The sequence below is a fragment of the Ranitomeya variabilis genome, chromosome 3, assembly GCF_051348905.1.
Source record: "Ranitomeya variabilis isolate aRanVar5 chromosome 3, aRanVar5.hap1, whole genome shotgun sequence".
Taxonomy (NCBI): domain Eukaryota; kingdom Metazoa; phylum Chordata; class Amphibia; order Anura; family Dendrobatidae; genus Ranitomeya; species Ranitomeya variabilis.
Window position 1 is genome coordinate 352,599,093 of NC_135234.1, and position 71,903 is coordinate 352,670,995.

The 71,903-nt window shown below is 44.5% G+C and overlaps 2 protein-coding genes across 2 annotated transcripts; one reads left to right on the plus strand and one right to left on the minus strand.

The window, feature by feature from the left end:
- Window positions 1-1,080: 1,080 nt before the first annotated feature.
- On the minus strand, window positions 1,081-13,827 carry SNIP1 (Smad nuclear interacting protein 1). The gene is made up of 4 exons (XM_077295888.1): window positions 13,557-13,827; window positions 11,144-11,249; window positions 7,152-7,666; window positions 1,081-1,668 (listed from the first exon to the last, which is right to left on the minus strand). Exons 1-4 carry the CDS (start codon window positions 13,697-13,699, stop codon window positions 1,392-1,394), a joined length of 1,041 nt encoding a protein of 346 aa, XP_077152003.1. The 5' UTR covers window positions 13,700-13,827; the 3' UTR covers window positions 1,081-1,391.
- Window positions 13,828-13,855: 28 nt separating this feature from the next.
- Window positions 13,856-29,483, plus strand: AIRIM (AFG2 interacting ribosome maturation factor). The gene is made up of 5 exons (XM_077295889.1): window positions 13,856-14,010; window positions 17,468-17,740; window positions 19,183-19,362; window positions 22,403-22,524; window positions 28,933-29,483. The coding sequence occupies exons 2-5, from the start codon at window positions 17,469-17,471 to the stop codon at window positions 28,983-28,985; spliced, it is 627 nt and encodes a 208-aa protein (XP_077152004.1). The 5' UTR covers window positions 13,856-14,010; window position 17,468; the 3' UTR covers window positions 28,986-29,483.
- Window positions 29,484-71,903: the final 42,420 nt, after the last annotated feature.

Genomic DNA, 71,903 nt, shown 5'->3' on the forward strand with positions numbered 1-71,903 from the left:
TTCCCACTGTGAAGCATGGAGGTGTGATGGTGCTTTGCTGGTGACACTGTTGGGGATTTATTCAAAATTAAAGGCATACTGAACCAGCATGGCTACCACAGCATCTTGCAGTGGCATGCTATTCCATCCGGTTTGCGTTTAGTTGGACCATCATTTAATTTTCAACAGGACAATGACCCAAACACACCTCCAGGCTGTGTAAGGGCTATTTGACCAAGGAGAGTGATGGAGTGCTACGCCAGATGACCTGGCCTCCACAGTCACCAGACCTGAAACCAATCGAGATGGTTTGGGGTGAGCTGGACCGCAGAGTGAAGGCAAAAGGGCCAACAAGTGCTAAGCATCTCTGGGAACTTCTTCAAGATTGGTGGAAGACCATTCCCGGTGACTACCTCTTGAACCTCATCAAGAGAATGCTAAGAGTGTGTAAAGTAGTCATCAAAGCAAAATGTGGCTACTTTGAAGAACCTAGAATATAAGACATAACAAAAAAGTGTGAAACTGAAATTAAGTATATAATTCCACATGTGTCAATTCATAGTTTTGATGCCTTCAATGTGAATGTACAATTTTCATAATCATGAAAATACAGAAAAATCTTTAAATGAGGTGTGTCCAAACTTTTGGTCTGTACGTACGTGCATGCGTGCGTGGGGGTTGTGTGTGTGTGTGTGGGTGTGTGTGTGTGGGTGTGTGTGTGTGGGTGTGTGTGTGTGGGTGTGTGTGGGTGTGTGTGGGTGGGTGTGTGTGGGTGTGGTCCCCAAATGTGGAAATCCCCTTTCAATGTGACTTTGATTCATTTCTTTTTTGTAGATAAATGAATAAGAGTAGAATTCAGAATAAACTCTGGAGATTTGTCACAATTTTATAGGATGTAAGTCCGCCTATCAAGCCTGTTGGTTTATACACTTATCCCTAAATATTAACCTACTGCAGACTGTAAGGTGCAATAGGCATACAGAATGGAGTAACCCCATAGAAAATTAATGTCTTACAAAAATATTACTTCAGTGCAGCATCATTGTTTGTGCCTTTATAAATGGAGCCTTGTTAGCTCCAACTCATTGAATAAACTCTCCGTAGGCAGAATGGTACCTTTAATTCCAGTATGTGATGCCTTCCATGTGAAGGTATTAGTCCATGGAGAAATATAGTGAAACATATACAGAGTTACAAATTTACAGAATATAAACAGCAGTATTACAAAGACAATGTCTCAGAGGTCGCAGTTCACAGGAACGCTGTTTAATTACACCTGAGGATTGGAAACAATGCACACCGATGCCACTAGTCCCGGATGATCTTACTGACATAATGAGGCAGGGATTTACAGATGCTCCCCAGAAAAACAGATTTCACATCAGATATGACTGGTCCATTGGGCATGCTTGTTATCCTTCTGTCTCCTCATCGACCTCATCATCCACCTCGTCGTCATCATCATCCTGCTTCTTGTCCACTTCTGAAGTATCTGACGATTCGTGCAAAACTACGTATTCCCTGCTGCTGAAGCCAAATTTCAGTACATCTTTTTCTTTTAGTTCATAGTACCGCTGTGGCTCAATTCTTTGGTTGTTCAGGTATGTGCCATTTCCAGACCCCAGATCAATAATGTATGGTCTGACCCGTCGACCTGTTGTTCCATCTGCCCGGGTAAACGCCACCATTCTAGAAGAAAAAAAAAAAGACAAAATGCTGTAAAATTTACACACATCAGTCAAGCCCCTATCCATTCAGGCCATGGGACATTATTTAAAAAAAATCTAATTTGAGTGTTTAGGACACTGCATTTGGAGCCTGAACTTTTATTTTTCCACATATGTAGCTTGTATGGAGGCTGCTTATGTGCAGGAGCAGTTAAAGGGGTTTTGTCCAAAACAAAGTGAATTTTAAAGTTGATTTTAACAAGTTGTAATAATAATAATTTCCATAATTAGACATGTTTAAGAAAAAAATGTTCCTGTCCTGAGATAATCTTATAAATGTGCCCCTGCCGTGTACTGTGTAATGGCTGTGTCTGACCGTACAGGAACATGGTCTAATCATACTACAGCTCCTGGGCAGGGGAGGAAGCAAAAGAATATACAGACATTGTAGTACAGGATCACAGCTGATTCTTTCTGTGAGGTAAAACATTTCCCTGCCTGTTTTTAAAAAATGTTTTTATCTCAAAGAAAGAATCAGCTGTGATTCCCTGCTGTCCTGCCTGTATACTCTTTAGCTTCCGCCCCTCTGTTCAGATGATCAGACCATGTTCCTACATGGTCAGACACCGCCATTACAGCCCTAAGACGGGGTTGGTGAATGTGGTGCTCCGATTCTATATTCATAATGCAGACTGCTGACAGGTCACTGATTCGTCACTGACCTGCCCTCTAGTTTGCATAATGAATGCCATCACATACTGAATGATTAAAAAACAAAAAAACGCTTCTACAGGCTACAGCATAATCGCATGCGAACCTTGCACTTCATCCTTTTTTCAGATTTACTTGAGCGAGGGAAAAAAAAAGTCATTTTGAAAATGGCACCCAGGGCTGCTGTTACGCCACCATGTTGCTGAAGAAGAAAAAATAAATAAATTAAAACAAAAAAAAAAAATATTGCCCTCCACAAAGATGGCGCCACCCACACAATAGCAGCTCTGAGATCGCCAACAGCTGCTATTGCGCATGCGCGGATGGCGCCATCAAGGTGAAGGGTCATTTTTTTTTTTTCCTTCTTCAGCGAGATGGCGCCGTGAGCGCCTACGCAACAGCAGCTATCGGATCTCTACAAACCGATAGCTGCTATTGCGCAGGCACCCCGGGCGCCATTTTCAAAATTATTTTACCCCCCCTCGCTCAAGTAGGTCTGCAAAACGGATTATGAAGTGCACAGTAACCATGCAATTATGCTGCAGCGCAGGTGTCACGTCCAGCACCTGCCTGCAGAATCTTTTTCAGTATGTTACATATTCATTATGCAAACTAGAGGGCGGTTGGGCATTCCTCATTCTGACTTCTCTAACTGTAAAGAACCCTTTCCTATTTAGCTGCCGGAATCTCCTTTCTTCCACCTACAATGAGTGCCCCCTGGTTCTTAGTATGGTCTATGGAAGGCATAAGTCATGCTCCAGTCCTTTGTACTGGCCACACATTTATACATATAAATGAGATCCCCTCTGAGGCGTCTTTTTTTCTAAACTAAAAGCACCAACTTTTCCAACCTCTCCTCATATGAGAGGCCTTCCATCCCTTGTAATAACCCAATTACCTGCCTTTGGACTAACTCTAATTTCAGAATATCATTTTTTAAATGCGGAGCCCAAATCTCGATCCCGTATTCTAGATGTGGCCTCACCAGTGATTTATAAAGGGATAAAAAAATATGTTGGGATCACAGGATTTTATCTCTCTTTTTGTACACCCTAACATTTTGTTTGCTTTTGCGGCTGCTGCTTGACATTGAGTACTGCTGCTCAGCTTACTTGTAACGAGAATACCCATGTCGTTCTCCTGTTCTGTATGACTGGGTGCTCCCATTTACTGTATATACAGCAATAGGATTACTCCATCCCAGGTGAATTACTCTACATTAAACCTGATTTGCCAAGTTTTTGCCCATTCAGACATCTTATCCAGATCGTTTTGCAATATTGTAATGTCAAGGTCAGATTTTAATATTCTAAATAGTTTGGTGTCTTCAGCAAAGACTGACCCTTTACTCAATCCCAGCAACAAGGTCATTAACAAAAAGGTTCAAAAGAATCGGCCCTTGCACAGATCCCTGGGGTCCCCACTGCTGATTATATCCCATTTACAGAACGTACCATTTAGGACAACTGTTTCTTGTCATTTAGCCAATTCCTTACCCATCTGCATATAGTTTCCCCCATCCAGACTGTGCCTGGAGGATGGCGGTTATATATTACATCTGTCTTCTGCTGCCTGCCATCCACTGGACTTAGAGGTGCAGACATTAATGGCATAATCTACAGCATAATTGTATGATAGATGCTGGTCATCTCTCCATTCATGGTGGCATGAGATGTTCACTTCTAGGACCCATCTAGTACTGCCATGAAAGGAGAGGACACCGATCAATTATGGCGTACTGTTTTAGAGGTGGGAATAGCCCTTCACCCCTTAAAGGAAACATTTCAGATCCTCTTTGTTTTTCTGTTGAGGTAGCTGTATAATAATTGTTTGCATGAAGAAATGAAGTTTACCCAGGATATATGCTGGGAAATGGTGAAAAAAAAAATCCGAGTGCACTGAAACTGGAAGAAAAATAAACATGGAATCAGAGTTGGAAGGACCTCCTGGGTCACCTGGTCCAACCCCCTGCTCAAAGCAGGATTCACTAAATCATCCCAGACAGATGTCTGTCCAGCCTCTGTTTGAAGACTTCCACTGAAGGAGAACTCACCACCTCTCGTGGCAGCCTCTTCCACTCATTGATCACCCTAACTGTCAAAAAGTTTTTTCTAATATCTAATCTGTGTCTCGTCCCATTCAGTTTCATCCCATATCTTCTAGTCTTTCCTTGTGCAAATGAGAATAAAGATGATCCTTCTACAATGTGACAGCCCTTGAGATATTTGTAGACAGCTATTATGTCTCCTCTCAGTCTTCTTTTTTGAAAGCTAAACATTCCCAAATCCTGTAAACGTTCCTCATAGGACATGATTTGCAGACCGGTCACCATTCTGGTCGCTCTTCTCTGATCTTGCTCCAGTTTGTTGATGTATTTTTTAAAATGTGGTGCCCAAAACTGGACACAGTATTCCAGATGAAGTCTGCCCAAACATATTTGAGTAAAAGTAACTTCTACACAGCACCTCGCTGCATACAGAAGAACCAGGACTAGTTCGGAAAGGCATTTACTCGCTGATACTAATCCAGGTTCAGCAGCTGCAGTCACGATCCCTAGAAGTGATTAACAGTCCCTGTGGAGCTTGAGTCTTCCCCAGTTTGCGCTCCTCCTGGCACTTCTGTTCCCCTGTCATAGCTCTGAGTGGGCCATTAGCAAAGCTATGACAGCAGAAGAGAGATGAAGGGAGGTGTTCAAACTTTGAAGACCTAAACAATGCAGGGACCGTCAATCACGTCCAGGGGGAATTACTGCAGCTGTTGAGCAATGCCTCATCAGACTAGTCTTGGTTCACTAGCATAGGAAGAGGTGCTATAAATACTCAAATATATGTACCGTATTTTCCAGCGCATAACACAACCAACTTTTCCATTTAAAACATAGAGTTTGGGATATGCTGGCCATATAAATCTTAAATGGCATGTGCTGAGCTCTGCGGTAGCCACATATGGTGCGGGGAGCGGTCCCAATGACGAGGTGCCTCACCGGGAAGGTGTAAGTGACTCAAGCCCGCCCTTGTATTCTATTACCTCCTTCTCTTTCACCCATCTGGCCGACCCTTCTCTGCCTCTCAAGTCTCGCGGGGATGGAAGTAAAGTGGCTCCTTATCTTTCACTCATCTGGCCCCCCACCCAGCATATAAGACAACCATCGACTTTTGAGAAGATTTTCAGGGGATAAAAAGTCATCTTATACGCCGGAAAATACGGTAGTTATGCAAGACAGTAAAAGCACTCCTGGAATACATAAATAAGGGACTATCTGGTGATGGGCAGAGTAAAATCATAGGTGTACCTGATGGTTTCCCTTTCAGTGTAGGTGTAGATGCAGCAATACAATGGCAAAGTGGAAATACATCTACGACCATTTGTGGACAAGGGTAGAGTCACCTGAATTTGGAGGGAACAATTTTCAGCCATAGAGGCGGGGTTTTCGGCTGTTTGATTCACCCTTTCCTTACCCGCTGGCTGCAGTATTGGATTGAAGTTCATTCTCTGTCCTCCGTAGTACATGCCTGCACAAGGCAATCTTGCCTTACGCAGGCGTGTACTATGGAGGACAGAGAATGAACTTCAATCCAATATTGCAGCCAGCGGGTAAGGAAACGGTTAATCAAACAGCCGAAAACCCCGCCTCTATGGCTGAAAATTGTTCCCTCCAAATTCAGGTGACAGAGTCCCTTTAATAATGCCAAAATATAATTGCATGCAATTTACTACTATGCAGTGTATCGGAACATACACAGCCGGTGCTGATTAAATCCTGAAGTCTTACAAGCAGCTGTAAACGTTAGTGACATGGTGTCCTACTGATGTCACATCTATTGCTTAATCACAAAGCTACTAACCCTATAACTCAACCAAGAACAATGAACAATGAGGCTATGTGCATATGTCCGGAATTGCCACAGAAATTTCTGCGGCAATTAAGGAACACCCTGCAGCGGGAAAAACGCATGCGGAATTGGCATGCATTGTCTTGATAAACACTAGCGTTTACAAGCATTTTTAGCTTGCAGAATGCTAGCGTTTTCCAAGCGATCTGTAGCATCGCTTGGATAACTGATTGACAGGTTGGTCACACTTGTCATAGTGTTTGACAAGTGTGACCAACTTTTTACTATTGATGCTGCCTATGCAGCATCAATAGTAAAAAGATCTAATGTTAAAAGTAATTTAAAAAAATTGTGATATTCTCACCTTCCGGCGTCCCCCGCAGTCTTTCCGCTCCTCGCAAAGCTCGCGTTCCCAATAATGCCTAGCGGCAATGACCCCAGATGACATAGCGGTCTCGCGAGATTGCTACGTCATCACAGGTGATCGCCACAAAGCATCCCTGGGAACGGGAGCATCGCGAGGAGCGGGAAGGCTGCCGGAAGGTGAGAATCTCACGATTTATTAATTATTTTAATTCTTTTTTTTTTTTTTTAACAATTATATGGTTCCCAGGGCCTGGAGGAGAGTCTCCTCTCCTCCACCCTGGGTACCAACCGCACATGATCCGCTTACTTCCCACATGGTGGGCGTAGCCACATGCGGAAAGTAAGCGGATCAATGCATTCCTATGTGTGCGGAATCCGCGCGATTCCACACAAAGAATGAACACGCTGCGTTTCTTTCCGGAATGCGATTCTGCCGCAGAAAAAAACGCAACATGTGCACAAAAAACGCGGAATGCATTCTAATAGGATGCTTAATGTATGCGGTTTTTTTCGCAGTTTTATCGAGTTTTTATAGCGAAATAAAAAAAAAGTGAAAATTCCTGAAACTCAATGAAAAGGTAGCAATTATTATTACCTGTACTGCAAGACTGCATGTTGTTTGGAGCAGGAAGGATGATCTATAGGAATATCAGCAATCCGCCTTTGCCTGCCCAGCAGGTATGCGCTCTGTCTGTGGATGTACATGACTGGGAGAGACTCATCATTCTTGAAAGGATATAATCGCCAACGCTTCTTCGGTACGCGAGCTTCAGGCGGCTCACTGTACTTTATTACCACACCTCGGAAGGTATTTGTGTCTTCAAGTAATGCTCCAGAAAGTTCAAAGTTTGGTGCTTCTTTCTTAGTAGTAGTACTGTCAGACTCAATCCCTTGCTCTCCTCCTTCTTGCTCTTCTCTTTGTCTTCTTTCTCTCCTCCTGTCATTATGGAATTCTCTTTCTGCTCTTTGCTCCCGGAAATGGTTTTCCTCCCGCTCCCTTTCTCGGTGTCTGGACATGTTGTTCCGGCTTCTATCAGTTTGGTCTCTATGTCGGTTCCTATGTGTGGGCTGCCGGTCATCATGAATTCTGTGCGGGTTCTCGTCCCTTTCCTTTTGAAACATTCATACATATAAGGAACATGATCTGAAATATTTTACAATAAAAGTCTATACTTAAAGGAGCACTTCTTCCATCAAAATGTTTATCCACTTAATATATTGCAGCCAACATGTCATATAACACTGTGTACTTACAATTGCTCATTTTGCCTTTCTACAGTCAATTGGTCTCTTTTCCGTAAGAGTTATGATATCACGCAATTGAAAACTGACTAGCTGATTCCTTCTAAGCTCTACATAGAAATAGGAAGTCTCTCTTCCCTGCATGAGTCATCACTGCAAATCCCTGGTGGGCGGGAGGGGGGTGAGGGTGTTAGGAGCTGGGCTAGAGGGTTGGTAGTTGAAGAAAGGGATGATTTTTGCAGGGACAAGATACTTCCTGTTTCTACATAGAGCAGAGAAAAGATGCAAATTTACTGTGTAGAAGGGTAAAATGAGCAATTGTAAGTACACAGTGTTATATAATAGGATGACAGCAATATATTAAGAGGATACAAACTTTGATGGAGCAATTTCTTTTTAATAATTGTCAAGTAACTTTTTTTTCATAAACTGTAAACGAAAATGAAAGCAAGCATCTGAAACAAAGGGGTTCTCTCACCTAGTCATTTCTGCAGCAATGTAATCTTAATATTACCAGGTACTGAATAGCTGAACATGTACCGTATTTTTCGGACTATAAAGCGCACCCAGGTTTTAGAGGTGAAAAATAGGGAAAAAAAAATATTTGAAGCAAAAAAATGTGGTAAAATATTTAATAACATACTATTATATGTGGTGTTATTATATATAATAGTATGTTATTATGTTGGAAGCTGCGGGACCAGTGTGGTGTCTGTAAAGTACTATAAGAAGACACTGGAGGGTGAGTATAAGAATGGGGGCACAGGGCTTATATTGAAAGCACCACTCCAGCACTGCAAAATAACACTGGAGTGCTGCTTTAAAATCCCATGGGAGAACTATAACTCCCAGCATGTCCTGCAGATCCTATGACATGCTGGGAGTTATAGTTCACTAAAGGAATGGCAGAGTGCTTTATTGTGTTTTGGAAAGACTAACCCTCTTAATCAGAGGTGTCAAACTGCATTCCTCGAGGGCCGCAAACAGGTCATGTTTTCCGGATTTCCTTGTATTGCACAGGTGATAATTTAATCACCTGCACAGAATGATTCCAGCACCTTGTGGAATGCTAAGGAAATCCTGAAAACATGACCTGTTTGCGGCCCTCGAGGAATGCAGTTTGACACCTCTGCTCTTAATTGTGGCAGCCAGCCAGCCACTGTGGTGAGGTAATAGCATCCCATGACTGCACACAGAGCTCTCCCTCTTGTTGCCTTTCCACAGCACAGGTAATGGAAGCCAGCAGATTCTAGTGGGGAGTCTGAAGGACCTGTGATGATGTCAAGAAGAGGAAGGGCTCTGTGCTGCCATGTGATGCTCCAGCCTGCCCACTTCTGACATCATCACAGGTCCTCCTTGTGCACACTGCACAGCACACTGCACAGCACTCAGATCAGCACTCAGATCCAGCCCAGGAAGGTACGCAGCGATCTCCTCTCCCCCGGACCCTGCTGCTTCTGCCTCCTCCTCCCCCAGACACACAGATCTCCCCAGCTGCTGCAGGAATCAGCGCTGGGGAAGCCATGTGTGTTGCTGCTTAAGTGCAGTATTCATTTGCTGCTCCTGGCTCACTGCTCAGCTGATAGGTGGGCGGGGAGTAGCTAATGAATATTCACTGCACTTAATCATCGGGACCACATGGTTTCCACAGCGCTGATTCCCGGCAGTGGGGACATTTTTCTGCCTCCTGAAGTGGGATAACAGTGCGATCCCACTCGCTGCTGCCCCCCTCCCCACATGCTACATCCCTACCATAAGACGCACCCACACTTTCCTCCCAAATTTGGAGGAAAAAAGTGCGTCTTATGGTCAGAAAAATACGGTATATTGTCTCAATGAGGCTGCCAGACAATGAGCAACCTCTGCAGCTCACAACCCTGAACAGAGAGATTCTGAGTGGCAACCTAGTAAGGTATATGGACAACCCCTTTAATTCACTGGTTACACAGGAAACATAAGTGACTTCACTATTTCTTAGCACAATAGTGGTCTGTTCCACAGCGATGAAAGCAGTGTGGAGGAAAAAGTACAATCATTGAATTGATATTATTATTAATCAACTAATTGCTTTCTTCAGAGGGATTCTAACTAATGGTATAACTTTAAGCCTTAAGTATGTACAGTGCTGGCCAAAAGTGTGGACAAATCGGTTCATGCAATAGTTTTTCTTGTTCTTATTGGTATGTGCACAGATGGAAGGAAACATCACAAAAAGAGTATATATGGAAACAAGGAGTTAACAAATCACATGGAAAACAAACCAAAGTATGAGATAAACCTTTGATTCCTCAAAGTACCCCCCCCCCCTTTTATTGTGATCACATTACACACCCTCAGCATTCTCTCAAGCAGTTTCACCAGATAACCACCTGGAATGAGTTTTCAGCAGTCTTAAAGGAGTTCCCAGAGGTGCTGAGCTCTTGTTGCCTGCTTTGCCTTCACTCTGCAGTCCAATTCATCCTAATCCAGTACAACTGGGTCAAGGTTGGGCGATTGTTGAGGACATGTCATCTGATGCAGCAAATGTTGTAAAACAAATCATGGTCTCACTAAGTGAAAATCAGATGGGATGACGATGTTGCAGAATGCTGTTGTAGCCATGCTGGATAAGTGTGCCTTGAAGGTGGATATCAGTTTAAAATATACACAGACATGAAGTAGTTGACACGTCGCCAACATCAACTGTCCAAAGGAGACTGCGAGAAGCAAGTTTTTAGGGTCGAAAAGCTGCAAAAAAAGTCACTACTGAGGACTGCAAAGAAGAGACTTGTTTGGGCCAAGGAACATTATAGAAGCACCTAAGAATAACTTATGGTTCTAGAAATGTTCTGGACAGCCGGACTATCGTGTCTTAAAGTAATAATATACTGTCATTTCTGATTATTTAGTTGAGTGGTTCTTGCCATATTCTGGTTTAGAACAATTGTGGAATCGCATTCAGCACTGTATGGAACAATGTGTACCAACACTTCCTCGGCAGAACATACATGATGGTCACAAATGCTTTCGGAAAGGCCGATGATTCACAAAACCTCTTGACATGACATGTCTGTTCATTGGAAGTCATTTTAGGTGACAAACTGGTGAAGCTGCTTGAGAAAATACCAAATGATTGTAAAGAAGTCAGAGTACAAGGGGAGTAAACTGAGGAATCTAAGATTTATTTCACATTTCCTTTTGACCAGGTGTGTTGTGTTTGATGCCTTCAGTTAGAATCTACAATGTGCACATTCTAGTAAGACAAAGGACGACCACTGTATAAATGGGTATGTCCAAACTATTAACTGGTACCATAACTCAGATCTTGGTTTGATTTTGCCCCGAAAATGGAAACCCTATATGTACCTGTTTTATTTTCACAGGAAAATGTGGAGGACTTTCACTTCTTTGCCTCCTACTCCTTGGAGATCTGCTTCGTTTGATATGTGACCTTTTCCGTTTCCCTGGAGACCTATAGAATAAACAACGAATGTTAAGCATCTAAAAGTAAATCATATTAGTGAAATTTAAAGGAAATGTTAGTAAGATCAACCCCTCAAACAGCATATATTGACATGTAGATCTTTGTTATAAATTGACGGCCTGAAATCGTCACCTGCTGCATATGCCAGTGAAGCACTAAGTGATCTGGAAGTGACAGAGCACGTCACCAGCCTCTGCCTCCTCAGGTTGTTACCTGCCCAGCAGGCAGATTGATCGACAGGTCACCGTCTGTGTGACACCAAACAAGGAGGGTCAGACAGTAAGCCATCAAGCTAAAGATGCAGATGATATCATCTCTCCTTGCAATGAGACCACATGATAGCAGTGTGGGGATGAACATGCATTCTTTTCTTGCTTTAACTCCTTGGCTGTCCACTGCCAAGTTTACCTTTTGACCAGAGAACCGCTTTAAATTGTACCTACAATGTTATGCTCACAACTGATCCTCAAATCAGGTGCAACAGTGCACTGGCCAATTGGATCACAAAGGAAATGATCATGATCCCGACGAGTATCATGCTTAGATCCTACTAATTCAAATAAAGGCCATTTTACTGATCATGGTCCAGATGATCCTTCATTCCCAACTATTGACAGTGTAAATGTACCCACCAATCAAATACTCATTGCTTGCCTGACTGCGTATTTTATGTGGAGTTTAAAAGACTGCCACCAGCTTGTTGCTACCCCATCCGAGAGTAGCATAATGTAGGGGTGGAGACCCTGATGCAGAGATATGTCACCTTCTTTACTCGGTGCTGCAGTTTTGATAACAAATTAAGCAGTTGTCAGTATTATGAGCTCTGTATAACCCCATCCACGCCACTGATTGGCTGATTTCAGCCCATGTACAGTGCACACAGAAAACTGTCAGTCATTGTTGGAGCGGGGTAATACAGAGCTTATGAATATGGAGGGCTACAAGGCAGTAAGTTAGTGAATTCTCAAAAGCTCCTGATGAAAAGGGGATATGGTTCCAAACAAGCATTTGTACGAACAATCACTCCATTACAGCAACTGCAATTGCTCCATGTTAAATAGTACTAAATATGTGGTGAGCACCTTGCAATATCGCTGATCAGAACTCATTCTGAGCCTATGTCTGGGGTTGTAAAAGCACTAATTGTATAATTGCCGTGTGTCATATGGTTGCCTTGCCAGGCATGCAGCTGGGTCTAACCATGCCATCAGTGTTTATTACTACCAGACAAACATTTAACACTTGAGGGACACCTACAGATGGCTCTATAATAGAGAAGCCGTCAATCGATTCATACTGTCTGCACCGTGGGCAGCAAGAATCAGTCACTGGCTGCCTTACTGCAGCCATATATGTTTTACTCTGAAAAGCACTGGCATTCAGAAAACTCAAAAGGCCTTCATTCAGAGAGACATTAGGCCAGAAATTTGGAGGGAAACACCTTAATAAGTCACAACATTTTTGCGCAACTGTGAATGTGTGCAAAAATATTATGACATTTGGTATTTACACGCCAACCTATGCCATTATGGGTCCCCTCCCATACAATTCATGAAAAGTTACAGCAAATGTACCTCAATCACTGACTAGATTACATTTTTGAAGGCACTGCACGCTAACTAGCAGATACACAAAATTCATCAAAGGGGGTTTCCTACAAAGTACACTTCCATCAATAGATTTTGGAATAAGAATAAGTTCCACAATTGGATGTGTTTATATAAATTGTCCCTGTGCTGAGATACTCCTATAAATGGGCCCCTGCCGTGTACTGTGTAATGGTGTGTCTGACCGTGCAGGAACATGGTCTGATCATACCACAGCTCCTGGACAGAGGGGGAAACCAAAAGAGAATATACAGACATTACAGCACAGGATCACGGCTTATTCTTTATGTGATAGACAAAAAGTTTTTAAACAGTCAGCTGTGATCCCCTGCTGTAATGACTGTATACTCTTTTCTTTTCCGTCCTTCCCTCTCCAGGAGTCGTTACACAGTACACAGCAGGGGCACATTTATAAGATTCTCTCAGCACAGGAACATTTTATATAAACACATCCAATTGTGGAGCACCTGATTAATTAAAATGCACTTCGGGCCTGCTGCACTTCGGGCCTGCTAATGAGTGAGGCCGCTGGACGCCAGCTAACCTTCATTGGTGTAGTGGCCAGGTGTTCGCGCCAAGATCCCCGCTGCACACAGCTCTCCCCCGGGCGCGCACAGAGCGGCCTCACCACAGGCTGCAGCCCCCGCCGCACTCCCACAGCCGGTGTGTGGCCCGCAGTGTAACGCACCTGCTCCTTCTCCCGGCCGCCGGGGAGTCCCCACCGCTGCCGTCGGAGCTCGGACTTCGCCGTTTGCGGTGCCGCCTGTTCGGACTCCTTCTCTCCTCCGGGCTGTGCGGCCGCCTCTTCTTATGCTTCCCCGCTTCCTTCATCGTCCTGGTATCCACTGAACTTCCCAGAACAGGTGACAGTAGTTTCGGCTACAACGCCGGAAACACCAGTGGTTGCTGGGAGTCGAGACTTCCTGTGCACACGCGTCACTTCCGGTTGGTTGTAAGCATGCGCAGAACACTTGGTGCGCCGCTGTAATAGATGCCATAAACCAGTGACGTACCGGGACGTCACAAGCCGCACCATGCATAGCTGGCCGCAGTGTTCACATGTGCTCTTGCGTTTCATTAAAGCTTGATGACAGAGCAGAGTGATGACGTAGAGGGCCGTGCTCTCTCCCACCATTTCTCAGGTACAGCTCCTCGGCTCGGGGCAGTTAGTGACTGTGTGCTGGATCACTGGGGGGCAGCCAGTCATGGTGGTCCCTCACCGAGTACGGGGCATACACCCCTATACACAGCCCCTATACACAGCTGATAACACAATAATCGATTGCATATCTGACCCTGCTCCCTTCACAATGACTTGTGCACAGACTGGTTACACTTTTCAGTACAAGAGCTAGGGAATCTGTCCGTTGTGGCTATATACATGTATTGTTTCCTGAAACAACAGGAAGTAGGACTCTAAAATGGCTCCATTGGCCAATGTGAAAATAGCTAAATTTCTATTTATTTTTACTTTTAATACAGAATATGATATGTAAAAGAAAAACATTGCCAAAAATATGTGAAAAAATACATTGATATTCCATTATTTTCTGGCTGCTGCATTGTAACACAAATAAAGTGATTTGAAGACAGGGCACTCAGCTTATTATAATTGCCTGTAGGAAGTCGTGGGGAGCAGCTTTTCTTCTGAAGAATTATGCTAGCTGCTCCTTTCTCTGCTTGACTGATGTCCCACAGACCAAAATACCTCATCATAAGCCGCCTCCAATGACATCAGCCAGAAAATGGAAGGACATCATTGTCACCCTGTTACCATCCTGGTAGTCATCCTGTTGCCATCCTGGTAGTCATCCTGTTGCCATCCTAGTGGTCATCCTCTTGCCATCCTGGTAGTCATCCTCTTGCCATCCTAGTGGTCATCCTGTTGCCATCCTGGTGGTCATCCTGTTGCCATCCTGGTGGTAATCCTGTTGCCATCCTAGTGGTCATCCTGTTGCCATCCTGGTAGTCATCCTGTTGCCATCCTAGTGGTCATCCTGTTGCCATCCTGGTGGTCATCCTGTTGCCATCCTGGTGGTCATCCTGTTGCCATCCTGGTTGTCATCCTGTTGCCATCCTAGTGGTCATCCTGTTGCCATCCTGGTGGTCATCCTGTTGCCATCCTGGTGGTCATCCTGTTGCCATCCTGGTGGTCATCCTGTTGCCATCCTGGTTGTCATTCTGTTTCCATCCTAGTGGTCATCCTGTTGCCATCCTGAGGGTCATCCTGTTACCATCCTGGGGGTCATCCTGTTACCATCCTGGTGGTCATCGTGTTGCCATCCTGGTGGTCATCCTGTTGCCATCCTGGTGGTCATCGTGTTGCCATCCTGGTGGTCATCCTGTTGCCATCCTAGTGGTCATCCTGTTGCCATCCTGGTGGTCATCCTGTTGCCATCCTAGTGGTCATCGTGTTGCCATCCTGGTGGTCATCCTGTTGCCATCCTAGTGGTCATCCTGGTGGTCATCCTGTTGCCATCCTGGTGGTCATCGTGTTGCCATCCTGGTGGTCATCCTGTTGCCATCCTAGTGGTCATCCTGTTGCCATCCTGGTGGTCATCCTGTTGCCATCCTAGTGGTCATCCTGTTGACATCCTAGTGGTCATCCTGTTGCCATCCTGAGGGTCATCCTGTTACCTTCCTGGGGGTCATCCTGTTACCATCCTGGTGGTCATCCTGTTGACATCCTAGTGGTCATCCTGTTGCCATCCTAGTGGTCATCCTGTTGCCATCCTGGTGGTCATCCTGTTGCCATCCTGAGGGTCATCCTGTTGACATCCTAGTGGTCATCCTGTTGCCATTCTGAGGGTCATCCTGTTACCATCCTGGGGGTCATCCTGTTACCATCCTGGTGGTCATCCTGTTGCCATCCTGGTGGTCATCCTGTTGCCATCCTGGTGGTCATCCTGTTGCCATCCTGGGGGTCATCCTGTTGCCATCCTAGTGGTCATCCTGTTGCCATCCTGGTGGTCATCCTGTTGCCATCCTAGTGGTCATCCTGTTGCCATCCTGAGGGTCATCCTGTTACCATCCTGGGGGTCATCCTGTTACCATCCTGGTGGTCATCGTGTTGCCATCCTGGTGGTCATCCTGTTGCCATCCTGGTGGTCATCCTGTTGCCATCCTGGTGGTCATCCTGTTGCCATCCTAGTGGTCATCCTGTTGCCATCCTGGTGGTCATCCTGTTGCCATCCTAGTGGTCATCCTGTTGCCATCCTGAGGGTCATCCTGTTACCATCCTGGGGGTCATCCTGTTACCATCCTGGTGGTCATCCTGTTGCCATCCTGGTGGTCATCCTGTTGACATCCTAGTGGTCATCCTGTTGACATCCTAGTGGTCATCCTGTTGCCATCCTGAGGGTCATCCTGTTACCATCCTGGGGGTCATCCTGGTGGTCATCCTGTTGCCATCCTGGTGGTCATCCTGTTGCCATCCTGGGGGTCATCCTGTTGCCATCCTGGTGGTCATCGTGTTGCCATCCTGGTGGTCATCCTGTTGCCATCCTAGTGGTCATCCTGTTGCCATCCTGGTGGTCATCCTGTTGCCATCCTAGTGGTCATCCTGATGCCATCCTGAGGGTCATCCTGTTACCATCCTGGGGGTCATCCTGTTACCATCCTGGTGGTCATCGTGTTGCCATCCTGGTGGTCATCGTGTTGCCATCCTGGTGGTCATCCTGTTGCCATCCTGGTGGTCATCCTGTTGCCATCCTAGTGGTCATCCTGTTGCCATCATGGTGGTCATCCTGTTGCCATCCTGGTGGTCATCCTGTTGCCATCCTAGTGGTCAACCTGTTGCCATCCTGAGGGTCATTCTGTTACCATCCTGGTGGTCATCCTGTTGCCATCCTGGTGGTCATCCTGTTGCCATCCTAGTGGTCAACCTGTTGCCATCCTGGTGGTCATCCTGTTACCATCCTGGTGGTCATCCTGTTGCAATCCCGGTGGCTTACAGGGTTAAAACCGTTAGGGAGGTTCCAGAATTCTATGTTGCTATGATCTATTGCGGCAGCATTGAACACATCATGTACCAAGGGTAATTGTGGGTGACATGTCATATATACAAAGTCAGGTTCTCTAGAGCTGTTGCTTTTAGTGGGGAAGCCGTCCTCACATGTCGTCATATGTGCTAGCCCTGTGCAATAGTCTGACAGCTTCTGTCCGGCAGATCCGCACACACATACCGGTTTTATTACATAAGAAAGAGCAGTAGGCTGCACCATACTATACAGATTACCATTGCAAAGAAACATGTACCACATGGTTTTCTTTTTTTTTTTTTGCAATGGGTCCATATGGCGGACAGATGCCTTGGCATTCTTCCTGACTGTGCACACTGTTTGTAGCATACCTCCTGAGTATACAGTGTGTACCTAGCCTTCATCCCTTAATAAGTATGACACATGGCATGGGACATTATCATTAGTAAATGTTATTGGCTCAATACAACTGTTTGTACGTTATTCGTTGAGTTAGATTGTGTTTGTCTACACTCGCGTTAGCAGTATAGGTCATGCTACAGTGTTCTCTTATGTTTTTCTTGCAAACATATGTTTCTATATTATGTAATGGATTACAATATATAAATTTCCATTCTAGAATGCCAGAAGATGCCGCCCTGCTTTCTGTTCAGCAGTCCCTTAGACGGTGCTTTGATGCTGTAGAGCAACAACATAAGGAATGGAACCGTGCTATATTTGAGTGCGCTCCCTTGGTGAGCTCCTTGAGTAACCTGGCGGAGCAGCTGCAGGCTTGCCAGAAAGTTGTCTTTTCGAAGACTGCCCTCAGTGCCTTTACTGATCTACAAGAACGCCTTCGTTACAAGCTTGAGGCTGCTGTTGACCTAACTCTTGAGAAACTCAATGAGAACATGTAGGTTTTCACTGTGGTTGAAATTTAAGTTTGTATACTAGAATTTAGATCCGTGTTTATTAATAAACCATCAATGATACAATTATATGTTAGGAGATTTGCATGCTCCACACAGGTTAAATGTTGGCTGTGCTCCACAGCCATCATCTGCCTTAAACAGCAGTGACCAGAGCTAAGTTCCATCACTGCTGTTATCTCCTTTTCATCCATTTTTCACGTCAGTACATGGTAATGTCTGGATGTCACTTGAAACTAGAACTCATTCCTTTAAAAAATGCACAAAAAATGCTGCTTCTTTTCTGCAAAGAGTGCAGGTTTTGCTGCAGAAAAAAAAACCTGAAAAAACCCCTAGTGTGAACATAGCCATAGTGTTTAATTATCTACTATTTTCTTTTTTGGGCTTCAGATATTTAAAAACAAAAAAAACAATGTGCATTGTCCCTGATTTATCATTGCATTGGCGCCTGTTTTTCATCTAGTATGTGTGTTGCACCTTTTTTTTGTTTGCACCCAATTCAGTATTTAATATTTTGTCATTTTGTAAGTCTATTTTATTTGTTCAGGCTTTCTATTTTATTTTTCACTTTTTTTGGAAGAGTTTAGTGATTTCAGATGTTTTTGCCTGGTTTATCAACTGCAAAAATTTGGTGCAACTCCATTCCAATTCCCTCCTGGTATATTGTTGAAAACACCATCATTTAGGTGCAATTTTGTAGCTTATTTTGCACAATGTGCAACGTTTGTCATCAAAAAGTGACAAAAACAAGACCGTTAAAAATACCATTCTTGACTTTCCACTAAATTCATAAATCGTAAGCGCTGTTTAGAATAATGGCAAGTATTACCACAAGGCAAAAAAGGAAAGTGACTTTAAAAAAAAAAATGCAAATGATTTGAGGCCTGGGTATTTTCTTCCATAGGCTTCAATAAAACACATGTGACTTGCAAATCACAGGCCACTGGACAGGTCCCGAATCATCACTTGTGTTTTTTTACAGCTCAGCAACGCTTTTTCTTTCGTTGTGTTAGTTGCCATCACCTGTGTGAAGTGGCCGTTTTGTCCTGTCACTCAAGTTGGTCTGGTCCTATGGGCGTGGTTACAGCGCTTTTTTTCCCTCAGAAACCTGCTCATCATTACGTTGGTGGCGTAGTGGTGTGCGCATGTCCAAAGTGAAGATCCACTGCCCAGGAGATTCAAAACAGCGCGGGCTGCGCTATTCGCCGTTTACCGGTGGGCGCGGCCATCTTTCCTCTGGCCGCGCGTGCGCAGATGGAGCGCTCTGCTGCCCGGGCTTCAGGAAAATGGCCGCGGGATTCCGCGCGTGCGCAGATGGAGATCGCGGCGGCCATTTTCCTGAAGCCCAGGCAGCAGAGTGCTCCATCTGCGCACGCAGGTTAGATACATGCAATATTATTTATAATAACATGATTTATTATTACAGGTGTATACTCCAAGGAGTAAGAGACTCTGTCAGTCACCAGTTGGGATCGGTCCTCTATGTTTATGAGGTGAACATGGAGAGGCTCAGCCTCGAGGCGTCCCTGGAACGCACTTGTCACAGCCCTTCTATAGCCGATATGTTGGAGTGGCTGCAAGACACCGAAAAATATTACAGAAGCCAGTATCCTTTCTTTCTAAATAAGTTTTTCCTTTTTGAAGGAAAGTCACGTCTTTATGCGCAAGATTCTGCCATCTGACGCAGGAAAAATATATCTTTGTACCTTGTTAGCCAGTGTGTATATATATATATATATATATATATATATATATATATATATATAGTGATAATCATGTAAATCATGTAATCATGTGATAATGAAGTGATAATCATGTAAATTGCCTCAGAGAGGAAGAGGACTAGAACTCTAGTGCCACCTTTTGGAACTAGCAATTCTAAGACTATGTGCACACGTCCGGAATTTCAACTGTGCCGCCAGTAAAATGCATGAATTAGCATGCGTATTCCTTCTAAACACTAGCGTTTTACAAGCGTAATTAGCTTGCAGAATGCTAGCATTTTCCAAGCGATCTGTAGCATCGCTTGGAAAACTGATTGACAGGTTGGTTACACTTGTCAAACATAGTGCTTGATAAGTGTGACCAACTTTTTACTATTGATGCTGCCTATGCAGCACCAATAGTAAAAAGATATAATGTTAAAAAAAAATTATCAATCGTGATATTCTCACCTTCCGGCGTCCCCCGCAGCGTTCCCGCTCCTCGCAATGCTCCGGTTTTCAATAATGCACTGCATCACCAAGGAGACGGACTCAGTGCTACAGGACCCTTGCAGACTCCGCCCACTCCGGACTGCCTCTGTACCTTTTCTACCCTCCATTAAAAGTGTGGTTTTGACAAAGACCAGCCTTGGTCGAAACGTTAACCGTAACTTAAAGTATCCGTCATTTTCTCTGAACACTAATAAGCATTTGGTGATGCCTGTACTAAAAATAAAAAATACAACTTTCACGTAAAAACCTGCAAGTCTTGAGTGTGCGGCTGTTTTTTCTATAGACATTAAGGCTACTTTCACACATCAGGTTTTTTTTGCTGTCAGGCGCAATCCGGCTAAATTTAAAAAAAACGGATCCAGCGAATTTTGCCGCCGGATCCGTTTTTTTCCCATAGACTTGTATTAGTGCTGGATAACATTTTGTCCGGTTTTCGCCGGATTCGGCAAATCTGCCTTTCCGGTTTCTGGAAAAAACGTCCATAGCAACATTTTTTGTCTCCGGTGCTTCCGACTGTTTGCTAGAATGGAAGCCTATGGGAGTCGGAAGGTGCCGGATCCGGAAAATGACGGATTTCGTCGCCGGATTTAGTTTTTTTAAACTGAGCATACTCCAAATTTTTTTTCGAAAAACCGGATCCGTCGCATCAGTTTTTCACAATCTGCGCCGGATCCATTTTTTCCAACATTCGCCGGATTGTGCCTGATGCAAAAAACCTGATGTGTGAAAGTAGCCTTAGAGAGGATTCACATTGGATAGGTTCCCAGCAACCAGAGATCGCCTTGTCGTTTTCTGCTGGGCTTGCATGAATTGGCCAAATTATGTGCTAAGTATCTCCATGTTTTCTTATTATCTAGAGCAGTAATGCAATTCATATTTCATATGTTACATGTTTACACGCTTATAGCACTACAGAGTGCAGCTTTATTTGTTTACTAGTGGGCACATAACTTTTTATTTTCTTTTTATTTTAATCATTGCGAAATAGAAAGAACAATTAAAAAAGCAATTTAGGAATTATGGTTTTTTTATGCCTTTTTGCTCTCTTTACTGTGCAGTAATTGTGATAAGACGACTTAATTTTTCGGGTCAGTACAATTCCAGCGACCTCAGGTTCTAAAGTATTCTCATAATTGGCACACTAAACCACTGATTTATATAAAAAAAAAAAAGTATTTGTTATTGCATTGCCATATTTTGAGAGGTATAACTTTTATATTTTTCTACTGATCGAGCTTTGTAGGGTATTGTTTTCTGTTGGGTGAGTTGACAATTTATTAGTACCATTTTGGATTACATACCTTATTTTATTGCTTTTTTCTATTTTTGGGTGGCTGAGTCAACATAAAACAGAAATTCATAAATGGTTTTTAGTTTTATTTTTTTCACACCATTCACTGTGCAGTAAAAGTGATCAGGCAACTGGATTCTTTGGGTCATTACTATCGCAGTCACAGATTTATATAGGTCTTTTTTTGTTTTGCTTCTTTTGCAAACTAAAATATTTTGCTTACAATTTGTTTTTCCATCATCATATTCTGATAGCCGGAGCTTTATTATTTTTTTGATCACCAGAGCTATATAAGGGCTTATTTTTGGGGGGGACAAAATTATGTATTTATTGATACCTTTTTTTATTCTATATTTTGTATGTTAATATTACCAAAAAGCAAAATGTTTGGTCTGTTTTTTTATTTTATTTTTTTACAGTGTTCACCAAACGGTTTATATAATATGACAGTTCTACAGATTGGTTTGTTATAGACACGGGCATACCAAAGTGTACTTTTTTCCTTTCCTTTTATTTTTACGGAAATAACCAGATTTTGTACTTGCAAAACATTTTTCCATTTTTTTTAAATTTCCCTTTTATTTTTTCACATATTTACAAACTTTATTTCACTTTCTTTTTGCTTTTTTATTTAGCCCCAGTATGGGACTTCAGCTTTTCCTGGTCTAATCGCTGATCTAATAATCTGATATTAGAGCTGCCAATTAGACACAAGGCAGGATCTTACAGGCCACCATACCTGGGTGACCCTGCTGCCATTTTTCAGCCATGGAGACCATCGGAGTGAGGCGATTGCCATTGCTTTGTGCCGATCGGAGCAAGGAGAGAGGCATTAGCACCAGTCATGGGCACTTCTGTGTGCTGTCAGCTATGCGATATAGCTGACGCCTGCTGATGATTTTGCGGGCTGTGCTAGGGAATTGGCCATGATCATCACACCATACATGCATGGCGGTTTGCGGGAACGCATTTCCCACTGCAGCGTATATATACGGTGGATGTCATAAAGGGGTTAAAAGAGTTGGATAACATCAGCATCCTTCATTAGATGAGCACACAGCTAGTCATGGGAAAGAGACTTCAAGGGTTTAGAAAAGTCTGAGTGCCATCTTGGAAAATGTGCCTTAATTATGTCATAGATACCTACAAAGGAAGCTTCTTCTAAATGTGCAGGGTAACCGATTGTCAGATATCAAAGATTTAACTCATTCTTGGGAACGATTAAATGAGAAAGTCACAACAAAGCAACATCTTGTTGAAGGTATTGTATAAATGATTGAAATATATCTTCTGACACAGAAGATAACACTAGAGCAAAGAAAATGTGCTTCTACAGAGCCCTAAAAAATGAATGGATGACCATGTAAGTCTTGGTCATGCCCAGCTCAGCAAGGCAAGATCTGGCATTTGCTTTGGCTAATAGAAGAAGGTATTGTGCCTATGGCATCTGTAAGCATGCCTTCCTATGTGACTTTCCATCAGCTCTCTATCTGGACATTTGGGTTTCAGGATTAAATCTAACAATATAGTTTGGTGTTTAGGTATATATTTTCCTCTTATAGGTAGATGATTATTACATAGGGGTTTCTATTTTCTGGCCCTGAAATTCATTCCCCATATTTGAAAGCATACATGCCGATAATTAGTCTAATTTTTATTATTTAGAAAATCCTCTCAACTCTCCAAACATTAAATGCATTGCTGGAAAAATTGTGCACATAGAAACAATAATGTGCATACAAACAAATTGAACATGGAAAACGTAAAAAACACATTAGCTGGTCACTGGCCAATAAGAAAACAAAAACAATAGCAGAAATGTAATATTTTGCAAGTAGTAAGTAGCTGGATATAAAGATATCTAAATGTAGCCAGCTTTAGTGTTTAACTCCCTAAGAGCTGAAATATTCACAACTATGCAACACATGTAATCATACAAACTGCAGGCATTGGGGTAAGTGGTTCATGCAATTAATAGATGACTGCTGTAAATGTCTGAATCAGCATTCATAGAGTTTAAACAACATTGGAAGTGAGAAAAGCGTGTTTTCCGTAGAGCTATATTCACAATTTAATCAACACGTGAATATTCGAGTGAATAATAATGGGAGAGTCCAGATTTCATTAGGTGCTAATAAGAAGGCTGTAGTTCACACTATGCAATCAGTGGAATGATGAATCTCCGCTGTTTACTCACTATTGATGCAGGGAAAATAAATATTAAAACGGGGGTCCTGTCAAGGAAATAATGCAAATCCTGGCTGTGAATTCACAGATCATGCCACTTCCTTGGCCCATCATTTCATGAGAGGAGGCTGAGCATTGTAGTCTGACAATTGTGCTGCTCTAGGCAATCCTTCAGGGAGAGGCCATGCTGGAGAGGTAAACACTAGTCAGAGGTCCTCTGACAGTGGTGCATGTACATGTAATTAGTAGAACATACAGCATAATGGCATCACACCAAGTCTTTCAACCATCCAGACTTTCTCAAGGTATGTGACCTTGAGAAAGTCTAGATGGGAGAAAGGCCTCAGTGTGATGCCATTATGCTGTATGTTCTACTAAAGGTACCTTCACACTAAACGACTTTACAACGATAACGATAGCGATCCGTGACGTTGCAGCATCCTGGATAGCGATATCGTTGTGTTTGACACGCAGCAGCGATCTGGATCCTGCTGTGATATCGCTGGTCGTTGCTGAAAGTCCAGAACTTTATTTGGTCGTCAGATCGGCGTGTATCGTCGTGTTTGACAGCAAAAGCAACGATGCCAGCGATGTTTTACAATGGTAACCAGGGTAAATATCGGGTTACTAAGCGCAGGGCCGCGCTTAGTAACCCGATGTTTACCCTGGTTACCATTGTAAATGTAAAAAAAAACAAACAGTACATACTCACATTCCGGTGTCTGTCACACGTCCCCCGCCGTCCGCTTCCCGCACTGCCTGTGATTGCCGGCCGTAAAGTAAAAGCAGAGCACAGCAGTGACGTCACCGCTGTGCTGTGCCTTACGGCCGGCACTCACAGTCAGTGCAGGAAGCGGACGGCGGGGGACGTTACGGACACCGGAATGTAAGTATGTACTGTTTGGTTTTTTTACATTTACGCTGGTAACCAGGGTAAACATCGGGTTACTAAGCGTGGCCCTGCGCTTAGTAACCCGATGTTTACCCTGGTTACCCGGGGACTTCGGCATCGTTGGTCGCTGGAGAGCTGTCTGTGTGACAGCTCTCCAGCGACCACACAGCGACGCTGCAGCGATCGGCATCGTTGTCGATATCGCTGCAGCGTCGCTTGGTGTGAAGGTACCTTAATAACATGCACCATTGTCAGAGGACCTCTGACTAGTGTTTACCTTTGTCAGACTGTACTGCTCATCCGCCTCTTGTCTTACATGAAATGATGGGCTGAGGAATGGTATGACCTGTGAATTCACAGAAAAGGTGCTTTCACATTGCTTTTAGTTACAGGCTCGGTGGGCTCGACAGGGCTTACATCCAATCCCCCATAAGCAAAATTGGATTTAGACATATTATTTCCGATGTGCCCATAGACAGAGCGAACCTGTGCTTTGACGTGCATCATTTTCGAGGATGTACACCTACTGCAGACAGACACTCAGACATATCGGAAACCAGAGCTTACTCCGATCATACCTTTTAAAAGTAAATACCTTTCCGACATCCAGGGCTGTGGAGTTGAGTCCATTTTGGTGGAGTCGGTATAAAATGGACAGACTCCTAAAATATATAATACATTGGGTTCAGTAGTTCAGTGCTGTAAATGTTTTCATAATAATTTGGGAAGGTTATGAAATGTCCTATGCATGTCTGTTCTGTTCCTGGTCTAAGGATCTGGGCTTTTAGTTGAGATGAATCTGTGCTGCACTTTATGTACATGCTCAGTAGTGACTCGTGCTGTGGAGTCGGGAGTCGGAGGTTTGGGTTACCGACTTCACAGCCCTGCCAACATCTGCTGTACATGTATGGTGCATGTCAGGGAAGGGTGTAGGGAGCGGGTTCAGGAGCTGAGCCCACTCCATACGTGTCAAGTGTAGGCTCTGGTATACAGCCACAATCTGCCTCTCAGGCCAAATTCACACATTCCACTTTGCAAAATTTCAGACATGAAGATGGTCACTCACAAGCAGCGACCTGTCACACAGACACCAGAGGCAGGCAGAGTGGCCGGGACAGGAGCCGTGGACCCACCATCAGTCCCGCCTCTATACCCCTAAAGCTAATACCCAAAAACTTTAAATGTGGATTGAAGAACCACCACAACACGGATTTCTTCACTAAAGATTTTGTTTTAATCTGTATAGCAGCACCATTATGGCCATGCCTTTATTTTACATTGCTAAATCATGCTGACAAGATCTCTCTAATAGCTCCTGTTAGTGTTTCTCTGTGGCATGAACATTATACACATCCAACTGTGCAGCATTAACTTTATGCACATTTTCTACAGCACATAAATTCACACAACACTACTTCATACACAGTACACACACATAAAGCTCTGCTGCATACATGTATGCACCAGCAGTAGTGCTGGGTACATTCACACAGACAGGTCTTCTATACACATGCACATCCAACTTTGCTGCATTCATATATACACACACAGCTCTGCTGCATACACATGTGAGGGAGAGGTTGAAGATTCCCGCCCCACACACATTTACCTGTGTAAACATAAAGATGTTTTTGGTGTTTTAGCCACTAGATGGCAGCGGTTTGCAGATTCATAGGACTGTCACCTGTATGTCAGTTGGCACACAGAGAGATAACCAGTTTGAGCCGCCCCCAGTGACAGTTGGAAAAACTGAAGGATGACAGAGAGTTGCAGGCGGCCATCTTAGAGTGCAGTTAGAGAGAGACAGATGTGACAGGAAAGTTAAGAAGAACGGCTGTGTGAAGTACTGAGGAAAGGTGCAACTGTCCCTGTGATTCCTGTCAGACAAACAGAATCACGTTGGTGAGGCGACTGCGATTGGATACAGAGTTGGGTTCAACCCAAAGCATCGGCTGTGACGTGAATGGCCTCTGCTTAAGCTTCTTTCACACTTCCGTCAGTACGGGGCCGTCGCTAAGCGTCGGTGCAACATACCGACGGACGTTGTGCAAATTCTGCACAACGTGGGCAGCGGACGCAGTGTTTCAACGCGTCCGCTGCCCACTGTAAAGTCCCAGGGAGGAGGGGGCGGAGTTTCGGCTGCGCATGCGCGGTAGGAAATGCAGGACACAGCGTACGAAAAAACGTTCCCTTGAACGTTTTTTCGATACGACGGCCCGCCAAATACCGACGCATCCAGTGCACGACTTATGGAACGTGTGTCCATACGTCGCGATGCGTCGGTACTACAAGTCTATGTGCAAAAAACGTATCCTGCGGGCAACTTTGCAGGATGCGTTTTTTCCACAGAACGACGCATTGCGACGGCCCCTAAACGACGGAAGTGTGAAAGAGGCCTAACCTGTCAGGCAAACACTGCGCTCCAGGTGACAAGCCCAGGATCCACTGCACGGTCTCCCAGATAAACCGCCGTTCTGACGATTAGATACCCACTTCTGTGTTCAGTTAACGGCCGGTATTTCCTGAGCTCAGGCCCCACCACAGGGATCCCGGTGGGTGCATGCACGAAGATTTTAGAGAGAGTTTGGTGCCAAACCTAAATTCTCATTTAGAGACCTTGTTTGCTAAGAAGGCTGTGTGAACCTTAGCTAGATACTCCCCTCAGTGGGTGAGCTTGTGTATAGATAGTAAAATAGAATTGCAATTTTAGAGAATTGTTACGTCTGTGAATCTCTGCGCTGCAGGGGTCGCCTCTTACACTCATCTAGTTACACACCTCCTCTGGGACTTGTTTCCAAAATGCATCAGGCATGTTTGGATGCTCTTTTGCAGACTTCTGACGTTGAATTTTATGGTGAGGATGCAGGGGAGGTTTTCTTCTGATGACTCTTCCATGAAGGCCATATTTGTGCAGGGGTCTCTGAACAGTAGAAGAATATACCACAACTTCAGAGTCTGCTAAATCTTTCTGAAGGTCTTTTTTAGTCAAATGGGGTTTCTGCTTTGCCTCTATATCAATCCTATGAGCAGCTCTCATTGAAATTTTGCTTGTACCTTGACATCCGCTGTTCCTGTTAACTACCATTTCTTAATTATATTTTAAACTGAGGAAAGGGCAAGTTCAAAACGCTTTGCTATCTCCTTATAGTCATTTCTGGCTTCGTAGGCTGCCACCATTTTAATTTTCAGAGTGGTAGGCAGCTGCTGTTTTTTGGCACAAGGTTAGAGGGTTTTTAAAAAGCAGGGAAATTTGTATTAGCTGGCCTGTCTGAAAGATAATTTAATAGTGGACAAGTCATAAACCTAACAGGCTAGTTAAGGTCTGAAACCTTGGTCAAAGCTATCTGAGCACGCAAATCTCCGAGGGTGCCCAATCTTTTGCATTGGCCCATTTTCCTTTATGTAATTTTTAAAATGTAAAATATAACCTCATGTATGTATATATCTTTTGCTTAAAATACAAAGGAAATGTGCCATCTTTAGCTTTAGGCCTTTTAGAGATAATTTCATCTTCACCTTGCTTAAAGGGAACTTGTCACCACGTTTTTGGAAGATGGGATAAAAATAGCGTTAAATAGGGGCAGAGGTGGGCATTACATTAGTGTGTTTGTTATGCGTTTATTACCCACCTAAGTTGCCGAAATACCTTTGCAAAGTCTCCGTTTTCGCCTGTCAATCAGGCTGGTCTGGTCAAAAGGGCGTTGTCTTCCCCCAGATTTTGCGTAGTTTTCCGTTGGTGGCGTAGTGGTGTGCGCATGCCCAAGGTCCCGAATCCTCTGCCAGGGGATTTAAAAGAGCGCGCTGTTCGTTTTCATTGGTGATCGGTGGGCGCGGCCATCTTCCTTTGGCCGCGCGTGCGCAGAAGCGGCGCTCTGCTGGCCGCGGCTTCAGGAAAATGGCCGCCGCGATATCCATCTGCGCACGCGCGGCATCCCGCGGCCATTTTCCTGAAGCCGCGGCCAGCAGAGCGCCGCTTCTGCGCACGTGCGGCCAAAGGAAGATGGCCGCGCCCACCGATCACCAATGAAAACGAACAGCGCGCTCTTTTAAATCCCCTGGCAGAGGATTCAGGACTTTGGGCATGCGCACACCACTACGCCACCAACGGAAAACTACGCAAAATCTGGGGGAAGACAAGACGCCCTTTTGACCAGACCAGCCTGATTGACAGGCGAAAACGGAGACTTTGCAAAGGTATTTCGGCAACTTAGGTGGGTAATAAACGCATAACAAACACACTAATGTAATGCCCACCTCTGCCCCTATTTAACGCTATTTTTATCCCATCTTCCAAAAACGTGGTGACAGGTTCCCTTTAACTGTTCACAATAACTGTAACTTTGACCAGGGGTGCCCAAACTTTTACATGCCACTGTAAAACAGCTAGTTAATAATTTTTTAATTATGTCACTCTCTCAAGGAGGGCCTGGTTGCATTCATGACAGTGGGTTTCACATATTGACACTGTGGATCCCACCAAGGGTGCCAGTTTTAGTAAGTGTGACACTCGCTTACCTAGCTGCATGGACATGTCTATATGTACTTTTTATACTGTACTCAGATTGTAATAACTCCTTTGTCTACCTACAGATATGTTGCTGAATGTATCATTCTTTCGAGAAGCCACAAACTCAAGCCACTGACAGACTTCCTATCGGCATTGCGAATTGGTTCCAGTGGTTTATTTGCATGTTCAGTCTGAAGTATAACATTGTACAGCCCAGCGGAGAAGCAGATCATTGCTTGTACTTCTGAACCAATACTTGTAGTATTCCTCCAGCAGAATACCATCTGTTTATATGGGGTTCCTGATATGAACATTTATGAACGATTCACTGGGTAGGAGATAAATACTATATGTGTGTGACACCGAGGACTACTACAAATCAAGAAAGCAGGTTCCTGAAATAAAGAACATCTGTAAATGTTTAATGTTTCATCTTGGACTATATATTTAAACATAAAAGTCTTGCTATATAAGGACTGGAGTTTTGTACGTCAGCCTTGAACAGGGCGCTGGACATTCATGCAGAGCCGTGCATCTCTGACTTTGGCAAACCTTTCAGCTGCTGTGTCTTATCTTACACCAGTCTTGTAGTGTAAATTATGATCTAGAATTTTGTATAAAGAATTATAAAGTAGTCATTTGTGAATGTTTCAGTGTTTATTGTTACAGGAGACAAAACCCAGGTTAATATATATGTGCTTTGGACTACAAGTCTGCAGTCTAGTCGGAATGTTGCCATGAGTATACAAATCACATCCTGGACCGCCTGCTCCAGGTGCAAGCACCAAAGAATAATCACAGCGTGCATTGTGAGGATTCCCTAAAGGGAACCTGTCAGCTGATACATGCTGCCCAAACCTTGGGCAGCATGTACCAACCGCTGGCTGTACGATCACAGGTGCATCTCACAAAATTAGAATATCATCAAAAAATTATTTCAGTTCTTCAATACAAAAAGTGAAACTCATATATTATATAGAGTTATTACAAACAGAGTGATCTATTTCAAGTGTTTATTTCTGCTAATGTTGATGATTATGGCTTACAGCCAATGAAAACCCAAAAGTCATTATCTCAGTATATTTGAATACTTTATAACACCAGCTTGAAAAAATAATTTTAACATCCGAAATGTTGGCCTTATGACAGGAACCCCCAACCTGTAGCTCGGGAGCCACATGTGGCTCGCGGTCCTATGAATTGTGGCTCGCGGCTGTCTGTCAGCTTGGTGCATTAGCTCCAGTTCTTGCAAACAGGTATGAAGAGCACATCTGAAAATGGTGAATATTGTGAGCAGCCCTGCACAGAAGAGCAGATCTGGATGCATATATCCTGGTCTTAGGGGTTTTGAGATGAATTAAGGCTACGTTCACATTTGCGTTGTGCGCCGCAGCGTCGGCGCCGCAGCGCACAACGCAAACAAAAACGCGGCAAAACGCACGCTAAAACGCTGCGTTTTGCGCCGCATGCGTCCTTTTTGGCCGATTGTTGGACGCAAAAAAAATGCAACTTGAAGCGTTTCTTGCGTCCAACGCTTGCGGCCATGCGGCGCAAAACGCAGCACAACGCATGTCCATGCGCCCCCATGTTAAATATAGGGGCGCATGACGCATGCGGCGACGCTGCGGCGCCCGACGCTGCGGCGCTGACCGCAAATGTGAACGTAGCCTAAGTATGGTACACTGGAGACAAGATGACACCACCTGTCAGAGGAGGTGTTTGAAGCTGGATGTGACAGTGTCTTGGGAGTGCTTTATAGGAGAATACTGAATTGGGGGTATTGTAGGAACCCCTGGATCTTTGTATAATGCTTTGGAGTGATTGTTTTTTGTGGTCCTATTGGTCCTTCTGGGAAGGTCCTGTACTTGCTACAGCTATAAAAGGTTTGCATGACCGCACGGCCATGCGCTAGTATCAATCTAAGTTATGTGCTTTGCACCAGTGTGGTTATGTGTGTATGTATTCAGGGACCCAGCTGAAATAAGCCCCTAGAATACGGCACCTCCGGTGAGGAGATTGTGTGTCTGCATAACCACAGACTGCTATCAGCTCGGCAGTTAGCTTGCGCGCCTGTGAGTCTAACAGGGTGCAGTGCTTTCCTTACACGGCTACTCTGTGAAGTAACAGAGCTAGCTTATACCGCCAAATAGTGCCACCATTCACTAGCGGCAGTTTCCTCCTGCACGGTGGACCCCGGGCTTTGAACGCACCAATAATAAACATCTATATTTACTCGGTGCATTCTGCTAGCCCTAACACTGTGTGTTTCATTATTTCATTAAAAGACTTTATTCTTAATGTGTGTGCATTTTTATCCCTTTCAGACTATTGGATTAATAATGGATAGGTGTCTTATTGACATCTCTCCATTATTAACCAGGCTTAATGTCACCTTACAATAGCAAGGTGACATTAACCCCTTATTACCCCATATGCCAATACCACAGGGCAGTGGGAAGAGAGGCCAAGGTTTTTTTCGGGCATGCGCAGTTTGCGCTGCCCTTCGAACTTACAGCGCAGGCGCCGGGGGCGTTCATGAAGGAAACGGAGGCGGCGCACGGAGGCCCTGAGAGACAGCTGGGAGGCGTTTGTGTCAGGGGGAAAAAGACATGTCCCCCTGACAAATTCAGGTATGGGGGGCACATTATAAAAGCGATTATTTCAGCATTTGCAGGTACACCAACTAAAACAGCCACCTTGACAGAATGCAGCATTAGTGCTGCACAAGGTGGCTCTTTTAGTTAAAAACGCCTGGGAGGGGGGGTGACAGGTTCCCTTTAAATAAAATCACAGAGAAAAAAGCAGAGATGATTACCTGCTGAAGCCTCCAAACAAATGCACCAGCAGGGCGCATCGGACCCGATTAATGATGGCAAAAAACAGGTGCAAAAAATACCGATGAAACAACCACTTTCAATCCAGTGTTGGCTGTTTGGCATTAGTGCACAGAAAGATAAGTGATAATAGTCTGTATGTGGCATTGTTCACACAGGCAATGCAGAGCATCTGGTTTACAGCCTATTACTAACGCACATACAGGCGGGCTGCCCAGTGCCACAAAATGCATGCTGTGTGAATAGAGGCCCACAGTTTACAGAGCCATCTTGGTCCAACTGTGCCCTGCAAGATAAAGTGCAAAAAAAACACATATCAATGTATGTAAGGTATTAGTTTATATTGGGGCCTCAATACGTAAGCCGGCAACTCGCGTCAAGGGTCCTTACTTTTTGCCGGTCCTACGCTAAACATTGAGTAAAAGCTCACAGACACAAAAAGAGGACTTAAAAATCCTCCAGAAAATTGAAAAAAATCACAGAGAAAAAAGCAGAGATGATTACCTGCTGAAGCCTCCAAACAAATGCACCAGCAGGGCGCATCGGACCCGAGTCCTCTTTTTGTGTCTGTGAGCTTTTACTCAATGTTTAGCATTAGGACTGGCAAAATGTAAGGACCCTTGACGCGGGTTGCCGGCTTACGTAATGAGGCCCCAATATAAACTAATACCTTACATACATTGATATGTGTGATATGTGTTTTTTTTGCACTTTATCTTGCAGGGCGCAGTCGGACCAAGATGGCTCTGTAAACTGTGGGCCTCTATTCACACAGCATGCATTTTGTAGCACTGGGCGGCCCGCCTGTATGTGCGTTAGTAATAGGCTGTAAACCAGATGCTCTGCATTGCCTGTGTGAACATTGCCACATACAGACTATTATCACTTATCTTTCTGTGCAGTAATGCCAAAAAGCCAACACTGGATTGAAAGTGGTTGTTTCATCTGTATTTTTGCACCTGTTTTTTGCCATCATTAATCGGGTCCGATGCGCCCTGCTGGTGCATTTGTTTGGAGGCTTCAGCAGGTAACCATCTCTGCTTTTTTCTCTGTGATTTTTTTTCAATTTTCTGGAGGATTTTTAAGTCCTCTTTTTGTGTCTGTGAGCTTTTGTTCCCTTTAAATACTTCAACTAAACTTGGACTCAGATTTTTAGGTGGGGTATTTTTATTAATTTATGTATCACTATTGACTGTTTTCACACATCTGTTGCTTAAGGAATGTAATCATTGATGTAAATGTGTCATGTGTTTGACAAGGATGTCGCATGTGCTCATTCACACTATTGAAAAAGGCCATCACGCAGAAACGCGCGTTGGGGCGGGTGTATGCTGTGGCGGTTCTCACCTTTACACCTCTCAGGTAATCTGTGATCTATTAGTGCTGTAACTGACTATTACCTAATGATGTAGTTACCTTTGTTGTTTATTCAGAGGCTTATACTGTGTATATACTTCACCATCAATGATTAATTGTATTCCTCTGTATACTCTGAGCCAGCCACATTACATACACCCTAGCGTTTCTCAACATGTGTGCAAGGACATCTGCCTTGCTTCTTCCCGTTGTCTCCTACCCTGATCCCATTTATTAATAAATTTTCTATATTTATCAACAATTTAGTTCTTTGGGGTTCTTTTGATCGTTGTTTGCGGTGGTTTTGTGGTACTTTATGTGCGATTACCCCAGAATTATCCATATTTAGCCCACTTCTTAATATTTATATCCATACATGTATTGTATTACACTTTTATGGGCATGCGTCTTGTGAAGTTGTTATGTGTCATTCACACTATGCAGTTTTGTTTTCAATGATTTTGACTATTCAAATGATGCACCACACAAATTAAAAATCTAGTTTGATAAACATTACAATGATATACTTGGGGTTACAGAATGCGCAGGAGTATGCCAAATAAGAAACTGAAATATTGGCACGCATGGGAGTGACTGTTGGTCAAAGCACAAAGGGTTCAACACTGGGCGTATTTTGGGGACAAACCGCCTCAAACCCAAATGTTTGTCTTACTGCATCTTGTGCAAAAATGGTTGCAGCCAGAATCCTCCACTCTAGCCCAGATGGTTGAGCGGTTTGTCATGGACAGATTCACTCCCTTTCTAGGCCATTGCAGACCTGGGGGTTGATCTCTGGAATGCAGATGAACTTATGGGCCTAGTGGAACCGTACTAGGTGATGAAGAAATCCCTAAGAAAGCCAGGGAGTGGTGCATCCCCATACTGGGGTACCCAGCAGCAGCCTGAGTCCAAAAAGAGGGGTAGCTGAGTCACCACTAGAGGGAGTCCTAAATCCCAAGGGGTCGGTGAGGGGTTACCAAGGGCCGGTGATAAAGAATTGCTCTGCTGGAGATGTCCGGGACATATAGCTGCCCGTTGTGCTATATCCTCTGAAGAGGTGGACTGCAGTGTAGGGAGTTGCTGTTCGTACTATGCCTCTCCAGCCTGCAGTGTGGACTATCAGCCTGGTGAAGGGCTGCAGGCATGTTCCGTGACAATAAATTGGGTGCTGCTTGCTGATGTCAGGACTCTTAGGCTCTGGGAGCTTGGTTACTGTGATAAGGGCCACACTCCCCCACCACTTGATCCCAGGGAAACACGTGGGCGGCATCCATGGGAACGTCAAGGACTACCCCATCACCAGAGTGTTGATTAAAATGAGCTGGGGTACTGAGTCCCATGACGTTGGGGTAGTCAAAGTTTGCTACACCCCCATGAATTCATTCTGTCCTGGGACTTGTGGGGAAAGGCAGGGATACCAATTGATGCAGACAGGATCCAGCTAAACGAAGGATAAGTTCCCCTTGTGTGTCCTGGCTGGTGATGAAGATGAGACGGTGACCAGTGAGGCAGAAATTCCTGAACTGCGGGTTTCTCGAGTAAAATTTGTGGACTGTGCAAATGCGGTATTTTACTCTAAAAGGGGCATTTGAAAATGTCTCTGATAAATGGGGTTGCCCAAGAGCCGGTGACCGACTCCAGGTTCCCGTATTTTGCAGTTAATGAAGAGTTGCTATATCGGGTCACTAAACAGCAAGGGGAAGTATTTGAGCAGCTGTTAATCCAGGGACCCTATAGACATAGGGTACTAGATCTGGCCCATTCTCATGTCTTGGGGGGACATTTAGACATAGATATAACCCAAGACTGAGTCCTTCAGAGGTTCTACTGGCCTGGGTGTTACTGTGACATTGTTAATTTCTGCTGATCCTGCCCTACCTGTCAGCTAACTGCTCCTGTATCCCACTTCCACAGTCCCCTAGTTCTGTTACAGATTATAATAGTCCCCTTTGATCGGATTGCCATGGACCTGGTTATACCCCTAGTTAAGTCCGCCCAAGGCCACCCATACACCTTGGTGATCATGGACTATGCGACACGGTACCACTGAGGAACTCCTCTGTTGTGAACTCTGTTTTCGGGCTCCCTCTTGTGGTCACAGGTGGTATTGTGTGAGTTTTGTTTTTGGGCTCCCCCTGGTGGCTTTGTTGGTTATCCTGCTGATCTGTGGCTGGATCAGCTGCCTCGTTATGCACTAGGGAGTTTCCTATTTAGCTCTGCTTCACCTCCACTTGTTGCCGGCTGTCGATGTATTCAGTGCTATTCTGATCTCCCCTGATTATCTTCGTTTTCAGTCTCTTCTGAGAAGCTAAGTTTCTGTTTGATTATTTTTTGCTCATCAGTCTGCAATATGATTTCAGTGTATGATGAGTTAGTCCAGCTTGCTAATATGTGAATTCTTGCTGCTGGTAAGCTCTGGGGTACGGAGTTGCTTCCCCCGCACCGTTAGTTGGTGCGGGGGCTCGAGCAATCTCTGCGTGGATATTTTGCTTAGGGTTTTCTATTGACCGCACAGCTCCCTTCCTATTTTCTGCTATCTAGTGTTAGCGGGCCTCATTTGCTAAATCTGTTTCATCTCTGCGTTTGTGCTTTCCCCTTAACTCACCGTTAATATTTGTGGGGGGCTTTTCTATATCTTTGGGGTCATTTCTCTGAGGCAAGTAAGGACTTTACTTTCCCTCTAGGAATAGGTAGTTTCTCAGGCCGTGAAGAGACGTCTAGGATTTCCAGGTAACGTTCCACGGCTGCCTATAGTTGTTTGCGGATAGGATCAGGTTGCGGTCAATCCAGATACCACTTTCCCAGAGCTGGTCGTCAGTTTAGTTACTTAGCTAGTCAAACTTGTGATCCTTGCCACTAGGATCATAACAGTACAGCCGGCCCATAAAGTGTTAATTGCATGGCAGAAGCAGGAGAAGAGAAGCCTTGAAGAATTTTTTTTTTTTTTTTTGCTGCCGTGTGTCTAGCTGCTGTGTGTCTAGCTTCTCTCCTCCTCTTAATCTTGGTGTGGCTCTGAGTTCAGCTGCTGACATGGATATCCAGAGTTTGGCCTCCAGTGTAGATCATCTTGCTGCAAGGGTACAAAGTATTCAGGATTTTGTTGTTCACAGTCCTATGTCAGAGCCTAGAATACCTATTCCGGAGTTGTTTTCTGGAGATAGATCTAGGTTCCTGAATTTTAAGAACAATTGCAAATTGTTTCTTTCTTTGAAACCTCGTTCCTCTGGTGATTCCGTTCAGCAAGCTAAGATTATTATTTCTTTCTTGCGCGGCGACCCTCAAGATTGGGCCTTCGCATTGGCGCCAGGGGATCCTGCATTGCTCAGTGTGGATGCGTTTTTTCTGGCCCTTGGATTGTTCTATGAGGAACCTAATCTTGAGAACCAGGCTGAAAAAGCTTTGTTGGCCCTCTCTCAGGGGCAAGATGAAGCAGAGGTGTATTGCCAGAAATTTCGGAAATGGTCGGTGCTTACTCAATGGAATGAGTGTGCCCTGGCTGCAAATTTCAGAAAGGGTCTTTCTGAAGCCATTAAGAATGTCATGGTGGGGTTCCCTACGCCTGCAGGTCTGAATGAGTCAATGACTCTGGCCATTCAGATTGATCGGCGTTTGCGGGAGCGCAAACCTGCGCACCATTTGGCGGTGTCTTCTGAACAGACACCTGAGTCTATGCAATGTGATAGAATTCTGACCAGAAGTGAACGGCAAAATTATAGACGGCAAAATGGGTTGTGCTTTTACTGTGGTGACTCAGCTCATGTTATCTCAGCATGCTCTAAGCGCACAAAAAAGATTGATAAATCTGTCACCATCGGTACTTTACAGCCTAAGTTCATTTTGTCTGTTACCCTGATTTGTTCCCTGTCATCTTACCCGGTTATGGCTTTTGTAGATTCAGGTGCTGCCCTGAGCCTGATGGATTTGTCATTTGCCCGGCGCTGTGGTTTTGTTTTGGAGCCTTTAAAATTCCCTATTCCACTAAGGGGTATTGATGCTACACCATTGGCTATGAATAAACCTCAGTACTGGACGCAGGTGACCATGTGTATGACTCCTGTTCATCAGGAGGTGATTCGCTTTCTTGTTCTGCATAATTTGCATGATGTTGTCGTGTTGGGTCTGCCATGGTTGCAGACTCATAATCCAGTCCTGGATTGGAAAGCAATGTCTGTGTCAAGTTGGGGTTGCCAGGGAATTCATGGCGACGCTCCTGTGGTGTCAATTGCTTCATCCACTCCTTCTGAAGTCCCTGCGTTTTTGTCGGACTACCAGGATGTATTTGATGAGCCCAAACTCAGTTCTCTACCTCATAGGGATTGTGATTGTGCTATAAATTTGATTCCTGGTAGTAAGTTTCCTAAGGGACGACTTTTCAATTTGTCAGTGCCGGAGCATGCTGCTATGCGGAGTTATATAAAGGAGTCTTTGGAGAAAGGACTTATTCGCCCCTCCTCCTCCCCTCTGGGTGCGGGATTCTTTTTTGTGGCTAAGAAGGATGGTTCCCTGAGACCTTGTATTGATTATCGCCTTCTAAATAAAATCACGGTCAAATTTCAGTATCCTTTGCCATTGTTATCTGATCTGTTTGCTCGCATTAGGGGGTCTAGTTGGTTCACCAAGATAGATCTTCGTGGTGCGTATAACCTTGTGCGTATTAAGCAGGTTGATTAATGGAAAACTGCATTTAATACGCCCGAAGGCCATTTCGAGTACTTGGTGATGCCTTTTGGACTTTTTAACGCTCCTTCTGTCTTTTAGTCCTTCATGCACGACATCTTCCGCGAGTATCTGGATAAATTTATGATTGTGTATCTGGATGATATTCTGGTTTTTTCTGATGATTGGGAGTCCCATGTTAAGCAGGTCAGGATGGTGTTTCAGGTCCTGCGTGCCAATGCTTTATTTGTGAAGGGCTCAAAATGTCTTTTTGGAGTCCAGAAGGTTTCTTTTTTGGGTTTCATTTTTTCCCCTTCTACTATTGAGATGGACCCAGTCAAGGTTCAGGCTATTCATGACTGGACTCAGCCTACATCTGTTAAGAGTCTTCAGAAGTTCTTGGGTTTTGCTAATTTTTACCGTCGCTTCATCGCTAATTTTTCTGGTGTTGTTAAGCCTTTGACGGATTTGACCAAGAAGGGTTCTGATGTTACTAATTGGTCTCCTGCGGCTGTGGAGGCCTTTCGGGAGCTGAAGCGCCGGTTTTCCTCGGCTCCGGTCTTATGTCAGCCAGATGTCTCTCTTCCTTTCCAGGTCGAGGTTGATGCTTCTGAGATTGGAGCGGGGGCTGTTTTGTCGCAGAGAAGCTCTGATGGCTCTGTGATGAAGCCATGTGCTTTCTTTTCAAGAAAGTTTTCGCCTGCCGAGCGGAATTATGATGTCGGTAATCGGGAGTTGTTGGCTATGAAGTGGGCATTTGAGGAGTGGCGACATTGGCTCGAGGGAGCTAAGCATCGTGTGGTGGTCTTGACTGATCACAAAAATCTGATTTATCTCGAGTCGGCCAAGCGGCTGAATCCTAGACAGGCTCGTTGGTCGTTGTTTTTCTCTCGTTTTGATTTCGTGGTCTCGTACCTGCCTGGTTCGAAGAATGTGAAGGCTGATGCTCTTTCTAGGAGTTTTGTGCCTGACTCTCCTGGAGATTCTGAGCCGGCTGGTATCCTCAGAGAAGGGGTGATTTTGTCTGCCATCTCCCCAGATTTGCGACAAGTGCTGCAGGAGTTTCAGGCGGATAAACCTGATCGTTGTCCACCGGAGAGACTGTTTGTCCCAGATAGATGGACCAACAGAGTTATTTCCGAGGTTCATTCTTCGGTGTTGGCAGGCCATCCTGGAATATTTGGTACCAGAGATTTGGTGGCCAGGTCCTTTTGGTGGCCTTCCTTGTCGCGGGATGTGCGTTCCTTTGTGTAGTCTTGTGGAATTTGTGCTCGGGCTAAGCCTTGCTGTTCTCGTGCCAGTGGTTTGCTGTTACCTTTGCCTGTCCCGAAGAGGCCTTGGACGCATATTTCCATGGATTTTATTTCAGATCTCCCTGTCTCTCAGAGAATGTCTGTCATCTGGGTGGTGTGATCGTTTTTCTAAGATGGTCCATTTGGTGCCCTTGCCTAAGTTGCCTTCCTCCTCCGAGTTGGTTCCGCTGTTTTTTCAAAATGTTGTTCGTTTGCACGGGATCCCTGAGAATATTGTTTCCGACAGAGGATCCCAGTTTGTGTCTAGATTTTGGCGGACCTTTTGTGCTAAGATGGGCATTGATTTGTCTTTTTCGTCGGCCTTCCATCCTCAGACGAATGGCCAGACCGAGCGAACTAATCAGACCTTGGAAACCTATTTAAGATGTTTTGTTTCTGCTGATCAGGACGACTGGGTGGCTTTTTTGCCATTGGCCGAATTTGCCCTTAATAATCGGGCTAGTTCTGCTACTTATGTTTCGCCTTTTTTTTGTAATTCGGGGTTTCATCCTCGTTTTTCCTCGGGTCAGGTGGAGCCTTCTGACTGTCCTGGAGTGGATCTTGTGGTGGATAGGTTGCATCAGATTTGGGATCATGTGGTGGACAATTTGAAGCTGTCACAAGAGAAGGCTCAGCGCTTTGCCAACCGCCGTCGCTGTGTGGGTCCCCGACTTCGCGTTGGGGACTTGGTGTGGTTGTCTTCTCGCTTTGTTCCTATGAAGGTCTCCTCTCCCAAGTTCAAGCCTCGGTTTATCGGTCCTTATAAGATTTTGGAAGTCCTTAACCCTGTGTCATTTCGTTTGGACCTCCCAGCATCGTTTGCTATTCATAATGTGTTCCATCGGTCGTTGTTGCGGAGGTATGTGGTGCCTGTGGTTCCTTCGGTTGAGCCTCCTGCCCCTGTGCTGGTTGAGGGAGAATTGGAATACGTGGTGGAGAAGATCTTGGATTCTCGTATTTCTAGACGGAGGCTTCAGTATTTGGTTAAGTGGAAGGGCTATGGTCAGGAGGATAATTCCTGGGTTGTCGCCTCTGATGTTCATGCGGCTGATTTGGTTCGTGCCTTCCATGTGGCTCACCCTGATCGCCCTGGGGGTTTTTGATGAGGGTTCGGTGACCCCTCCTCAAGGGGGGGGTACTGTTGTGAACTCTGTTTTCGGGCTCCCTCTTGTGGTCACAGGTGGTATTGTGTGAGTTTTGTTTTTGGGCTCCCCCTGGTGGCTTTGTTGGTTATCCTGCTGATCTGTGGCTGGATCAGCTGCCTCGTTATGCACTAGGGAGTTTCCTATTTAGCTCTGCTTCACCTCCACTTGTTGCCGGCTGTCGATGTATTCAGTGCTATTCTGATCTCCCCTGATTATCTTCGTTTTCAGTCTCTTCTGAGAAGCTAAGTTTCTGTTTGATTATTTTTTGCTCATCAGTCTGCAATATGATTTCAGTGTATGATGAGTTAGTCCAGCTTGCTAATATGTGAATTCTTGCTGCTGGTAAGCTCTGGGGTACGGAGTTGCTTCCCCCGCACCGTTAGTTGGTGCGGGGGCTCGAGCAATCTCTGCGTGGATATTTTGCTTAGGGTTTTCTATTGACCGCACAGCTCCCTTCCTATTTTCTGCTATCTAGTGTTAGCGGGCCTCATTTGCTAAATCTATTTCATCTCTGCGTTTGTGCTTTCCCCTTAACTCACCGTTAATATTTGTGGGGGGCTTTTCTATATCTTTGGGGTAATTTCTCTGAGGCAAGTAAGGACTTTACTTTCCCTCTAGGAATAGGTAGTTTCTCAGGCCGTGAAGAGACGTCTAGGATTTCCAGGTAACGTTCCACGGCTGCCTATAGTTGTTTGCGGATAGGATCAGGTTGCGGTCAATCCAGATACCACTTTCCCAGAGCTGGTCGTCGGTTTAGTTACTTAGCTAGTCAAACTTGTGATCCTTGCCACTAGGATCATAACACTCCTCAGCCAGTAGTATAGCCCAAGAGCTAGTCCATATTTTCTCCCAGACTGGCCTGTCCAGGGAGATTCTGACGGATCAAGAAACACCGTTCATGTCCAAGGTAATGAGAGCGTTAAGCCCTGGAGATTACCCAACTCAGGACACCTGTGTACTATCTGCAGACAGACAGCTTAGTGGAAAGATTCAACAAGACCTTGAAGTCTATGCTGAAGAAGGTCATGGCAAAGGATGGCCGGCACTGGGACTGCCTGCTACCGTACCTACTGTTCTCCATTAGAGAAGTCCCACAGGCCTCTATGGGGTTTTCACTGTTCAAATTGTTATACGGACGGCACCCTCAGATTAACCTGCTGAAACCATGGCGCGACAGGAATCCAGTAGAAGCAACATGCCTAGGGGCCCATCCTGAAGCCAGGGTCAAGGATATCACAGTGGCAGAGACATTGTTGCCAGCCCAGAAACAACAGGGCTGTGAGCTGCTTCAGCAGAACCGGGACCTGTTTTCAGAGTTGCCAGTTTGTACGCATGTTGTGGTGCATGAAATACTGACAGAACTGCATGTGAGGGTAAACCAAAAGCTGTATCAGATTCCCAAAGCCCGCCATGAGGTGATCTCCAAAGAGGTGAGGAGGATGTTGAGCCTGGGCATCATCGAGTAGTCAGGAGGATGGTGAGCCTGGGCATCATCAAGTAGTCAAAGAGTGGCTGGTCCAGCCCTATTGTCCTTGTGTTGAAGCCAGATGGAGAGTGGCGGTTCTGTAATGACTACAGGAGGCTGAACGAGGTGTCCAAGTTCGACGCGTATCTGAAGCCCCGGGTCGATGAGCTCATTGAGAGGCTAGAGTCAGCCAGATATATCACCAACCTGGACTTAACAAAAGGGTACTGGCAAATTCTCCTGTCCCCAAGTGCTAAGGAGAAGGTGGCCTTCTCTACACCTGACTGCTGCTTTCTATATACCAGGATGCTGTTCGGTCTGCAGTGAGCTCCAGCTACCTTCCAGAGAGCCATGGACTGGATCCTAGCCCCTCACAAAAAGTACCCTTCAGCTTATATGGATGATATTGTGATATTCAGCCTGGACTGGGGAAGTTATCTGCAAAAGGTCCAGGCGGTTCTGGATGTACTGAGGAAGACAGGGTTTACCATAAACCCAAAAAAGTGCGCCATGGGGAAAGAAAAAGCAAAGTAATTAGGCTACATCATCGGAAAGGGGCGAGAAAGCCGCAAGTAGACAAGGTGGAGGCAATCCAAAAGTGGCCACAACCGGTCTCCAAAAATCAGGTCAGGGCATTTCTGGGAATTGTGAGATACTATCAGTGATTCATCCAGAATTTTGCCTTGATAGCCGCCCCCTAACTGATCTTCTCAAGGGCACAAAGTCGTCGATGGTCAAATGATCCTCTGAAGCTGAGATGGCATTCCAGGAGTTGAAGATTGCTCTGTGCATACAGCCAGTCTTGGTCGCATCAGATTTCCTTAAGGAGTTTGTGCTCCAGACCGACATCTCCGACATTGGGATGGGAGCTGTGTTGTCCCAGGAGATACAGTCCTATATCTGCGCCCATGAGATGGATGAGGAAAAAGTAGGGGAAGAATGCCCAGTTGACTAGATGATTTTTAGCGCTCCATGACTTTAATTTTCATGTCGAGCACAGGCCAGGGAAGTTGCATGGAAACGCAAATGCCCTGTCCCCTTTTAGCGAGTGAAGGTGCCAAAACCCCTGGCTTTGGGCAGAGGGGCGATATGTGACAAAGTCACTGGTAAAGTGCTGGAGGGAGATATGTTTCACTGCGCTTACTGGCATCAGTGATATAAAACCCAGAGATTTTCTTCCAGCACACTAGGTACGGTGAGGGAATACAGATAATTTGTATAATGAGCTGAGTTTTATCTGGACATCCATAGAGTAAGGGTACCGTCACACAGTACCATTTACATCGCTACGACGGCACGATTCGTGACGTCGCAGCGTCGTATGATTATCGCTCCAGCGTCGTAGACTGCGGTCACACGTTGCAATCACGGCGCTGGAGCGATGCCGAAGTCCCCGGGTAACCAGGGTAAACATCGGGTTACTAAGCGCAGGGCCGCGCTTAGTAACCCGATGTTTACTGTGGTTACCAGCGTAAAAGTAAAAAAAAACAAACAGTACATGCTCACCATCTGATGTCCGTCAGGTCCCTTGCCGTCTGCTTCCTGCTCTGACTGAGATCCGGCCGTACAGTGAGAGCAGAGCGCAGCGGTGACGTCACCGCTGTGATCTGCTCTCACTTTCCGGCCGGCAGACAGTCAGAGCGGAAAGCAGACGGCAAGGGACCTGACGGACATCAGATGGTGAGCATGTACGGTGTTTTTTTTTACTTTTACGCTGGTAACCACGGTAAACATCGGGTTACTAAGCGCGGCCCTGCGCTTAGTAACCCGATGTTTACCCTGGTTACCAGCGAACGCATCGCTGGATCGCTGTCACACACAACGATCCAGCGATGACAGCGGGAGATCCAGCGACGAAAGAAAGTTTCAAACGATGTGCTGCGACGTACGATTCTCAGCAGGGTGCCTGATCGCTGCTGCGTGTCAGACACTGCGAAATCGTAACGATATCGCTAGAACGTCACGAATCGTGCCGTCGTAGCGATAAAAATGCCACTGTGTGACGGTACCCTTAGTGGGAGAATGTCCACCTTATCTCGACCCCAGGGTGTGGCCTGGGGATTAAGTAGCTGGCCTTCAGAGGCAGTAGTTGTTCAGTGTCTGGAGAGTAACACTCCAAGAACTTGTTGTGCTGGAAACAACCTGAATTGTGTGTGTTCTACTAGCGGTGAGCGGGAGGACTCCCTCTCTCAGAAGGACTGTGCTTGGTGTTAACATTTTGTTTTTTTTTTTCCTGTTTTGCCCAGAAGGCTGTATTTGTTTTACTACAGCTTTGTTTATGCTGCACCTAATAAACCAAAGGAAGTTCTTAAAGAGACAGTGTTCCCGTACGTTACTCTGTGTAGAGCCGAGTGAGCTGATCTACCACAATATGCATACTGAGTGTGTACCACTACCTCCAGCCAGGACACAATTCTTAGGTACTAGGTCAGCACATTTTGGAAATCCTATTTTGGCAGAAGTTATTATTATTATTATTATTATTTATTGTTATAGCGCCATTTATTCCATGGCGCTTTACATGTGAGGAGGGGTATACATAATAAAAACAAGTACAATATTCTTGTTGAAGTTAAAAAAAAATTTGAAAAAGCCAGCCTGTTATGGACATGAGTTTTTCTTGCCAAGTATAATTTGGCTCACTTCATCACTATTGTAAAAACCTTTCACTGTTTCCACTATAGATTTATCTAATGATTTGCCCGGTTTAAGATCAGGACAAGACATAAAGCCTACAGACCACAGGCTGAGCAGATCTGAATTTGAGATTTTCAAATTGACACTGTTCATTTACATATTTTTTAAAGTATGATCCTTTTGAGATCCCAATGTGAATTTTGTAAATTGTCTCTTCATAGAGGAAGAGGACTAGAACTCTAGTGCCACCTATAGGAAGTAGCAATCCTAAAACTCAATGTCGACCCTATAACAAACCTTGTCACATGGCTTAGGATAAAAGCCAAAACCAGAATGTCAATTTGCAGACACTGTGTTTCAAGGTACTGCCGCTCATCAGTGCAAAGTGTGAGATCTGATTTGGCTGAGCGAGAGGCGTCTGACCGGGATCCAAGGGGTAAAGTTTCTCTTTGTGGAGAGTGACATGTTAAGCATGCCGAAATGAGGAGGCTTTTAAGCTGCAATGCTCCTCTGGGAAATATGGAAATTGTCTCTTCAGAGAGGAAGAGGACTAGAACTCTAGTGCCACCTATAGGAAGTAGCAATCCTAACAGTCAATGTCGACCCTTTAATGAGCCTTGTCACATGACTTAGGATAAAAGCCAAAACCAGAATGTCAATTTGCAGACACTGTGTTTCGGGGTATTGCCCCTTGTCAGTGCAAAGTGTGAGATCTGGTTTGCCTGTGTGAATTTTGGCACATATGTGGCAAGGAGCATAGGAGGCACATGTGAATTTTTTAAAAATGTTATATCACATAGTTTTTTTTAGAAATGCTTTTTAAAATTTTGCTTTTGAGTCCACATGGCTAAAATATTAACTCTTGTGACATATCGGGTGAAAAACTGTACTGTTCTGAGCGTAATGTTTTTTCCGTTCCTCTATCTTGGTTCTGGCCTAAGTTATGAGGAGAAAGGTAAAGGCATATAACACAAAAATCCACATTTTTTCAAAACTTTGAAATTTAATTAAAAAAAAGTATATAGAATTTTTTTCTTCACATTTTACATTCTCTAACACACAATTACCAGAGAATAAAATCTGAAAAGAATTAAAAATATAGAGGAAAAAAATGCAGGCATTGGTTCACTTGAAATGGAATGACCCGGAGCAGGACGGCTCTGTCACATTATTTAGTGGCCGATCCTGGGCACTGCGCATCAGCTTTTATTCATCTCCTATTAATCAGAATGCCTGATAAATACATATGAGCAATGACACATGTACTTCTAATAATTGACATAAAAGTATCAAATATTTAGCAATGCCTGCATTTCACAAACTGGCCAGCAGGTGATGCTATTGTTTTGTGTTCCTACAATATAGAACTTACAGTACACTGTGCATGTTTTTTAAGAATATACACTTCATTCTTTTCTAATCTTAAAAGTGATTTGTGTGACAAACAACATTACAAGTTTTATATAATGCTAATGAAAATACAATGCTAACTCTGCAATCCTTCAAGGTTAGACCTAAAGTACCTGCCTGTTAGCAGCACGTACACTGCAGCATACTAATATGTCATGGCCATGGCAATATATACTTATATTGACAATAGCATTTATATTTTTTTTCTACATGAAAATTATTAAAGGTAAAATGTATTCTTATATGAAGGATGTACAGTTTAAATAAAAATGTCAGTATATTGTAACGTTGTTGCCCAGTACATTCTCTTTAAATTTCCACAGACCCAATAATGTTAAATTTATTAATTTTATTAACCCCTTTACCCCAGGGCCATTTTCCATTCCGCTTATTTTTTTCATTTTCCACTCCCCCTTCTTCCAAGAGCAATACATTTTTTATTTTTCCGTGCACATAACCATACGAGCCGCTTGTTTTTTGTGGGACAAGTTGTACTTTTGAATGACACCATTCATTGTATCTTGTGATGCACTGGAAAGGGGGAAAATAATTATTTACCGTGTTCACTATACAGTAAAACTGTCATGGCAGTATGAGTCTACAGGTTAGTAAGATTACGTAGATACCAAACATGAATAGTTTAGGTTTTTTAAAGTGGTGAGAAAATTTTGGGAAATTTGTAAAAAAAAAGAAACATTTTTGCTTGTGTTGCCGTTTTACAAAACCCGTAACTCTTTCATATTTTGGGATATATTGGGCAATGTAAGTGTTTATTTTTTGTGCTCTGAACTGATGTTTTGGCTGATACCATTTTGGGGTATGTACACTACGGTTCCAAAGTTTAGGGTCACCCAGACAATTTTGTATTTTCCATGAAAACTCATACTTTTATTGATCAAATGAGTTGCCAAATGAATTACAAATCTAGTCCAGACATTGACAAGGTTCGAAAAAAAGATTTTTATTTGAAATAATAATTTTCTCCTTCAAACTTTGCTTTCGTCAAAGAATGCTCCCTTTGCAGCAATTATAGCATTGCAGGCCTTTGGCATTCTAGCAGTTAATTTGCTGAGGTAATCTGGAGAAATTTCACCCCATGCTTCCAGAAGCCCCTCCCACAAGTTGGTTTGGCTTGATGGGCACTTTTTGGCATACCATACGGTCAAGCTTCTCCCACAACAGCTCAATGGGGTTGAGATCTGGTGACTGCGCTGGCCACTCCATTACAGATAGAATACCAGCTGCCTGCTTCTTTCCTAAATAGTTCTTGCATAATTCGGAGGTGTGCTTTGGGTCATTGTCCTGTTGTAGGATGAAATTGGCTCCAGTCAAGCGCTGTCCACAGGCATGGCGTTGCAAAATGGAGTGATAGCCTTCTTTATTCAATATCCCTTTTACCTTGTACAGATCTCTCACTTTACCAGCACCAAAGCAACCCCAGACCATCACATTACCTCCACCATGCTTGACAGATGGCGTCAGGCACTCTTCCAGCATCTTTTCAGTTGTTCTGCATCTTACAAATGTTCTTCTGTGTGATCCAAACACCTCAAATTTGGATTCGTCTATCCATAACACTTTTTTCCAATCTTCCTCTGTCCAATGTCTCTGTTCTTTTGCCCATATTAATCTTTTCCTTTTATTATCCAGTCTCGGATATGGCTTTTTCTTTGCCACTCTGCCCTGAAGGCCAGCATCCCGGAGTCGCCTCTTCACTGTAGACGTTGACACTGGTGTTTTGCGTGTACTATTTAATGAAGCTGCCAGTTGAGGACCTGTGCGGTGCCGATTTCTCAAACTACAGACTCTAATGTACTTGTGTTGTTGCTCAGTTGTGCAGCGAGGCCTCCAACTTCTCTTTCTACTCTGGCTAGAGCCTGTTTGTGCTCTCCTCTGAAGGAGTAGTGCACACAATTTCTCGCATGGAATAGCCTTCATTTCTAAGAACAAAAATAGACTGTCGAGTTTCACATGAAAGTTCTTTTTTTCTGGCCATTTTGAGAGTTTAATGGAACCAACAAATGTAATGCTCTAGATTCTCAACTAGCTCAAAGGAAGGTCAGGTTATAGGTTCTCTAATCAGCCAAACTGTTTTCAGCTGTGCTAACATACTTGCACAAGGGTTTTCAAGGGTATTCTAACCATCCATTAGCCTTCTTACACAGTTAGCAAACACAAAGTACCATAAGAACACTGGAGTGATGGTTGTTGGAAATGGGCCTCTATACACCTGTGAAGATATTGCATTACAAACCAGACGATTGCAGCTAGAATAGTCATTTACCACATTAACAGTGTGTAGAGTGTATTTCTGAATCATTTAATGTTAGCTTCATTGGAAAAAAACTGTGTTTTTCTTTAAAAAATAAGGACATTTCAAGTGACCCCAAACTTTGGAACGGTAGTGTATGATGTTTTGATCGCCTCTAGTTGCAATGTTGCAGAAGCCAAAAAAAAATTCTGGCATTTCAATTCTTTTTTCATTACGACATTTACCAATTGGATTAATTTATTTTATATTTTAGTACATCAGACTTTTCCGAAGGCAACAATACCAAATATGTGTATTTTTTATTGCTTTATTTTTAATGGAGCAAAAGAGGGGTGATTTGAAGTTTTGTGGAGAGGGTCATTTTTTTAAAAACTTTTTACTGTATTTGTTAGTCACCTTTGGAGTTGAAGCTGAGATGGTCTGATAGCTCGTACTATACATAGCATTGCATCGATGCATTTTTTTCTAAAAAATAGTTTTTGTGTAAAAGCGCCAAAACATAAAAAATTATATTAATGTGGTATTGCTATAATTGTACTGACCTGCAGAATAAATCTGTTTTATCACTTTTACCACATGCTATCCACAAAGACAAGCGGTGGACTCCACGTCTTCTCCTGGACACTTTCGCCTAAAAGTACGGATCTCCCTCTATCCGACTAGATGGCCATTTAACTCTGAGCCATCAGACTATGTGGTAATGGATTTATCGCTTACCTTCACTAATTTCTATCTGCTATGCCAGTACGTAACTGATGAAGGTCTCCTTTGACTGATACGTTTTGTTGGTACTATGAATAAATTTAAGTGCATCATATACTTAAGTTGAGTGCCGGGTTCTTCTTATCTATATGTATGGTGTGGGAACCTACCTGTGCACCCTCCTCAGTAGTGCTCACGTCTTGTCACTTTTAGTGTGTGACAGCAGCCACACATAAAAATCCTATATAAATCTGGTATCGCTGTAATCACACCGACCCGAAGAATAAAGTCATCTAATCACTAGAGTTGAGCGTACCAGATCGGCCAATTTCAAAAGTCGCCGACTTTTGGGAAAGTCGGGTTTCGTGAAACTCGACCCAATCTCAGTGTGGGATCGGGTCGGGCGTCGGCGATCTTCGCTCCAAAGTCGGGTTTCGTTTTTTATATATATATACACTGTATATATATATATATATATATATATATATATATATGCAATTGAGACACATATATATATATATATATATATATATATATATATATTTATATTTACTTCAGCGCAATACATGTAAAAAGCCGGTAATTCAATTGCCGGCTTTTCATTTCTCCTGCCTAAACCCGACATGATATGAGACATGGTTTACATACAGTAAACCATCTCATATCCCCCTTTTTTTTTGCATATTCCACACTACTAATGTTAGTAGTGTGTATGTGCAAAATTTCGGCGCTGTAGCTATTAAATTTAAGGGTTAAATCGTGGAAAAAATTGGCGTGGGCTCCCGCGCAATTTTCTCCGCCAGAGTGGTAAAGCCAGTGACTGAGGGCAGATATTAATAGCCTAGAGAGGGTCCATGGTTATTGGCCCCCCCCTGGCTACAAACATCTGCGCCCAGCCACCCCAGAAAAGGCACATCTGGAAGATGCGCCTATTCTGGCACTTGGCCACTCTCTTCCCACTCCCGTGTAGCGGTGGGATATGGGGTAATGAAGGGTTAATGCCACCTTGCTATTGTAAGGTGACATTAAGCCAGATTAATAATGGAGAGGCGTCAATTCTGACACCTATCCATTATTAATCCAATTGTATGAAAGGGTTAAAAAAACCACACACACATTATTAAAAAGTATTTTAATGAAATAAACACACCGGTTGTTTTAATATTTTATTGCTCTCTCAATCCACCTGAAGACCCTCGCTTTGCAAAATAATAAACCAACAATATACATACCCTCCGATGATCTGTAACGTCCCACGAGGTAAATCCATCTGAAGGGGTTAAAACATTTTACAGGCAGGAGCTCTGCTAATGCAGCTGTGCTCGTGCCTGTAAACTCCGGGGAATGAAGGAAATGTAGGTCAATGACCTATAGTTACCTTCAGTCGTGGTGATGCGCCCTCTGCTGGATGTCCTCATGAATTGCAGCCTGGGAACTTTTTCCCATGCTCGACGTCATATGAGGACATCCAGCAGAGGGCGCATCACCGTGACTGAAGGTAACTATAGGTCATTGACCTACATTACCTTCATTCCCCGGGGTTTTACAGGCACGAGCACAGCTGCATTAGCAGAGCTCCTGCCTGTAAAATATTTTAACCCTTTCAGATGGATTTACATCGTGGGACGTTACAGATCTACGGATGGTATGTATATTGTTGGTTTATTATGTTTCCTTTGTTACAGAGCGAGGGTCTTCAGGTGGATTAAGAGAACAATAAAATATTACAACAACCTGTGTGTTTATTTCATTAAAATACTTTGCAATATTGTGTGTGTGTTTTTTTTAACCATTTCATACAATTGGATTAATAATGGATGGGTGTCATAATTGACGCCTCTCCATTATTAATCTGGCTTAATGTCACCTTACAATAGCAAGGTGGCATTAACCCTTCATTACCCCATATCCCACCGCTACACGGGAGTGGGAAGAGAGTGGCCAAGTGCCAGAATAGGCGCATCTTCCAGATGTGCCTTTTCTGGGGTGGCTGGGGGCAGATGTTTGTAGCCAGGGGGGGCCAATAACCATGGACCCTCTCTAGGCTATTAATATCTGCCCTCAGTCACTGGCTTTACCACTCTGGCGGAGAAAATTGTGCGGGAGCCCACGCCAATTTTTTCCGCGATTTAACCCTTAAATTTAATAGCTACAGCGCCGAAATTTTGCACATACACACTACTAACATTAGTAGTGTGGAATATGCAAAAAAAAGGGGGATATGAGATGGTTTACTGTATGTAAACCATATCTCATATCATGTCGGGTTTAGGCAGGAGAAATGAAAAGCCGGCACTTGAATTACCGGCTTTTCACATATATCGCGCTGAAGTAAATATAAAAATATATAGATTTTCCATTACCTTGCATTGGGTTTTGTGTTTCGGCCGATCCCCGACCCCGACTTTTCAAGAAGATCGGCCGATTTCACTCGACTCGACTTTTGAGAAAGTCAGGTTTCGTGAAACCCGACTCGACCTCAAAAAAGGAAAAGTCGCTCAACCCTACTAATCACTTATACCACATGAGGAATGGCGTAAAAATAGAGCCAATTCTCGGCCCGCACAAGCTGGGCACAATTTATGGGCACTACAATGTACAGGCACTACAATGAAAGATTTGCAATTTTTACTCAGCAACATGAATTGCTGCTTGTTTCTGGAAAATGCCCATGGAGTCAAATTTGTCACTATACCTGTAGATAAATTCCCACAGGGGTGTAATCTCTATAATGTGGTAAAGTAGACGTAGCCAATTTGATTTATTAACTATTTTGTTTGATGTAACTATCTGGTTTAAGGGCATAAAATTTAAATGTATGACAGTTTTGCAAAATTACAATATTTTGTAACTAAATTTAGTTGGTGCTCTCACAAAATGAGAATATTATCAAAAAATGCATTTATTTCAGTTCTTCAATACAAAAAGAGAAACTCATGTTATATAGAGTCATTATAAACAGAGTGATCTATTTCAAGTGTTTATTTCTGTTAATGTTGATGATTATGGCTTACAGCCAATGAAAAGCCAAAATTCTAATTTTGTAAGAAGCACCTGTATACTGTATATACACATATGCTGTATCCAAGAGTAGCTGGATTATTGATCATACCAAAGTGCCAAAAGTTCAGAAAAAATAATAATGTTCTCATGAGAATATTCATTAGCAAAAGTCTATATTATCAGTCACCTGAGAATGATTTTGTGTGCACAATCACATACCTACAGTGGGTTTGATCTCAAACTCAAACTGTATTTAGGGCTCCCCAGAATGTACATCAAACAACATTATGCCATTTGATGATTCATGAAAAGTTCATCTCCGTCATCATCCAATCATATGGCAAAAAGAGGGATGGACTATAGGTGATGTCTTCACCTTCTACCAGTAAACCGGAAGCGGCACGTCATAATGTCACATGAACCCAATCATGTGATGGCACTGAAGCATCACGTGATTCCTGTCATGGTTCTCAATGGCAAGAGACCGTAGTAAAACATACAAAAGGACTAGCTCTTGGAAGATGGGAACTCGAGCTGACTGTGAGCTAAACCTACCGCACAACTAACAGTGGCCGGGTAGCGTGCCTACGTTTTATCCCTAGACGCCCAGCGCCAGCCGGAGAACTGACTGACCCTAGCAGAGGAAAATACAGACCTGGCTTACCTCTAGAGAAATTTTCCCCAAAAGGCAGACAGTAGCCCCCACATATAATGTCGGTGATTTTAGAGGAAATTGACATACGACGTATGAAGATAGGTTTAGCAAATTGAGGTCCGCTTACTAGATAGTAGAAAGACAGAAAAGGGAACTACACAGTCAGCTGAAAACCCTTTCAAAACACCATCCTGAAATTACTTTAAGACTCTAATATCAACTCATGACACCAGAGTGGCAATTTCAGCTCACAAGAGCTTCCAGCCTCAGAAATATTCAAACACAGAGAACTGGAACAAAAATGCAAAACAAACTTAGGACTACAAGTCCAACTTAGCTGATAGTAGTCTAGGAGCAGGAACATGCAACAGAAAGGCTTCTGGTAACATTGTTGGCCGGCATAGAAATGACAGAGGAGCAAGGCTAAATAGACAACTCCCACATCCTGATGGAAACAGGTGAACAGAGGAGATGAAGCACACAAGTTCAGTACCACAAGTGACCACCAGGGGAGCCCAGAAACCAAATTCACAACAGATTCCACGGTGCACACTGACACATCAAAGCTATATGCACATGACCGTCACATCATACTGCGTCAGGTGGTCACATGGGAAAAGCATCATAAGGTCACATGGCAGGTGATAAAGTTGACCACCATTTGAATATGAGCGTGTCACAAACATAGGCCCCCGATTATTGAATTGTCTATTATTTTGTCCCAAACGTACACCCTTAATAAGGGAAAACTATATCACTCCCCATACTTTAAAGCAAAAGATGTACGGTCCAATATTTATTTGACCGCACATTTCTTTTGCGTTCTTTAAGGTATGAGGAGTGATATAGTTGACATAGAACAGTTGCTGAATAGCGCTCAGCATCGCAGGAAACTCTATACCAATACTGTGCAAAACACCTGATTGCTGCAAAAAATTTCCGAAGGCCAGGGATTTCACATATGAATGCTTGTCCTGTTCATTAGAAGCTATTTCAGGTGACTTCTTGATAAAGCTGCATGAGAGGCAATACCAAGGTTGTCCAAAGCTGTCATCAGAGTAAAAATGGGATACTTTGAAAAACATTTTACTTGGTTTCACGTTTCTTGATTTCTTGTTACTATATCTGTTTCATTAAGGTTTTGCTGCCTTTAGTCAGGATCTACAGTGTGTACATTCCAATAAGAAGAAGGGAAACCATTGCATGAACAGATGTGTTCAAACTTTTGACCAATACTTTACAACTATGTACCTATAGCAAAAGACATACTTATAAAGATATATTTAGAGCCACATTTCATGATCTGTAACCAGATCTAGGAAAGAGGGAATGTTTACCTGCTTTAAATGGCTTGTTCCAATTGGGTAAGCACTGTTGAGCTGATTGCTACAGGTCTTGGTGTGCGTAACCCTAAGGGATCAGCAGTTATTTATATTAATTTTTAATAGTCTAAAAATTAAATTCAGTGTCAAGCTGTTGGACTAGATCACAACTCTCAGGCTAGAAGATGACCTGCCTTTTACTATCGGTAAAAGCTTCACTTGTTAATGTCCTGTATGAGTCAAAAATAACAGATCACAGACTGATTGTAAACGTAATTCCAGACACACGGATCTTTATGTTGTGGGCTTCCTTTTATCAGATGGTTTGTGCTGTTTGCTCCAGCAGCAGTTTTATGATGTGATTCTGGAAGAACATTTCATGTGATGAAATGCCTGGAGAATGTAATCTACAGCCTGCCGGCTTTTTAAATACATAAATAATAACTTCTGTTTTCACCCAATTCCTTCAATCTGGCAGTTAGCACCCATAGAACATTGACCAGACCATGCATTTTGTGGTTCTGCCAGAGACATAGAGCAATATTAGTGGTGATAAATGTAGAGAGTGACAGCAGGTGCAGGACATCACGTTACAGAATAGAAGCATCTTACCTGGTGTAGAGACACGCTTTGGCCGTGTCCTTTGTCTCTGGTCACCCATGATTGCTGATATAATGAGGTTTACTAGTTTAGTCAGACAGAGACATGGACATGAAAAGACTCCACAGTGTAAGACAAAAACATTGTATACATAGTTATCTATGAAAAGACCTGTAAACCAAACTGCTTTCCACATGGCTCAGTATGAGGCAATTAGCTCTACAATGACCACTTGAAGAAGACTCAAGACACCTTGGAAGACAAAGAGGTGCTCGATTGGGGCCTAGGAGAAAATGATGGTATCCATTTCTAAATCTCTGTACTACACAACCAATGCATAAAGGGAAAACAAATAAAATAGTTGAAGTAAACTTCACACGTTTAGTTTGTACTGTCAGTTTTGGCTGAGAGACTCCCTTTAATACCGCAGACTTTGGACAACAACGGGCTTATATATCGGTCTGTCTATGCTGAAAAATATATCAATTGCGTTCCATATTTGTTAAGAAGTTATGTCATTATTTCCAACACATAGAAGTAGCTCTGTTGTGAATTCCGCTCTTGGGCTCCCTCCGGTGGTTGTAAGTAGCACTTTTGTGAATTCTGCTCTTGGGCTCCCTCCTGTGGTTTTGAGTGGTATAGCTGCTTCTTGGATTTAGCATCAGCAGCTGCTCCCACTGATCGTCTGTTGTGAATTTGCTTTTTGCTCCCTCTAGTGGTTACTAGTTTTTTGACTCTGGTTTTTCTGTCATTCCTTTTATCCGCACCTGGGTCGTTAGTTAGGGGTGTTGCTATATAAGCTCCCTGGACCTTCAGTTCAATGCCTGGCAACGTAGTTATCAGAGCTAGTCTGCTGTGCTCTTGTCTACTGATCCTGGTTCCAGTTATATCAGCTAAGTCTGCCTTTTGCTTTTTGCTATTTGTTTTGGTTTTGTATTTTTGTCCAGCTTGTTCCTAATCTATATCCTGACCTTTGCTGGAAGCTCTAGGGGGCTGGTGTTCTCTGTTGTGAATTTGGATTCTGGGCTCCCCCGGTGGCCGCTTGTGGAATTGGACTTGTCATCCTCTTTCCTGTTTCACCTGTTTCCATCAGTAGTGGGTGTCGCTATTTAAGCTCATTTCTCTGGTGGTTTCTTGCCGGTCAACAGTTATCTGATGCCTCTCAGTGCTTGTTCCTGCTTCTGACAACTACTAGATAAGTTGGACTTTTGTCCATGTTTCGTTTTGCCTATTTGTTCCAGTTCACAGCTGAAGTTTTGTTACTGTGTCTGGAAAGCTCTCGTTGATCAGGGATTGCTACTCTGGTGTTATGAGTTAATGCCAGAGTTTAAGGTAATCTCTGGATGGTGTTTTGTTAGTGTTTTTCTGCTGACCATGAAAGTATACTATCTGTCTTCTGCTATCTAGTAAGCGGACCTCAAATTTGCTAAGACTATTTTCCTGCTGCGTTTGTTGTTTCATCTGAACTCACCGTCATTATATGTGGGGGGCTACTGTCTTCTTTGGAATATTTCTCTAGAGGTGAGCCAGGTCTTATATTTCCCTCTGCTAGCTATTTAGGTCTTAGGCCAGAGCTGGGCATCTAGCAATAAATAGGAAATGCTACCTGGCTATTTCTAGTTGCGCGGCAGGCTTAGTTCATGGTCAGTATAGTTCCATCTTCCGAGAGCTTGTCCCTCTATAGGCTTGCTATGATCTCTGCCTGCAGAGATCATGACAGTTTGACCGGCCCATAAAGTGTTAAAGACCCAGGTTGAGAAAGGAGAGTTATAAGAAGTCTGCTGGAATTTTTTTTTTTTTCTCTCCAGTTTGCCTTGCTGCAGTCTTTTTTCTCTCTCTCCTCCTAATCTCTGTATGGCTCTGTGTGCACCTGACAATAATGGATCTTCAGAGTGTAACTGCGGGTTTGAATAATCTCATCACGAAAGTACAAAATTTACAAGATTTTGTGGTACATGCTCCAGTATCTGAGCCGAGAATTCCTTTGCCGGAGTTCTTCACAGGGAATAGAGCTAGCTTCCAGAATTTCCGAAATAATTGTAAGCTTTATTTGTCCCTGAAGTCTCGTTCAGCTGGAGACCCTGCTCAGCAGGTTAGGATTGTGATTTCCTTGCTCAGGGGTGACCCTCAAGATTGGGCCTTCTCATTGCCAGCAGGGGATCCTGCGTTGCGCGATGTGGATGCGTTTTTTCTGGCCTTGGGCTTGCTTTATGAGGAACCTCATTTGGAACTTCAGGCAGAAAAAACTTTGATGGCACTATCTCAGGGGCAAGACGAAGCTGAGGTTTACTGCCAAAAATTCCGTAAATGGTCTGTGCTTACTCAGTGGAATGAGTGCGCCTTGGCGGCAACTTTCAGAGAAGGTCTCTCTGATACCGTTAAGGATGTTATGGTGGGGTTCCCTGTGCCTGCAGGTCTGAATGAGTCCATGACAATGGCTATTCAGATTGATAGGCGTCTGCGGGAGCGCAAACCGGTGCACCATCTGGCGGTGTCTTTGGAAAAGACGCCAGAAAGTATGCAGTGTGATAGAATTCTGTCCAGGAGCGAGCGACAGAATTTTAGACGGAAGAATGGATTGTGCTTCTATTGTGGGGATTCTACTCATGTTATATCAGCATGCTCTAGGCGTACAAAGAAGCTTGATAAGTCTGTTTCCATTGGCACCATTCAGTCTAAGTTTATTTTGTCTGTAACCCTGATTTGCTCTTTGTCATCCATTGCCACGGACGCCTATGTTGACTCTGGCGCCGCTCTGAGTCTTATGGATTGGTCCTTTGCCAATCGTTGTGGTTTTGATTTAGAGCCTTTGGAGACTCTTATTCCTCTGAAGGGGATTGACTCCACCCCATTGGCTAATAATAAACCACAATACTGGACACAAGTAACCATGCGTATCAATCCGGATCACCAGGAGATTATTCGTTTCCTGGTGCTGTATAATTTACATGACGATTTGGTACTGGGATTGCCATGGTTGCAGTCTCACAATCCAGTCTTGGACTGGAGAGCAATGTCTGTGTTGAGCTGGGGATGTAAGGGTATTCATGGGGACTTACCTTTGGTTTCTATTTCGTCGTCCATTCCCTCTGAAGTCCCTGAGTTCCTCTCAGATTATCAAGACGTCTTTGACGAACCCAAGCTTGGGTCGTTACCTCCGCACCGTGAGTGCGATTGTGCCATAGATTTGATACCGGGTTGCAAATATCCAAAGGGTCGTTTGTTTAATCTGTCCGTGCCGGAACATGCTGCTATGCGGGAATATATAAAGGAGTCTTTGGAAAAGGGACATATTCGTCCATCTTCTTCTCCCTTGGGAGCTGGGTTTTTCTTTGTCTCAAAAAAGGACGGCTCTTTGAGACCATGTATTGATTATCGGCTTCTGAATAAGATCACTGTTAAGTACCAATACCCATTGCCATTGCTTACTGATTTGTTTGCTCGTATAGAGGGTGCTAAGTGGTTCTCTAAAATTGATCTTCGTGGGGCGTATAATTTGGTGCGGATCAGGCAGGGGGATGAGTGGAAGACCGCATTTAATACCCCCGAGGGCCACTTTGAGTATTTGGTCATGCCTTTTGGTCTTTCTAATGCCCCTTCAGTTTTCCAGTCTTTTATGCATGATATTTTCCGCGATTTTCTGGATAAATTTATGATAATATATCTGGATGATATTCTGATTTTTTCTGATGACTGGGACTCTCATGTCCAGCAGGTCAGGAGAGTTTTTCAGGTTCTGCGGTCTAATTCTTTATGTGTGAAGGGGTCTAAGTGCGTTTTTGGGGTCCAGAAAATTTCCTTTTTGGGGTATATTTTTTCTCCCTCTTCCATTGAGATGGATCCCGTCAAGGTGCAAGCTATTTGTGACTGGACTCAGCCCTCCTCTCTTAAGGGTCTTCAGAGATTTTTGGGCTTTGCCAACTTTTACCGCCGATTTATTGCTGGTTTTTCGGATGTCGTTAAACCACTGACTGATTTGACCAGACATGGCGCTGATGTTGCTAATTGGTCCCCTCATGCTGTAGAGGCCTTTCAGGAGCTTAAGCACCGTTTTGCCTCTGCCCCTGTGTTACGTCAGCCTGATGTGAATCTGCCTTTTCAGGTTGAGGTTGACGCTTCGGAGATCGGAGCTGGGGCAGTGTTGTCGCAGAAAGGTTCCGACTGCTCCGTCATTAGGCCTTGTGCCTTCTTTTCTCGCAAATTTTCGCCCGCAGAGCGGAATTATGATGTTGGGAATAGGGAGCTTTTGGCCATGAAGTGGGCGTTTGAGGAGTGGCGCCATTGGCTAGAGGGGGCTAAGCATCAGGTGGTGGTATTGACTGACCACAAAAATTTGATTTATCTTGAGACTGCCAGGCGCCTGAATCCTAGACAGGCGCGCTGGTCTTTATTTTTTTCTCGCTTTAATTTTGTGGTGTCATACCTACCGGGTTCTAAGAATGTTAAGGCAGATGCCCTTTCTAGGAGTTTTGACCCGGACTCTCCTGGTAATACTGAACCCACAGGTATCCTTAGGGAGGGAGTAATTTTGTCGGCCGTTTCTCCTGATCTGCGGCGGTCCTTGCAAGAGTTTCAGGCGGATAGACCGGATCGTTGTCCGCCTGATAGACTGTTTGTTCCGGATGATTGGACCAGTAGAGTCATCTCTGAGGTACATTCTTCTGCATTGGCAGGTCATCCCGGAAATTTTGGTACCAGGGATTTGGTGGCAAGATCCTTCTGGTGGCCTTCCCTGTCACGAGATGTGCGAGTCTTTGTGCAGTCATGTGACATTTGTGCTCGGGCCAAGTCTTGTAGTTCTCGGGCTAGCGGACTGCTGTTGCCCTTGCCTATTCCTAAGAGGCCTTGGACACACATCTCGATGGATTTTATTTCAGATCTGCCTGTTTCCCAGAAGATGTCTGTCATCTGGGTGGTCTGTGACCGTTTCTCTAAAATGGTCCATTTGGTTCCTCTGCCCAAGTTGCCTTCTTCTTCTGAGTTGGTTCCTCTGTTTTTTCAGAATGTTGTCCGATTGCACGGTATTCCTGAGAATATTGTTTCTGACAGAGGTACCCAATTTGTGTCTAGATTTTGGCGGGCATTCTGTGCTAGGATGGGCATAGATTTGTCTTTTTCATCTGCTTTTCACCCTCAGACTAATGGCCAGACCGAGCGGACTAATCAGACCCTGGAGACATATCTGAGGTGTTTTGTCTCTGCTGACCAGGATGATTGGGTTGCTTTTTTGCCATTGGCAGAGTTCGCCCTCAATAATCGGGCCAGCTCTTCCACCTTGGTGTCCCCGTTTTTCTGTAATTCGGGGTTTCACCCTCGATTTTCCTCCGGTCAGGTGGAATCCTCGGATTGTCCTGGAGTGGATGCGGTGGTGGAGAGATTGCATCACATCTGGGGGCAGGTTATGGACAATTTGAAGTTGTCCCAGGAGAAGACTCAGCGTTTTGCCAACCGTCATCGTCGTGTTGGTTCTCGGCTTTGTGTTGGAGATTTGGTCTGGTTGTCTTCTCGTTTTGTCCCTATGAGGGTCTCTTCTCCTAAGTTTAAACCTCGGTTCATCGGCCCTTATAGAATATTGGAGATTCTTAATCCTGTTTCTTTCCGTTTGGACCTCCCTGCGTCCTTTTCCATTCATAACGTTTTTCATCGGTCGTTATTGCGCAGGTATGAGGTACCTGTTGTACCTTCAGTTGAGCCTCCTGCTCCGGTGTTGGTTGAGGGTGAGTTGGAGTACGTTGTGGAGAAAATTTTGGACTCTCGTGTTTCCAGACGGAGACTCCAGTATCTGGTCAATTGGAAGGGTTACGGCCAGGAGGATAATTCTTGGGTCAATGCATCTGATGTTCATGCTTCTGATCTTGTTCGTGCCTTCCATAGGGCTCATCCTGGTCGCCCTGGTGGATCTGGTGAGGGTTCGGTGCCCCCTCCTTGAGGGGGGGGTACTGTTGTGAATTTGGATTCTGGGCTCCCCCGGTGGCCGCTTGTGGAATTGGACTTGTCATCCTCTTTCCTGTTTCACCTGTTTCCATCAGTAGTGGGTGTCGCTATTTAAGCTCATTTCTCTGGTGGTTTCTTGCCGGTCAACAATGTTATCTGATGCCTCTCAGTGCTTGTTCCTGCTTCTGACAACTACTAGATAAGTTGGACTTTTGTCCATGTTTCGTTTTGCCTATTTGTTCCAGTTCACAGCTGAAGTTTTGTTACTGTGTCTGGAAAGCTCTCGTTGATCAGGGATTGCTACTCTGGTGTTATGAGTTAATGCCAGAGTTTAAGGTAATCTCTGGATGGTGTTTTGTTAGTGTTTTTCTGCTGACCATGAAAGTATACTATCTGTCTTCTGCTATCTAGTAAGCGGACCTCAAATTTGCTAAGACTATTTTCCTGCTGCGTTTGTTGTTTCATCTGAACTCACCGTCATTATATGTGGGGGGCTACTGTCTTCTTTGGAATATTTCTCTAGAGGTGAGCCAGGTCTTATATTTCCCTCTGCTAGCTATTTAGGTCTTAGGCCAGAGCTGGGCATCTAGCAATAAATAGGAAATGCTACCTGGCTATTTCTAGTTGCGCGGCAGGCTTAGTTCATGGTCAGTATAGTTCCATCTTCCGAGAGCTTGTCCCTCTATAGGCTTGCTATGATCTCTGCCTGCAGAGATCATGACAGTTCTCCCCCCGGACCGTTAGACGGTTCGGGGGTTCTTGAATTTCCAGTGTGGATTTTGATAGGGTTTTTGTTGACCATATAAGTTACCTTTCTTTATTCTGCTATCAGTAAGCGGGCCTCTCTGTGCTAAACCTGGTTCATTTCTGTGTTTGTCATTTCTTCTTACCTCACCGTCATTATTTGTGGGGGGCTTCTATCCAGCTTTGGGGTCCCCTTCTCTGGAGGCAAGAAAGGTCTTTGTTTTCCTCTACTAGGGGTAGCTAGATTCTCCGGCTGGCGCGTGTCATCTAGAATCAACGTAGGAATGATCCCCGGCTACTTCTAGTGTTGGCGTTAGGAGTAGATATATGGTCAACCCAGTTACCACTGCCCTATGAGCTGGATTTTTGTATTCTGCAGACTTCCACGTTCCTCTGAGACCCTCGCCATTGGGGTCATAACAGTTTGCCAGGCCAGTATTAAATGTTTAATGCATTGCAGAAGAGGGATTATAAGAAAGAAGATTCTGAGTTTTTTTTTTTTTTCTTCTTCCCCTTTACCTCAGAGTGGCTATGCTTGCTGCAGACATGAATGTCCAGACCTTGATTACAAGTGTGGACCAGCTGGCTACTCGTGTGCAGGGCATACAAGACTATGTTATCAGAAATCCTAGGTCAGAACCTAAAATACCGATTCCTGAACTGTTTTCCGGAGACAGGTTTAAGTTTAGGAATTTCGTGAATAATTGTAAATTGTTTTTGTCCCTGAGACCCTGTTCATCTGAAGATTCTGCTCAGCAAGTAAAAATTGTTATTTCGTTCTTACGGGGCGACCCTCAGGATTGGGCTTTTTCGCTGGCGCCAGGAGATCCGGCATTGGCTGATCTTGATGCGTTTTTTCTGGCGCTCGGTTTACTTTATGAGGAACCCAATCTTGAGATTCAGGCAGAAAAGGCCTTGCTGGCTATGTCTCAGGGGCAGGACGAGGCTGAAGTGTATTGCCAAAAATTTCGGAAATGGTCCGTACTGACACATTGGAACGAGTGTGCACTGGCCGCTAATTTTAGAAATGGCCTTTCTGAAGCCATTAAGAATGTTATGGTGGGTTTTCCCATTCCCACAGGTCTGAATGATACTATGGCACTGGCTATTCAATTTGACCGGCGGTTGCGGGAGCGCAAAACCACAAATTCCCTCATGGTGTTGTCTGAACAGACACCTATTTCGGTGCAATGTGATAGAAAAACCGCAAATTCCCTCATGGTGTTGTCTGAACAGACACCTGATTTAATGCAATGTGATAGAATCCTGACTAGAAATGAGCGGAAAATTCATAGACGCCGGAATGGCTTGTGCTACTACTGTGGTGATTCTACACATGTTATCTCAGCATGCTCTAAACGTATAGCTAAGGTTGTTAGTCCTGTTACCGTTGGTAATTTGCAACCTAAATTTATTCTGTCTGTAACTTTGATTTGCTCACTGTCATCTTATCCTGTCATGGCGTTTGTAGATTCAGGTGCTGCCCTGAGTCTCATGGATCTCTCATTTGCTAAGCGCTGTGGTTTTACTCTTGAACCATTAGAAAATCCTATTCCTCTTAGGGGTATTGATGCTACACCATTGGCAGCAAATAAACCGCAGTATTGGACACAGGTTACCATGTGCATGACTCCTGAACACCGCGAGGTGATACGTTTCCTGGTTTTACATAAAATGCATGATTTGGTTGTTTTAGGGCTGCCATGGTTACAGACCCATAATCCAGTCCTGGACTGGAAGGCTATGTCAGTCTCAAGTTGGGGCTGTCGTGGTATTCATGGGGATTCCCTGCCTGTGTCTATTGCTTCGTCTACGCCTTCGGAAGTTCCGGAGTATTTGTCTGATTATCAGGATGTCTTCAGTGAGTCTGAGTCCAGTGCACTGCCTCCTCATAGGGACTGTGACTGTGCTATAGATTTGATCCCAGGCAGTAAATTTCCTAAGGGAAGACTGTTTAATCTGTCGGTACCTGAACATACCGCTATGCGTTCATATATCAAGGAGTCTCTGGAGAAAGGACATATTCGTCCGTCTTCTTCCCCTCTTGGTGCGGGATTCTTTTTTGTGGCAAAAAAGGACGGATCTTTGAGACCTTGTATTGATTATCGGCTTTTAAATAAGATCACTGTCAAATTTCAGTATCCTTTACCGCTGTTGTCTGACTTGTTTGCCCGGATTAAGGGTGCCAAGTGGTTCACCAAGATAGACCTTCGTGGTGCGTACAACCTTGTGCGCATTAAGCAAGGTGATGAATGGAAAACCGCATTCAATACGCCCGAAGGTCATTTTGAGTACTTGGTGATGCCTTTTGGGCTCTCCAATGCGCCTTCAGTTTTTCAGTCCTTTATGCATGACATTTTCCGGAAGTATCTGGATACATTTTTGATTGTTTATCTGGATGATATTTTGTTTTTTTCTGATAATTGGGATTCGCATGTGGAGCAGGTCAGGTTGGTCTTTAAAATTTTGCGTGAAAATTCTTTGTTTGTCAAGGGCTCAAAGTGTCTCTTTGGTGTACAGAAGGTTCCCTTTTTGGGGTTCATTTTTTCCCCTTCTGCTGTGGAGATGGACCCAGTCAAGGTCCGAGCTATTCTTGATTGGACTCAGCCCTCGTCAGTTAAGAGTCTTCAGAAGTTCTTGGGCTTCGCTAACTTCTACCGTCGTTTTATCGCTAATTTTTCCAGCATTGTGAAACCTTTGACGGATATGACCAAGAAGGGCTCCGATGTAGCTAACTGGGCTCCTGCTGCCGTGGAGGCTTTCCAGGAGTTGAAACGCCGGTTTACTTCGGCGCCTGTTTTGTGCCAGCCTGACGTCTCACTTCCCTTTCAGGTTGAGGTGGATGCTTCGGAGATTGGGGCAGGGGCCGTTTTGTCGCAGAGAGGCCCTGGTTGCTCTGTTATGAAACCTTGTGCCTTTTTCTCTAGGAAGTTTTCGCCTGCCGAGCGAAATTATGATGTGGGCAATCGGGAGTTGTTGGCCATGAAATGGGCATTTGAGGAGTGGCGTCATTGGCTCGAGGGTGCTAAGCATCGTGTGGTGGTCTTGACTGATCACAAAAATCTGATGTATCTCGAGTCTGCTAAACGCCTTAATCCGAGACAGGCCCGCTGGTCATTGTTTTTCTCCCGCTTTGATTTTGTTGTCTCGTATTTACCAGGTTCAAAGAATGTGAAGGCCGATGCTCTTTCTAGGAGCTTTGTGCCTGATGCTCCTGGAGTCGCTGATCCTGTTGGTATTCTTAAAGATGGAGTTGTCTTGTCAGCTATTTCTCCGGATCTGCGACGTGTGTTGCAGAGATTTCAGGCTGATAGGCCTGAGTCTTGTCCACCTGACAGACTGTTTGTCCCGGATAAGTGGACCAGCAGAGTCATTTCCGAGGTTCATTCCTCGGTGTTGGCAGGTCACCCGGGAATTTTTGGCACCAGAGATCTGGTGGCCAGGTCCTTTTGGTGGCCTTCCTTGTCAAGGGATGTGCGGTCATTTGTGCAGTCCTGTGGGACTTGTGCTCGAGCTAAGCCTTGCTGTTCTCGTGCCAGCGGTTTGCTCTTGCCCTTGCCTGTCCCGAAGAGACCTTGGACACATATCTCCATGGATTTCATTTCTGATCTTCCGCTATCTCAGGGCATGTCCGTTATCTGGGTGATATGTGATCGCTTCTCCAAGATGGTCCATTTGGTTCCTTTGCCTAAGCTGCCTTCCTCTTCCGATCTGGTTCCTGTGTTTTTCCAGAACGTGGTTCGTTTGCACGGCATCCCTGAGAATATTGTGTCAGACAGAGGATCCCAGTTCGTTTCCAGGTTCTGGCGATCCTTTTGTAGTAGGATGGGCATTGATTTGTCGTTTTCGTCTGCTTTCCATCCTCAGACTAATGGACAGACGGAGCGAACCAATCAGACTTTGGAGCCTTATTTGAGGTGTTTTGTCTCTGCTGATCAGGACGATTGGGTGACATTCTTGCCGTTGGCTGAGTTTGCCCTTAATAATCGGGCTAGTTCCGCCACCTTGGTTTCGCCTTTTTTCTGCAACTCTGGTTTCCATCCTCGCTTTTCTTCGGGTCATGTGGAGCCTTCTGACTGTCCTGGGGTGGATTCTGTGGTGGATAGGTTGCAGCAGATCTGGAATCATGTGGTGGACAACTTGAAGTTGTCACAGGAGAAGGCTCAGCGCTTTGCCAACCGCCGCCGCGGTGTGGGTCCCCGACTACGCGTTGGGGATTTGGTATGGCTTTCTTCCCGCTTTGTTCCTATGAAGGTCTCCTCTCCCAAATTTAAACCTCGTTTTATTGGGCCTTACAAGATATTGGAAATCCTTAATCCTGTATCTTTTAGTCTGGATCTTCCTGTGTCGTTTGCTATTCACAATGTATTTCATAGGTCCTTGTTGCGGCGGTACATTGTGCCTGTAGTTCCTTCTGCTGAGCCTCCTGCTCCGGTGTTGGTTGAGGGCGAGTTGGAGTACGTGGTGGAGAAGATCTTGGATTCTCGCCTCTCCAGGCGGAGGCTTCAGTACCTGGTCAAGTGGAAGGGCTATGGTCAGGAGGATAATTCCTGGGTGGTCGCCTCTGATGTTCATGTGGCCGATTTAGTTCGTGCTTTTCATGCCGCTCATCCTGATCGCCCTGGTGGTCGTGGTGAGGGTTCGGTGACCCCTCACTAAGGGGGGGGGGTACTGTTGTGAATTTGCTTTTTGCTCCCTCTAGTGGTTACTAGTTTTTTGACTCTGGTTTTTCTGTCATTCCTTTTATCCGCACCTGGGTCGTTAGTTAGGGGTGTTGCTATATAAGCTCCCTGGACCTTCAGTTCAATGCCTGTCAACGTAGTTATCAGAGCTAGTCTGCTGTGCTCTTGTCTACTGATCCTGGTTCCAGTTATATCAGCTAAGTCTGCCTTTTGCTTTTTGCTATTTGTTTTGGTTTTGTATTTTTGTCCAGCTTGTTCCTAATCTATATCCTGACCTTTGCTGGAAGCTCTAGGGGGCTGGTGTTCTCCCCCCGGACCGTTAGACGGTTCGGGGGTTCTTGAATTTCCAGTGTGGATTTTGATAGGGTTTTTGTTGACCATATAAGTTACCTTTCTTTATTCTGCTATCAGTAAGCGGGCCTCTCTGTGCTAAACCTGGTTCATTTCTGTGTTTGTCATTTCTTCTTACCTCACCGTCATTATTTGTGGGGGGCTTCTATCCAGCTTTGGGGTCCCCTTCTCTGGAGGCAAGAAAGGTCTTTGTTTTCCTCTACTAGGGGTAGCTAGATTCTCCGGCTGGCGCGTGTCATCTAGAATCAACGTAGGAATGATCCCCGGCTACTTCTAGTGTTGGCGTTAGGAGTAGATATATGGTCAACCCAGTTACCACTGCCCTATGAGCTGGATTTTTGTATTCTGCAGACTTCCACGTTCCTCTGAGACCCTCGCCATTGGGGTCATAACATCGTCTTTCTGGCTCGGCTATTTTAGTCTGGCCTTATTCCTCAATCAATGCCAGTTGTCAATTGTTCCTGCTTGGAGCCACTGCTCTTTTGGATTTCTCTGACACTCTGTCCAGTTCAGCAAAGATAAGTCCTTTTGTTCTTTTGCTGTCCACTTGTTGTGGACTTTATTGTTCAGCACATTCTATGTTTTGCTCATTTGTCCAGCTTATCAGTATGGATCTATTCAGCTAAGCTGGAAGCTCTGGGCTGCAGTTTTTGCCCTCCACACCTTTAGTCAGGTGTGGAGATTTTTGCATATCTCTGCGGTGGACTTTTTCTAGTTTTTATTACTGACCGCACAGTGTTTCTTTCCTTACTGTCTATCTAGCTATAATTGGCCTCCTTTGCTGAATCTTGTTTCATACTAGGTATGTCATTTCCTTCTCCTCTCACAGTCAATATTTGTGGGGGGCTGTCCTGTCCTTTGGGGATTTTCTCTGAGGCAAGATAGCTTTCCTGTTTCTACCTTTAGGGGTAGCTAGTTCTCCGGCTGTGACGAGATGTCCAGGGAGTGACAGGAACATTCCACGGCTACTGCTAGTGTTGTGTTAAGATCAGGAACTGCGGTCTGTATAGTTACCACCTGCCCAGAGCTAGTCGCATGTCGCTCCTAAATTACCAGTCCATAACAGTACAACTGGCCTAAAATGAGTTGAATGCATCTCAAAAGAAGGAAAAGAAAAAGAGTTCTGAGCCATTTTTTTTTCTTTAGTCTGTTTTGTCTTTTTCCTTCCTCTTAATCTCTGGGTGGATTTGGGCGCGCACATGGATGTTCAGGGTGTTTTCTCATGTGGATCAGCTTGCTGCAAGAGTTCAGAGTATCCAAGATTATGTTGTTCAAACTCCAGCCTTAGAGCCTAGAATTCCTACTCCAGATTTGTTTTACGGGGATAGATCTAACTTTAAAAATAACTGCAAATTGTTTTTTGCTCTGAAACCCCGTTCCTCTGGTGACCCCACTCAGCAAGTTAAAATAGTTATTTCTCTGCTGCGTGGTGACCCTCAGGACTGGGCATTCTCCCTTGAGTCAGGGGATCCGGCATTGCTTAATGTAGATGCATTTTTTTCAATCGCTCGGATTATTGTATGACGAACCTAACTCTGTGGATCATGCGGAAAAAACCTTGTTGGCTCTGTGTCAGGGTCAGGAAGCGGCAAAATTGTACTGCCAGAAATTTAGAAAATGGTCTGTGCTCACTAAATGGAATGAGGACGCTCTGGCAGCAATTTTCAGAAAGGGTCTTTCTGAAGCCCTTAAAGATGTTATGGTGGGGTTCCCCACGCCTGTTGGTCTGAGTGAATCTATGTCTCTAGCCATTCAGATCGATCGGCGCCTGCGCGAGCGCAAAGTGGTGCACCATATGGCAGCATCCTCTGAACAGAGTCCTGAGCCTATGCAATGTGATAAGATTCTGACTAGAGCGGAACAGAGGGGATACAGACGTCAGAATGGGCTGTTTTTACTGTGGTGATTCAGTCCATACTATCTCTGATTGCCCTAAGCGTATTAAGAGGGTCGCTAGATCTGTTACCATTAGTACTGTACAGCCTAAGTTTCTCCTGTCTGTGACCCTGATTTGCTCATTGTCATCTTTCTCTGTCATGGCATTTGGATTCAGGCGCTGCCCTGAACTTAATGGACTTAGAATTTGCCAGGCACTGTGGTTTTTCTTTGCAGCCTTTGCAGAGCCCTATTCCTTTGAGGGGTATTGATGCTACACCGTTGGCCAAGAATAAACCTCAGTATTGGACTCAGCTGACTATGTGCATGGCTCCAGCACATCAGGAAGATTGTCGTTTTCTGGTATTGCATAATTTACATGATGTTGTTGTACTGGGTTTTCCATGGTTACAAGTACACAATCCAGTGTTGGACTGGAAATCGATGTCTGTGACTAGTTGGGGTTGTCAAGGGGTACATAGTGACGTTCCTTTAATGTCAATTTCCTCTTCCCCCTCTTCTGATGTTCCTGAATTTTTGTCAGATTTCCAGGATGTATTTGATGAGCCCAAGTCCAGTTCCCTTCCTCCACATAGGGACTGTGATTGTGCTATTGACTTGATTCCAGGCTCTAAGTTCCCTAAGGGCCGACTTTTCAACCTGTCTGTTCCAGAACATACCGCTATGCGGAGCTATGTTAAGGAGTCCTTGGAGAAGGGGCATATTCGGCCGTCTTCGTCACCATTGGGAGCGGGATTCTTTTTTGTTGCCAAGAAGGATGGCTCCTGGAGACCCTGTATTGATTATCGCCTTCTTAATAAGATCACGGTCAAATTCCAATACCCTTTACCTTTGCTCTCTGATTTGTTTGCTCGGATTAAGGGGGCTAGTTGGTTTACCAAGATTGACCTTCGTGGGGCATATAATCTTGTTCGTATTAAACAGGGTGACGAATGGAAAACTGCATTTAATATGCCCGAAGGCCATTTTGAATACCTGGTGATGCCTTTCGGGCTTTCTAATGCTCCTTCTGTATTTCAGTCCTTCATGCATGACATTTTCCGCAATTATCTTGATAAATTCTTGATTGTGTATTTGGATGATATTTTGATTTTTTCCAATGATTGGGAGTCTCATGTGAAGCAGGTCAGGATGGTATTCCAGATCCTTCGTGATAATGCTCTATTTGTGAAGGGGTCTAAGTGCCTATTTGGAGTTCAGAAGGTCTCTTTTTTGGGGTTTATTTTTTCTCCTTCGTCTATAGAAATGGATCCTGTTAAGGTCCAGGCCATTCATGACTGGATTCAACCCACATCTGTGAAGAGCCTTCAGAAATTTTTGGGCTTTGCTAATTTTTATCGCCGTTTCATTGCCAACTTTTCCAGTGTGGTTAAGCCCCTGACCGATTTGACGAAGAAAGGCGCTGATGTGACAAAATTGGTCCTCTGAGGCTGTTGAGGCCTTTCAGGAGCTTAAGCGCCGATCTACTTCTGCTCCTGTCTTGCGTCAGCCGGATGTGTCTCTTCCTTTTCAGGTTGAGGTTGACGCTTCTGAGATTGGGGCAGGGGCCGTTTTGTCACAGAGGAATTCTGATGGTTCCTTGATGAAACCATGTGCCTTCTTTTCCCGAAAGTTTTCGCCTGCGGAACGCAATTATGATGTCGGCAGTCGGGAGTTGTTGGCTATGAAGTGGGCATTTGAGGAGTGGCGACATTGGCTTGAGGGGGCCAAGCACCGTATTGTGGTCTTGACCGATCATAAGAATCTGATTTACTTCGAGTCGGCCAAGCGGCTGAACCCTAGACAGGCTCGATGGTCCCTGTTTTTCTCCCGTTTTGATTTTGTGGTTTCATATCTTCCGGGATCTAAGAATGTTAAAGCGGATGCCCTCTCTAGGAGTTTTTTGCCTGATTCTCCTGGAGTTCTTGAGCCGGTTGGCATTCTTAGGGAAGGGGTGATTCTTTCTGCCATCTCCCCTGATTTACGGCGGGTGCTTCAGGAATTTCAGGCTGATAAACCTGACCACTGTCCTGTGGGGAAGCTGTTTGTTCCTGATAGATGGACAAGTAAATGTACCTTCACACGAAACGACGCTGCAGCGATAGCGACAACGATGCCGATCGCTGCAGCGTCGCTGTTTGATCGCTGGAGAGCTGTCACACAGACCGCTCTCCAGCGACCAACGATGCCGAGGTCCCCGGGTAACCAGGGTAAACATCGGGTTGCTAAGCGCAGGGCCGCGCTTAGTAACCCGATGTTTACCCTGGTTACCAGCGTAAAATGTAAAAAAAACAAACAGTACATACTTACATTCGCATCCCCCGGCTTCCGCTTCCTGCACTGACTGACTGACTGAGCGCCGGCAGTAGCAGGGCACAGCGGTGACGTCACCGCTGTGCTGTGCTTTCACTTTCACTTTGCGGCGCTCAGTCAGTGTGGGAAGCAGACGGCGGGGGACGCGAATGTAAGTATGTACTGTTTTTGTTTTTTACATTTTACAATGGTAACCAGGGTAAACATCGGGTTACTAAGCGCGGCCCTGCGCTTAGTAACCCGATGTTTACCCTGGTTATCAGTGTAAAATATCGCTGGTATCGTTGCTTTTGCTGTCAAACACAACGATACACGGCGATCGGACGACCAAATAAAGTTCTGAACTTTAGTCAGCGACCAGCGACATCACAGCAGGATCCTGATCGCTGCTGCGTGTCAAACTAAACGATATCGCTAGCCAGGACGCTGCAACGTCACGGATCGCTATCGATATCGTTACAAAGTCGTTTCGTGTGAAGGTACCTTTAGGTAATTTCTGAGGTCCATTGTTCGGTGTTGGCCGGTCATCCTGGGATTTTTGGTACCAGAGATTTGGTGGCTAGGTCCTTTTGGTGGCCTTCCTTGTCGCGGGATGTGCGTTCTTTTGTGCAGTCCTGTGGGACTTGTGCCCGGGCTAAGCCTTGCTGTTCCCGCGCTAGTGGGTTGCTTTTGCCTTTGCCTGTCCCTGAGAGGCCCTGGACGCATATTTCCATGGATTTTATTTCGGATCTTCCTGTGTCCCAGAGGATGTCTGTTATCTGGGTGGTTTGTGACCGGTTCTCTAAAATGGTCCATTTGGTACCTTTGCCTAAATTGCCTTCCTCCTCTGATTTGGTTCCATTGTTTTTTCAGCATGTGGTTCGTTTGCATGGCATTCCGGAAGATATTGTGTCTGACAGAGGTTCCCAGTTTGTTTCCAGGTTTTGGCGGGCCTTTTGTGCTAGGATGGGCATTGATTTGTCTTTTTCTTCGGCGTTCCATCCTCAGACAAATGGCCAAACTGAGCAAACTAATCAAACCTTGGAAACCTATTTGAGATGCTTTGTGTCTGCTGATCAGGATGATTGGGTGGCTTTCTTGCCGTTGGCCGAGTTTGCCCTTAATAATCAGGTCAGTTCGGCTACTTTGGTTTCGCCTTTTTTTTGTAATTTTGGTTTCCATCCTCGTTTTTCTTCAGGGCAGGTTGAGCCTTCTGATTGTCCTGGTGTAGATTCTGTGATGGACAGGTTACAGCAGATTTGGACTCATGTGGTAGACAATTTGACGTTGTCTCAGGAAAAGGCTCAGCGTTTTGCTAACCGCCGTCGGTGTGTTGGTCCTCGGCTTCGTGTGGGGGATTTAGTCTGGTTATCTTCTCGTCATGTTCCTATGAAGGTTTCTTCCCCTAAGTTCAAGCCTCGGTTTATTGGTCCTTATAAGATCTCTGAGATTATCAATCCAGTGTCTTTTCATTTGGCCCTTCCAGCCTCTTTTGCCATCCACAATGTTTTCCATAGATCTTTGTTGCGGAGATATGTGGTACCCGTTGTTCCCTCTGTTGATCCTCCTGCCCCGGTGTTGGTTGAGGGGGAGTTGGAATATGTGGTTGAGAAAATTTTGGATTCTCGTTTTTCGAGGCGGAGGCTTCAGTATCTTGTTAAGTGGAAGGGTTATGGCCAGGAGGATAATTCTTGGGTGGTTGCCTCCGATGTCCATGCTGCCGATTTGGTTTGTGCTTTTCACTTGGCTCGTCCTGATCGGCCTGGGGGCTCTGGTGAGGGTTCGGTGACCCCTCCTCAATGAGGGGTACTGTTGTGAATTCCGCTC

Bases quoted from the DNA above. Each gene is read 5' to 3' on its own strand.
- SNIP1 (XM_077295888.1), bottom strand. From the start codon at position 13,699: ATGAAGGAAGCGGGGAAGCATAAGAAGAGGCGGCCGCACAGCCCGGAG. The intron at 7,667-11,143 runs GTACATATAGGG...ATGTTTCAAAAG, and splicing joins TTCCTGTGAAAATAAAACAG to GAAAGGGACGAGAACCCGCA. The intron at 1,669-7,151 runs GTAATAATAATT...TTTTTCTTCTAG, and splicing joins CATGCAGTCTTGCAGTACAG to AATGGTGGCGTTTACCCGGG.
- AIRIM (XM_077295889.1), top strand. From the start codon at position 17,469: ATGCCAGAAGATGCCGCCCTGCTTTCTGTTCAGCAGTCCCTTAGACGG. The intron at 17,741-19,182 runs GTAGGTTTTCAC...TTATTATTACAG, and splicing joins GAGAAACTCAATGAGAACAT to GTGTATACTCCAAGGAGTAA. The intron at 22,525-28,932 runs GTATTGTATAAA...GTCTACCTACAG, and splicing joins AAAGCAACATCTTGTTGAAG to ATATGTTGCTGAATGTATCA.